The sequence below is a fragment of the Saccostrea echinata genome, unplaced genomic scaffold (assembly GCF_033153115.1).
Source record: "Saccostrea echinata isolate AGI-Se365-2 ecotype Australia unplaced genomic scaffold, CSIRO_AGI_Sech_v1 ptg000060l, whole genome shotgun sequence".
In the NCBI taxonomy this organism is placed as follows: domain Eukaryota; kingdom Metazoa; phylum Mollusca; class Bivalvia; order Ostreida; family Ostreidae; genus Saccostrea; species Saccostrea echinata.
This window is the reverse complement of record NW_026889809.1, coordinates 3,912,400-3,974,309: the sequence shown is the minus strand read 5'-3', so window position 1 is coordinate 3,974,309 and position 61,910 is coordinate 3,912,400. Positions and strand designations below refer to the sequence as shown.

Genomic DNA, 61,910 nt, shown 5'->3' with positions numbered 1-61,910 from the left:
GGTATCTCGAACATTGATATCTCTAATACCATTGATATGTCCAGGTAAGATGGAAGTCCCCAGTTCTTTTTTTATGCATTTTAACCCTAATATCTCGAATCCTCCGATGTCTCGAGGTTTTTTCTTGATCCCATGGAGGTCGAGATAGCAAAGTTTGACTGTAATGTTGTTTTTCCAGGTCAGTACGATGATTTATACATACAACAAGTTATTATATCCCCGCTCCGAATGAGAAGAAGGGGTATACTGTTTTACCCTTGTGTGTCTGTATGTCTGTCTTTTTGTCTGTCTGTCGGTAACAAATTTTCGTCGCAGTTTTCTCAGCAACTACTCATCGCATATACTTAAAATTTTAGCACACACTTTCTTTAGGCATGTCATATGTTGGGATTCATTTTTGTACGAATTCTTGTTTATTCGTGCGTCTGTCTGTATCAAATTTCCGTCGCAGTTTTCTCAACAATTATTCTTTGCAGTTCACATGAGAGCGTATATTCACATCAGATTACTAGTAAGTATTGCCTCACAGACTTCTTGTTTAATATGTGTGCAAAGTTAGAAAATTAAATACCCCTTCACAGTGTACAGTAACAAAATTTAAGATCCTCCAGCTAGGGTTTTGCACGCAGGCACGTTATATATTTACATTTATATGAAAAATGTAAGTCAAGTGGGTCAATCGTTCTCACTGAAGAATGCAATGTAATTTTCTAGAACTATACTGACTGCCTAACTTATCGTAATATTCAGGATAAAGATCGACTAATTTTTTTTTATAAAATCAAAAGCCAAACAATCATGGACAAAAGAGTGATATCACTGGCATCGAAAGCGGGGGTAAATGAAAAGATACACATAGGGAATGGGCCTCTTGTTTCTTGAACTTGTTTGTTAATAGCTTGCCTCGTTTTAGATATTGTTCATACGTAGAGCTAGCATACTCTTGCGTATCGAATCAAATGAGAAACTTAAATTCCATATGCAGGTGATAAGGGTATCATTGCTACATAAGTAAAAGAAGTTGACGATTGAATGTTGAAGTCATTACATTTATCATAAAGCGTTGTTGTTAGGTAACTCTAGAGACGCGCCAGGTCTGACCTGCAAATTAGTAAAAATTGTTTAAATGGCAAGTAGTACAGGTACTTTCAGTGGCACAAGGAGAATGAAAAAGAACTGAGGCTCTGAAAATTGAAGATGAAAATGTTGCGGTCATTTGCAAGAGATATTAATAAATTTTTTTTTGCACTACATTATATCAAATTGTACAACTTATTATCTCGTGAAAAGCACCCCCCCCCCTTCACTTTTTTCTGAGTATAGTATTTTGCTATAGTAAAATTTCCACTGGCAATTTCCAGGATTTGGACAGTAAATTACCTTTTTTTGTTTTGCTTGTCTGATTTTTTGGGAAGTTGCCCCCCCCCCAACACTTTTGAAACCGTTGTTACTGGCCTGTATATAGTGAACACCTCTTATTATATCCTTAACGCGACTTGCAAGGTATTTTTTTTATTTGGTGTACTTTTTTTGCTCTGAAAGTGTACTAAACCAACCAGAGGACGTGTATATGGTATTGAGAGTTGACTAGTATACATGTTTAAATACTGCATGTAGTTAAATATATCACGCTGAAAATTTTTACCCCAAGAAAACGATTGTCAACCTAGGCGCAGCCGAGGTTGAAAATGGTTTTCGAGGGGGTGACAATTTGTAATATAGATAATAAAATGGAATTAAACAGGCGGATAAAGGGTGAAGATTCGAGCTAACAACCTCCGTCAATTGAACCCCCTTGTTTATGTGTGCAAATATTTGTTACCCCTCCCCATAAAAGTATAGGATTGTGTATCCCCTTATGTTTGGGCTTTCTAAGGGTCTGCGTACTGAAGAATTTTTTAAGCTGATGCTAAAAGATATTAGCTGTTTCAGGGAGTATGGGGTAAACTACGAAAATTCGAGATATAGTGTATGCGTCCCAAACACTGAAATGTATAGGAATTTGAACGTTGCTGGTTGTTGAATGATCTAAAAACAAAGTATGAAAAATTCTCTTCATAATTACTAATAATTTAGATAGTATACAATTTGCAGATCTAGAGCATTTCCACCATGCATTCCATATTATACAGATACACATTGCTGATGGGCCATTAAATAAATTGATTGCACAGATTCAAGTTAAAAATAATCTTAAGAAAATCATGCTGTATGAACAAGATATTATTGTGACATATTTCTGCCACTACTTGTCAGATGTTTATGTCGACTTGTCAGCTATTTATGTCAACTTGTCGAATAATTATTGTCGACTTGTCAGATAATAATCATCAGGACCAGGAACTCGGTATCTTGTTATTAAAGTATGTTAAAGCCACTAACTGATATTTACTTGTCATCAAAATATCTCTCAAGTCAACATAATATTCTGATAAGTCGACATAATTATCTGACAAGTTGACTTGTTAGATGTTACATGTATGTCGACTTGTCAGATACTGATGTCGACTTGTAATATATTATGTCGACTTGTCAAAAAATTATGTCAACTTGTCACAAAATTATGTTGACTTGTCAGATAATACGAGAATCATTAAAAAATTCGTAGAATTTTGGCATAACTTTTTTATTCAACATCATATCATATCATATCGAAATTCGGTACACATATTTTAGCAATAGCTTCATATAATTTGAATTAAAAAATTGGAATATATCTTGATATTTATCAAAATTATCAAAAAAATGGGGTCACGGAGCAGGGTCGAAATTGAGTTATCAACTAATCATATACTTTATGATGTGTACAGACATACCTCTAATAAATGGTGCTTAAACGAACTAAAATTTAATTGATTAAATTTAGCATTGGTGCATTTCTTCATATGCTAAAATTTTATGTAATATATTACTTCGTTTAAAAGATATCAATATCTAAAGACAGACTTCATTAGAAAAATCAAAAAAACGATGACATCGAAGGACGTAACGGAGCAGTGAGTAGAGAAAAAAATTGCTTTTCATTCAGGAAACCTTTTTAAAAAAACTCTGAAAATGCTAGACCGAAGAACCAGGAAGTATATATAAATGACCCGTGCAATTGTATATACATGGAAAAGACAGTTTTTGGGTGATAGAGATCTTGAATCTGACGTAAACGGTTTGCGAAGAAACAGATTATAGTTAAAAATTTTGAAACGTGATGTGCACTTGTTACAACGCACTTGAAAAATCATGCACTTTGAAAAAAAATTCAAAGTGCGTTAAATTTTGAACCAAATAAAGGCACTTTGAAAAAAATTCTTTTCAAAGTGCTTTAATATTAACACATTTTGAAAAAAATGTGCATGGCTTGCAGGCTCGTATCAACGGTTTCAAAAGTGGGCGGGGGAGGGGGCAACTCCCCCCCCCCCAAAAAAAAACATCAGACCAGCAAAAAAAAAAAAAAAAAAATAGACTTACCAAAAGTGTGTGTGGAGGGGAGGGGGGACTTCCCAAAATTATCTGACAAGTAAAAAAAAGCTAATTTACTGTCCAAATCCTGGAAATTGCCAGTGCTCGACCTTACAACATCAAAAGGGGGCAGCATCTTAATGAAATTTTACTACAGCAAAATACTATTCTCAGAAAAAAAGTTGGGGGGGGGGGTGAACATTCTCAGTACACTCTATGTAATTAGCTCTTTTATTTCGTTTGCAGTTAATTGAATTGTAAAAGAAAGAAAATGTGTCGCATGATTTTACATCATAATTCAACTTAGTGAAACGATTCAGTCTGTTTTTTTTTTCTCTCATTACTTTTATAATACTCTAATAAACAAAGATATTACATATAACATTTTTGCATTTCAAAATAATCAAGTCTATTTAAAATTAGATGCTAGATCCGCTCGCATACTCGCTACACTAACTACATTGTACGTAAATTTTAATCAGATTGAAATTAATACTTTTTTATCTGAAATATTATGTATAGAAAAACAAAGTTAACAAATCATCTAATTTCGGCCTGAAACGTCAGGACAACGTGATTCAAATGTATATATATATCATATGACTGTCCGCCAACAATAAATCATAAAATCGTAGAATTTCGCATATATTCGAAGTCGACTTTTTTCTAATTAATAATGTATAAACGATGCATGAACTTTTCACAAATATAAAAGTTTAGAATTTTAGACTTTTTAGACTATGATTTTTACAGTAAAATTTAGAAGTACATAATGCAAGCAATGTTAATAATGAACACAGAGAGAAATCTAAATTTTAACTGTTTACATATTTTTAAAATCAAAGTCAGTCGGATGGGATGATAACTGGTGTCCCAGGTCAAGGATTACAATCTCCTGGCACGCAAAGGGTCGTTTCTCTGGATTTCTAAAAGAAAAAGGAGAAGAGTAGGCTCACTTCGGGCTGCCAGAGAAACCAAATATTTTTAAAAACCGGTCATATAAACCTAAATTTCGGCCGAAATATGGCTAAAATATGCCTACTTGGCATTAAGCAATTCACTATCAATCAGTCGATCAATCAACCATCCTTATACTGTTATTACGATATTTAATTAATTTATTCAGCCTACAATATGGAACCAAGAACTTTGATGAAAAGGCGAATTTTATTTATTTTTTTTTGGGGGGGGGGGGGAGCAAAGTATAATATAAGGTACAGAGTGGGTATTTTTTGCCTAGCTATCTGTCCAATTACGAGTAAGAGAGGGTGTACATGAAATCGCTATTTGAAGGTGAATGTGAATGTAGAAACTGTTTTAGAAAAAAAAATCCTGATAAAAAGAACATGTAAATGAGCTTCTGAGACTACATGCTTATCGAAAGTGAAAGCGACACATATTTTATTAAAATTGGAAAATAACAACCCCAAGACTTTATGGATTGACCGCTAAGAAATGAAAGCAGGTCATCTATTTTGTGAATGAATTCAGCAAAAAATACTCCAACCAGATTGCTACTCGATGAAATGCATATTTGTAAATGAGAGTAAAGTCGCGGTTCATGTAAAATAAAAAAAGGCTCTTCTGGTCCAGTAGTCTGTACGTTAAGCTTACCTAGGAATAAATGTGTTTCCTGACTTATGCAAGACCTAGCTGCTCTATATCAAAGATATAAATTAAAACTAACACAGCGTCTGACAAGCCAAGCAAGAACGTGAATTTAAAAAGAATCTGAAGACCAGAATGAGAGATGATTTCCAAAATGCAATCATATCCCATGGAAATATCTGCAGTTTTGATGTGAACTCTAGCGAGATTGTTTGGTATTCATTACAGTTTTCGCAGTATACACATGTATATGAAATCATCCCAATTCTTTACAGCAAGTCGGACCGCGGTTTTTCTTTCAACCCGAAAGATCCATATATTTGGAATAGCTTATATGATTAAAACTTCTCTGGGACATACTTATAAAAAAGCAGTTTTCTTGTATCACGGTGAAATTTATGATATAAAATTAAGAAGCATTAAATTTAAATTTAAAATTGCCTCTGATATCCATGTTTTTAAAACGCTTGTCTTAAGAATAAATGATCCAGATTTATTTAAACTTTTTATATTGATAAAACTGTATGGATATGATTTTTATTTTTTTGCAAAATTTTCCTTTTAAAAATTCCTAGTTACTTTATATGGAAACCGCAAAGACGGGACTGTATGAAACACCACACATGTACATGTATGTCATGTGATGTGGTACAAAATGTCACATCGTAGCAAACCCCACAATCGTACAACCAGAAAGTACAATCCTTTCTCATTTCTGGAGAAAGAGAGACCTAGATGCAGACTCGCGTCCGTGGCAATGAACTCAACCAAACGAGCAATTTGTAAGAAATAGATAAAAGACCCAGAGAGCATAATTTTTTTTTTATAAACAAAAACAAAACAAAAAACAAGCTCTCCAAAAAGGGATTTGTGCTGCTTCATTTTCGTTGTTGTATAGTGAAAATTCTCTATTGTGAGGCTATATATAGTGAGTGCTTTATCATAGTTTATGCATTCTGGGTTTTTGTTTGTTTGCTGTTTTGTTTTTTTATTATTTTAATTTACGGTTTAGATACTTTGAGTTCGTACGAAAAATTAAAGGTGATGTGCAGTCATGATTATACATGTACATTTATTGACTGGGTCAGAGTGCAGCATGCAATTTGTTGGACCTTTGACAAGGCCTAAACTGTTAACTAGAATCGTTTACTTTATATTATGACAGAGGTATTTTGCTCTCCCTTCCACGTTTGCAACAATGATGATATCGGGTCAATGCCGAAACTGTCAGACGTCTACTACTTGGTTAACCCATATGATGTGACGTTAAAAACGTCAAAGCGGTCCAATATATCTAATCGACCGGTCCAACATCTCATCAAGCGGTGCTTAATAAAAATTTTTGGGTCACGCGATGAAACTTACGAAATGTTAAGACTTTTAAGATATAGCTATATTTATAAAGGGATCAATTTTAAGGATTTAATATTGACAACAATAATGTCTATGTTATCTATGCAAGGTCATCATGTGCGATGTATGTGTGATTACCTACAGAAAATGATTTAGTAAAATATCCTCACTGTGAAGGATACCGATAGTCAAACAAATATTGATAATTTCTCGTTTGTTTTAATTAAACAAATATATACATATGTATTTGTATTACATGCATTGAATAATTAAATTTACCCATTATTCTTTCAAAATTAATTTCTTTCTACCCTCAAAAATATCCCCTCCCAATTAAATCACGAAGCCTCTCGTAACTTGGTAAGATGCGTGTTATATGCAGGAAAGCGGGTTGTCCATAAGAAGAGCACCCCCCCCCCCTTCCGAACGAATTACTGATTTTTTTTTTTTGGTTTGCGCATTAACTTATGTATAAAGAAGCTGGAGTTGAGCTGGATTCTTTGAAAGTGAGTATACCCCCCCCCCACCTCGCGAAAAAATTCTCCTATTGATTCGATTGCATGATAGTAATGGTATAAGCAATACCACCATTGATATTGTATATCAGAGAAAGTGTGATATGTCAAATTTATGTAAATCACCAAAATGTCTCATTTACCAACACCTTGTTGATAATTTTAACCCCCCCCCCCACATCTTATCCATGTAAACCAATATACATTTAAAATATAGAGTACTAATTACAAGATTAAGACTATCTGCACAAATCTTAATGATTGAACAAGGAAGGTATAACAGAATTGTGAGAAATGATAGAATATATCATCTTTGTGAATAAGGGGACAAAGAATTTGTTTAAAATGTCCACATTATAGTACATTAAGACAAAAATATATTTAAAAAAAGGCTTCGACTCCCGAAGACCAGTCGTCCTCAACTTAGTACAATTACTTATAGTACACAGAATAGTAAAGAATTATGTAATTTAGGTATTTTTATCCAATTAGCTTATGCAACAAGATCGTTGTCTTTAACCAATCTATGATCACTGAAAATATCTTAACGTGATATATTGTACATGTTGGATGATGACTCATCTCTTTAATTCATCGATCAGTTGAAGATATTATCATTATTTAACAACAATTTTTTTAAGAGGAATTAGCTAATAAACGCACCATTTCTTTAAAGACAGAAACAATTCAATAAAAGGAAATATATCATTTAAATTATGGAAATACTGGATCGGAAAAAAAGAAGAATGGGAGGGGAGGAGGGGGGGGGGTAGATCTAGTTCCTGTGGTGAATTGTTACCTTTATATTAATTTAAATGAAATGAAACTACACTTCCTATTCCGCTGATGGATTTCATTATACTATCACCGAGCAAAATTAACATTTTTGAAATAAATAACTTTTTAATATATTATACTAAATTTGGACGTTTATCTACAAAATTGTTTATCTGTTTTTACTATGTGCTAATATAATAATAATTAACTGTGTCTAATTTATCTCATTCCCTTTGAAGCAGGATTAAGACATTCCAATTGACTTTAAGTGACTGTCAAAAAAATTGATACTCGTTAGGTGTAAATGCCTCAGGACCTGTTAATCTTATATCAATAACTTTGTTTATATAATTATTTAGCCATGTCTTTTATGTCCATTCTATCAAAGAAACACACCTGTCCATCAATTAATTCAGCCAGTGTCATAATGCAATTATTGTTTACTCTCTCTATCTAACAAAAAGCTATGTCCATTATACCTTCATCAGTTTGGAGGCCCGATCGATGCTCTACCGGCCACATCCAACTCGGTTACTTTAAGACTCGTAGAGTATTGTTGATATTAGCCATCGTCGAAAATAAATTTGGAAACCTGATTTTACCAGTTCTTGGACTTAATATTGGAAGACCATAAGGAAATCGGCACCTTTCTCGTTTACGTTGTATTACGGCCCACAGCGCCGTCACTGTATTAACCGCCAACATTACTTCTTCCCCGTTTACTCAAAACAACAGATATAGTCCGGGAATTAGTTTTATACCTTATAACCAAAATCTAACTGGTTATAAAACAGGAGCGTCGGCAAGTATTTCACATCGGGGAGGCGAACTAGATCAAAAAAAAAAGGGGGGGGCTAACTAACTCTTTGTAACATGAAGTAAATAATTAAAATTTCTGCCATAATCTAGATATTAAATTTACCTTTTAAGTCAATAGCTTAGAAGTATATCCTGATTAAAAAAGAACAATGAAATATACAGCAACAACAAAAATACTTTTTAAGTTACATATACTATATATTAAACAAAATTGGGTCATTTTTAAATAGCTAGGAGATAGTTCGTTTAAATTTGTTTTTTTTTTCTGAAACGGCATAGAAAGAACTTTGAATGGTTTATGACGAGGTATACGTAAATATTAAAATATATATTATTTTCTATTATTGTATAATATTTATTGTTACTTGCCGAAAGAATGCATAATTAGGAAATTAAAATTGAAATACATGTATCCTCATTGAAAAAAATTGAAATACATGTAATACCTACATTTTTGAAATGCAGAAATATCGATTCATCAAAGATTTCCTAACACTGATCGACCGATTGGTTAGACAATGAACAAGCCTGTTATACACAGGGAAAGGTGTCAGGAAAGGGGTGGAGGCACCTCCGATCCCCCCCCCCCCCACTTTCTCCAATTGTTTTCTGAGAATAGTCTTTTTGCTTAAGTTTTGATATGTAAAAATTCATTCATTTAGACACTAATAAACAAATTGAATTGTTGCTGTTAGGTCGAACTCGGCCAAACTCCAGCATTTGAAAAGAAAAAAAATAGAGAACCCCCACCCCGCCCCCAAAACAGAGAATTTCCCAAAACGTTGCTAGCTGTGAGAAAAAAAAATCATCAATATTTTTATGCATAACTGCGATGGAAAAAAATGATTAAAGCAAAATTACATTGTACAAAATTGAAATAATACAGAAATCTTTTTTTCTGGAATTTTTCAGTCTTATTACTGTAGTCATAAAGGGAATTACGTTCTTAAAAAAATTAAAGCAGCCCCGCGTAACTAAAATAATATCTAAGTGCAAGATAAGCAAACATGTTTTTAATGAATAACCATGATAACGTTTAAAAATATAAATATCAATGAAGAAAATCGATTTTCAATGAGTTGAATCGGGCTTGATGTTCGACGTAACAATATGCATATGCTGTGACGTCATGTCGAAGGTCGAGAAAATGAGGTTTACATGCAGTGTACATTCAATTTATACATGTAGGCTATTAAATGGAGATAAATCGATAAATTAAAATGTTTTATGTCTATATTAAATTGTAACCATGAATTAGCGGTGTAACCGTGATTTCTGTCGCTAGTGCTCAGGGTCGCTCTTAATAGAATATATAGGGAAAAGAGCGACTCAAATCACTGGCCTCTGCGCATGCCTGGGGATTTTAGTCGCTTCAAATCAAAGCGGTGCTCTACTGGTTTTAAATCCACGGTAATAGTATCCGCAGTCGAAGCTTTTAGTGTTTTATTTATTTATTTTAATCCTAAAAGTATGCAAAACAATTATATATGTTATTTAAAACTTAATATTGAATTTTCTTCGTATAGGATTATTAAATGATGTTTTAGATTTCTAAAATCTATTTATTTTCTAAAAGGAAATAAACGACTTTAAATTTAATTAAAAATTTTGTAAATTGAATATGTATTTAAAAAGAAAAGAAGGGGAAAAAACATGCTACGGTTAACAATCTCTCAGTCATTTGTTTCAACAGGTGTGAATCATGCCCAGGGTGTTATCTTAGACAGATGTCAACAATTACCTGTATGTTAATAACTCACAAACACAGCTCCCCGTGGTCAATTTTTACCAAAGGTGTGAAGTGTGTTTTTATAACCACTTCATTATGTACACTTGTATCTTGTCTTCAATGAACCATGAATACCTGTATATCACCAGAATATAAAGTGATAATTCTTATCTCATTTCGACCTATTTTTTATTTAACAGATAAATTAAATAACGGGAAAATAATTCTGAACAAATAAATAATGACGACATAATAATTTTAAATACGTTTAGGGTGGTTGGGCACTTGTACGGCGAAATGATAAGAAAAAGTGAAAAAAAAAATGGATGTGGTTTTAATTTTATGTAGCTGATATAAATTTTGAATTTAATAAATCTGAATATGAAGAATTGAAGAAACATTATCTTGAACAAATCAAGAGCGTCGGTGATTCCAGTCGCTCTTCAAAATTACGGTTTCATTTTCAATTGTTTTAGACGAACCGACTAGTATGCCTTCTGTTACAACATTAAATAGTAAAACGGGATGCGGTTCTGATTTAAAGTAGATTATCTGAGTTTAGTTCAATATTTCTAGGGAAAAAATCGGAAAACGCTATTTTAAATTTATTTAGTTATTCGGTCGCTCTTCAAAAGGGGGTTTCATAACCTACCAGAATTATATTTCCATCTCTAACAACTTAAAAAAATTGATGCAGTTATGACAAAGAGTAGATGATAAAAGGTTAGTTTAATAATTCTAGAGAAAAAATCCGAATAATAATTATTATGAATAAATTATGAGCATCGGTGATTTCTGTCGCTCGTCAGAAATACATCAGAAGCTACTAGTTCACGGTCTGTACCAACTTAAGAAAATTAAAATGGATGTAGGTTTAGCTTCAAAAAGAAAATCGAAGTGTAGTTTAATAATTCTAGATAGAGATATTCGGGAAAATAATTATTTTGAATTAGTTATGAGCATCAGTGATTTGAGTCGCTCTTCAAAATGGCGATTTCAGAATTTATCAAGACTGACTAATTTAACGTCTGTAAAACCAGTAAAAAGTGGAATTTGATGCCGGTTTCAATTGAAATAGATAATCTAAGTGTAGTTTACTAATTCTACATAAAAATATTATGGAAAATAATTATTTTGAATTAGTTATGAGCATCAGTGATTTGAGTCGCTCTTCAAAATGGCGATTTCAGAATTTATCAAGACTGACTTATTTAACGTCTGTAAAACCAGTAAAAAGTGGAATTTGATGCCGGTTTCAATTGAAATAGATAATCTAAGTGTAGTTTACTAATTCTACATGAAAATATTCGGGAAAATAATTATTTTGAATTAGTTATGAGCATCAGTGATTTGAGTCGCTCTTCAAAATGGCGATTTCAGAATTTATCAAGACTGACTTATTTAACGTCTGTAAAACCAGTATAAAGTACAATTTGATGCCGGTTTCAATTGAAATAGATAATCTAAGTGTAGTTTACTAATTCTACATGAAAATATTCGGGAAAATAATTATTTTGAATTAGTTATGAGCATCAGTGATTTGAGTCGCTCTTCAAAATGGCGATTTCAGAATTTATCAAGACTGACTTATTTAACGTCTGTAAAACCAGTATAAAGTACAATTTGATGCCGGTTTCAATTGAAATAGATAATCTAAGTGTAGTTTACTAATTCTACATGAAAATATTCGGGAAAATAATTATTTTGAATTAGTTATGAGCATCAGTGATTTGAGTCGCTCTTCAAAATGGCGATTTCAGAATTTATCAAGACTGACTTATTTAACGTATGTAAAACCAGTAAAAAGTGGAATTTGATGCCGGATTGATTTGAAATAGGTAATCTAAGAGTAGTTTAATTATTCTACATGAAAATATTATGGAAAATAATTATTTTGAATTAGTTATGAGCATCAGTGATTTGAGTCGCTCTTCAAAATGGCGATTTCAGAATTAATCAAGACTGACTAATTTAACGTCTGTAAAACCAGTAAAAAGTGGAATTTGATGCCGGTTTCACTTGAAATAGATAATCTAAGTGTAGTTTAATAATTCTACATAAAAATATTATGGAAAATAATTATTTTGAATTAGTTATGAGCATCAGTGATTTGAGTCGCTCTTCAAAATGGCGATTTCAGAATTTATCAAGACTGACTTATTTATCGCCTGTAAAACCAGTATAAAGTACAATCTGATGCCGGTTTCACTTGAAATAGATAATCTAAATATAGTTTACTAATTCTACATAAAAATATTATGGAAAATAATTATTTTGAATTAGTTATGAGCATCAGTGATTTGAGTCGCTCTTCAAAATGGCGATTTCAGAATTTATCAAGACTGACTTATTTAACGTCTGTAAAACCAGTATAAAGTACAATTTGATGCCGGTTTCAATTGAAATAGATAATCTAAGTGTAGTTTACTAATTCTACATGAAAATATTATGGAAAATAATTATTTTGAATTAGTTATGAGCATCAGTGATTTGAGTCGCTCTTCAAAATGGCGATTTCAGAATTAATCAAGACTGACTTATTTAACGTCTGTAAAACCAGTAAAAAGTGGAATTTGATGCCGGTTTCAATTGAAATAGATAATCTAAGTGTAGTTTACTAATTCTACATGAAAATATTATGGAAAATAATTATTTTGAATTAGTTATGAGCATCAGTGATTTGAGTCGCTCTTCAAAATGGCGATTTCAGAATTTATCAAGACTGACTTATTTAACGTCTGTAAAACCAGTAAAAAGTGGAATTTGATGCCGGTTTCACTTGAAATAGATAATCTAAGAGTAGTTTAATTATTTTACATGAAAATATTCGGGAAAATAATTATTTTGAATTAGTTATGAGCATCGGTGATTTGAGTCGCTAGTGCTCTTCAAAGTGGCTCTTTCCATATTGTATCAGAAACTATTATTTTACGGTCTGTAATAACTTTAAAAAATTCAAATGGATGCAAGTTTGATTTCAGATAGATAATACAACTGTAGTTTAATTATTATAGATAAAAAAATAATCCGAAAAATAATTAATTTAAATAAGTTATCGGCATCGGTGATTTCGGTCGCTCTTCAAAAATTATCAGAACGGTTTAGTTTCACGTTAGCAGGTTGGTAATAATTTCAATAATTGGAAATCAATGCAGTTTAGTTTAAAGTGAAAAAATATTATAAAACCACACCTAGTGTAAAATAGAAAATATTATGCCATTGTTATATTCATTTATTAAAACGCTACTCAATAACTCTCATAAAGGTATAGGCACTTTAACGGTTTGAAACAAATATAATTTTTTGAACCAATCAATTACCGATTAACTGAATTTTTGAGGATACGACTTTTCACCCATTTTCCCTTATAACCAGATATATGCATGCCAGAAATCTACACAATATATAATCCAATTAATTGCATGAATAATTAATCTACCGGTAAATGAAACGACGAAATATACTTTTTCACTTTAATACATGTACTAAATGTATAATTATAACAATCCATATTCATTCGAATTTTTAGCCTACGCTAGGGCTGTAACAAAAAGGTGCTTTACAGTAAAGTGCATTTATGATTCTTTGTTCGTTTCTTTATTTTCTTGTGCCTTGTATATTTTGATCTAGCATTAATTTGTTACCTGTTAGATTGCTTAGTAATCTGGCACCAGTTACAAGCAGATGCCTTCATTACAAGTTTCTTATGATCTTGTACCTGTTATAAGTATGGTGCTCTATAATTAGGTACCTCTTAATGGTTGGATCAACTTAGATGACTTACAATCTGATACCTGTAACAGGTAAGTTGCTTTATTATCTGTACCTGTAACAGATGGGGTGCCCTATAATCTTGTACCAGTTACATGTAAATGTAATATGCTTTTATATAATCTGGTATCTGACATTAGAGAACTTAATGATTTCATTCATGTTACCAATAGGGGTGCTCACAAATCTACACCTGTAACCAATACGGTTGTTAAATATCTATTACTTGACAACAATAAGTTGCTTCATAATCTGGCACCTGTTACAGATAGGGTGCTCTATTATCTAATACCTGAAACCAACATGGTGTTTTACAATTTGGCACCTATTACAAGTAGGGTGCCTTATAATCTAATACCTGTTACATACAGAATGTTTTGTACTCTCATACTTGTTATAGGTATATTTTTTTAATCATCTGGTAGCAATTACCGGTAGTCTGCCTAATAATCTGATACCTGTTACTAATATGATGATTTATAATCTGGCACCGTTACCTATTACACGTAGGATACTTGATTTAAATAATATTTATTCAGAATACGGAATAGATTGGGCAACAGGCAATGCCTATAAATACCCTCTCTATACAAGAATCAAAGTTACAAAATACAATGGACTGAGTGAATATATGTATTACAATTATACGGGTAAACATACACACACACACAAACGCACACACTAAGATCCAGATGAATTAAGCATAACACAGAATTGTATTAAAAACATATAGTGAAAAGAATATATTAAAATGAAATGTATTTAAAAACGTTTTGTTAACCATATATATTCCATCCTCGCAAGCCAGGGGTCCTGAGTCAACAGGTTGCCGTCCAATGGCAACATATTGACTAAGGACCACTGGCTTACGAGGGTGGATATATTCTTATACATAATTTGTATGTTGATGTTCGTTTGATACAAAAACTCCGAACACCCATGTAAAAAAATCTTTAGCTCATACGGTACACCTAGCTAAGGTTGTAGGTCTTTTCTTAGTTTATTTCTTTGATGCTATATGCTGGACAATTCATAAAATAGTGCTCATTATCCTCATTATGGTAATCACACCTAGGACAAGATGCATCAGCTATTATATAATGATTGTTTAAGTGTGCATTAAGGTTATTAGCTTTATTGCGTAATTGACAGTGAAGTATATTCTCTTTTCTGTTACCATTGTTAAAATATTTACAACTGCTAAATGGTCGTTTAATTTTTATTTTTGACTTAAAATTAATAAAGAAGGTGACATTTTTACATCAGAGCTAAGATTTTTCCACAGTTTTATAGTTGAAGGAATAAAACTCATAGTAAGATACAGTTCTACATTATGGTTAGAGAAAGATTACTTCTGTCTGATCTCAATCTGTAAGAATGATGCGCTGGTTGGAAAGGCTGTAATAAATCGCTAAGATAAATATGGGGCAATACCGTGGACAATTCTATAAAATAATATAAGTTTATGATTTATTCTTTTCTGATGTAATGGATCCCAACCTAGTTCAGCGTATAGAATTGATCTTGAAGAATATACCCTTAGACCAGTAATAATTCTTGCAGCTTCTACTTGGACCTTTTCTAACAATTCTGTATTTTCCTGAAAGCAGTTATCCCATGCCACATATATTCTAGGACCGGTCTAATGAAAGCAAGATATATCGTTATTAAGGAATTTCTATCAAGTGTGTGCTTTAATAATCTCAAAATATTTAATCTGTTACAAGCTTTTTCGTAAATAGCAGAGAAATGGTTACTAGGACCCCGCTGTGCGGGCGCCCTATAGTGATCAGTCTGTCCGTCCGCCCGTCTGTCCGTCCGAGATCTCTTGTCCGGAGCATATCTCCTCTCTCCTTGGCCCAGTCTGGCTCATACTTCACCCACAGAGTGTCTATGGGTAAAGGGTGTGCAGTGACCTTGAACCATGTTCCTAGGTCAAAGGTTAAGGTCATAGCAGAATTATATGAAAAATCCTTGTCCGGACCATATCTTCTCTCCTCTTGGTCCAGTGTGGCTCATACTTCACTCACAGTGCCACTGGTCAATGGATGTGCAGTGACCTTGAACTAAGTTTCTAGGCCAAGGATCAAGGTCAAAAATAGCCTCTCTGTTCAAAATTTTTGTTTAGTGCATAATTTCTTTCTCTTAAGTCCAGTCAGCCTCAAACTTTACCAATTAACTTAGGGTACGAAACATTTGTGATTTTCCTTCCATATTTTGATAGAGGATGTGCAACATTCGTAATTTTTGTGCCGTTTTTTGAAAGAGGGTATGGAGCACTCGTGACTTTCGTGCCATTTTTTAGCTCACCTGAGCCGAAGGCTCAAGTGAGCTTTTCTGATCACATTTTGTCCGTCGTCCGTCCGTCCGTCTGTCTGTCCGTCCGTCTGTAAACTTTTCACATTTTTGACTTCTTCTCAAGAACCACTGGGCCAATTTTGACCAAACTTGGTACAAAGCATCCCTGGGTGAAGGGGAATTTAAATCGTTAAAATGAAGGGCCAAGTCCCCTCACAAGGGGAGATAATCAAGAGAAGACAAAAATAGGGTGGGGTCATTAAAAAATCTTCTTCTCAAGAACCACAGGGCCAGTAAAGCTGAAACTTATATGGAAGCATCCTGGGGTAGTGTAGATTCTAAATTGTTCAAATCATGACCCCCGGGGGTAGGGCGGGGCCACAATGTGGAATCAATGTTTTACATAGAAATATATAGGAAAAATCTTTAAAAATCTTCTTCTCAAGAACCACTGGGCCAGAAAAGCTGAAACTTATGTGGAAGCATCCTGGGGTAGTGTAGATTCTAAATTGTTCAAATCATGACCCCCGGGGGTAGGGCGGGGCCACAATAGGAAATACAAGTTTTACATTGAAATATATAGGAAAAATCTTTAAAAATCTTCTCAAGAACCACTGGACCAGAAAAACTGAAACTTATGTGGAAGCATCCTGGGGTAGTGTAGATTCTAAATTGTTCAAATCATGGCCCCTGGGGGAGGGTGGGGCCACAATCGGTATAACAAGGGGGGAGTCTGGTAATGAACAGCATGGCCAAAGTTACTCAGGTGAGCGATGTGGCCCATGGGCCTCTTGTTATTATAAAAAGGATGACATAGAAGCCCTTTAGACTCAAACAACACATCCCTTAATAGTACACAAATGTTCCTCTTCAAAATAAACCCTTTTCAGCTACCTTACATTTTTATGTTCATTGCTGAAAGCAGGGCCCTTTGAGATGGCCACCATCTCAATGATATCTAGTTCCAACTACCATCGGACTGAAGGTGAAGCCCTCGATGTATATGGCTACTGGATTGTTCAATAATGTCCCCATTTCCTCCAAAATGTCTGGAAAAAGTCGCCGCTTTCTTGTAAAATTAACATTAATTGTTTTATTAGCTTTAAAATCTACAGCTCAAGAGTTGGACCATTTCTTTATTTTTTCAAGATCGGCTGTAAGAGATAATGTAGGAATAAAAATATCGGCGCCTACTATAGCAAACAATGATGTTTCCGCAAATAAACGAATACCATTATGTATGCTTTCGGTTACTGTACGTGTACATAAATTGGCGTATTCAAAATTTAGCGCAATCACTGGGTATGGAATTGTTGGCAAAATCTTGAATTAGCGCTATACATGTCCGTGCCTTATATGGTATTTATAAATGATTTCTTAGCGGTATTCATGAATTAACGCATCGTTGTCTGCGCCAAAGCCGCTAAAATATGAAGCCCGCTTTTTTAAATACACATACAGTATATCATCAATCTATATTAAGAATAAAAATGTGCCTAGCACAGATCCCTGAGGTACTCCTGCATCAACAGTTTTAAATGTTGATGAAAAACCTTCAATATTTACTTTTTGTTGCCTGTCAGTAAGGTTATCTTTAATCCAGCCCAAAATATTATTTTGGAAGCCTATTTTTCTCAAGTTTAAAGATAAGTCATTTGTGCCAAACCCTGTCAAAGGCTGTTGAAATATCACAGAATATAAATCTTAAGTCCTGGCATTTATCAAGATTTGAAATAATTTTATCATATATTTCAACTAGTTGATTTACAGTAGAGTCACCAGGTTGAATCCCATATTAGTTTTTTGATAACAATTCGTAGTCTTTTATATAATTAAACATATACTTGAAAAGTATTTTTCCATGACTTTGCTATGAGGCGCCGTTTTGGTATTTACTGCCAAAAAGTGTTTTTGCCTATTGGAATAGGTGATATCACCTATTCAATTGGTGATATCACCTATTCGAATAAGTGGTATCACCTATTCAGCTTCTGAATTTATAATGAATTATTAAGAAATGGTTTAGTGTTTCAAATATCTATGATAAAAAAGAAGTATGATATAAAACCGGTATGATAAAAAACGAATTGTACTGTATTACCTATTCGAATAGGTGATATCACTTATTTGAATAGGTGATATCACCCATTCAAATAGGTGATATCACTTATTCCTTTTGAATAGGTGATATCACTTATTCGAATAGGTGATATCACCTATTCGTATAGGTGATATCACCCATTTGAATAGGTGATATCCCTAAATGGCAATACATACCAAAACGGCGCCTCATACTTTGCAGACATAGCTAGCAAGAAAAATAGGCCTATAATTGTTAGTATTTGGGGGCTTCCTTTGTTTTTAAAGATTGGAGAAATATGTGCTTGTTTCCATATATAAGGTAGACATTTATTACTGAGTGACATATTGAAGAGTCTTGTTAGTGGTTTATAAATTGAGAATCGTATTTCTTATAGGATTCTTGGAGATAATCCGTCTGGCCCTGGTGGTTTTGAGGTATCCAAGATTTCTAGTTGATCAAGAACACCCTGTTCAGTTATTTCAAAACCATCAAAGCAATTAATTGGTGGACCGGGTCCGTGTTCAGGAACATTATATGTGAGATGTTTACAAAATAAGTATTAAATTCTTCAGCTTTATCAATAGGATGAATAAGTACCGTAAATCTGGAAATTTTTACGTCGATTTATTTTTGCGACTGGGGGGGGGGGTAATAAAGCTGTTGATTAATTTTTACGTTTTAAAATTTGCGAATTGTCATTGGCGCTTAAAATAAAAAGCGCTCAAAGTTTTCATAACAGTTTATAAGTTACACATGTACAAACAAAATTAATGTATGTACATACAATAAATTATGCGTCTATACATACTTTGTCAAAAGATGCCAACGATCAACAATCAGATTAAATTATTATAAGAGAGAAAACATCTAAACTGTTTTTAAGTTTTCATAACATGTACGCCTGTACATTCTCCAGTCTCCACGCACGGATTATCACGGGTAATTAGCTTGTAGCAATAACAGCTTTCTTGAAATGACCATGCACTCTTTACGAACATCTTCCTGTTCACCGGGTTAAAAATAGACTGTCAGCAAAATTTTTGTTTACATTTTTTGTTGTTGATTTATTTTTAAGAGAAATATTTTTGCGAATGCAATGCACGTGTATTATAATTATTACAACAATCTGGCTCGAATCTGGTTCTGAGTAAAATTGCCTCAACTTTCATCTGCAAGCAAATTCAACCCAAGTTCAAGCCATTTTCAACGTCTATTCCACGTTGATATTTGACGTTGAAACAACGGTTGAGGTCTAAACATTGCTTCAACTTTAATATGCAACCAAAATTCAACGTTGAAGAGCAACGTACGTTGGTTCAACGTTGAAATACCTGCTGGGACACCAATTTCATTTTTTTTATTAAGACTAATACGTTAACCACCACGCTACAACTTGTGACAAATTGTGGCAATTAATTTTAAGGACATACGCAACATAGTTTGAACTTCATTGTCTTTTTCCCTGGAGTTGAAGAGTTCCAACACTTTAAGGAACGGTGTGCTACATTTTAATGTCTATATATATGCTGTTGTACACTTCTTCTAAAACAAGTTTGGATAAACAGAACATATTTTCATCAATTGATATCTTTTCAAGACCCTTGGTAACACATGCTAATTTTTTGTCTACGAACATCTGATGGCACTATAATCTTATATTAAGAACATCTTGAAAAATTATCAGTAGGTAAGGTACGTTGCGTATATCCTTAAATCATGCATGACATCTGACTTAATGGACTCCGAATAATTCTCGGAAATACAGTATAATACAAGTATACAAGTATAATACAACATTGTAAAGTTTGTAAATGTGACCTTGAACTTGCCAAAAAAACTTGATTATAAAAAAGAAACAAATCTTCTGATCATAAGTAATCTTCTATTGAAATATGGACATTAAATGTTTCTCTGTTAATTATTATCAATTAATCAAATTATAGATCTGTCATGAATTTTATACTTTTTTATACCAGTGACCTAGAATTTGCCACAATGAGCTTGGGTCACGGTTATGGCACACACTCAGGTCATAACTAATCTGTGTACAATGTATGAGCTTCTAATGATTTGCCAGTCCAAAGTTATAGTCTAAACAAGAATTTTATGCTTTTTCTGCCAGTGACCTTAAACTTGCAGGAATGACACTTGGTCAAGGTCATGACACACCCTCAGGTCATAAACAATCTTTGTACCAGTTCTGAGCTTCCATTGATTCTCTAAGGGGCAGAGAAAACATTTAGAAAATTTATGCATTTTCAATATCTATAGAGCCCTGCCCTAACATTAGAACTCATGACCTAGGGGCCAAGAAATTGAAAATTTTAGTAGGGGCTCAATGCTTATTACAATTACACCAACAGTTTGACTGCTTGCTGTCCGGGAGTGAAAAAGGATAATTTTCAAAGATAGCACTAATTTTGCCCCCCCCCCTCCCCCCAGAGCAGGGACACTGAAATTCACTATTTTTGTACCCCTTCACCCATTGAAATCTGGATGAAATAGGTTTTGGGGTTCAAAAGGAGCTGAAAATGTGAATCTACACTACCTGAGAATGCTTCTGTACTAATATGACTAACAATGGCTTTGCAGATCGTGAGAGATGATTTTTTAAAGATATTTCCTATATATTCCTATGTAAAACTTTGACACCCTGTTGTGGCCCTGCCCTACCCCATGGGGCATGATATGAACAGACTTGAATCTACACTACCTGAGGATGCTTCTATATTAATATGACTGATCATGGCTTTGCTGTTCTTGAGAAGACTTCTTTAGATATTTTCTATATATTCTATGTAAAACTTTGACCCCCTGTTTTGGCCCCGCCCTACCCTTGAGGGTCATGATATGAATAAACTTGAGTCTACAGTATATTAATATGACTAATCATGGCTTTGCTGTTCTTAAGAAGATTTCTTAGATATTTCCTACATATTCCTATGTAAAACTTTGACCCCTAGCCTGTTGTGGTCCCGTCCTACCCTTGAGGGGCATATGATATGAACAAACTTGAATCTAGTACACTTTGTAATGAAGCTCTCACATAAGTTTCAACTTTTCTGGCCAAGTGGTTCTTGAGAAGATTTTTTAAAAAATGCCACAAATTTTCATGAATTCTTAACTATCTCTCCTTGAAAGAAAGCATGGCACTTCTTCTGAAAAAACTTGAATACCCTTTACCAAAGGATGCTTTGTGGCAAGTTTGGTTGAAATTGGTCCAGTGGTTCTGGAGAATAAGTCGAAAATGTGAAAAGTTTACAGACACCAGACGACAAACACTGGGTCGCCCGCATGGCCTAGTGGTTAGAGTGCTTGCTCCAGAGTCACAGTATAAGGGTCACGGGTTCAAATCCACTGCGGGATGTGGAGCCAAGTCCTTCGGACGAGACCATATAAACTGAGGTCCCGTGTCACAGTAGGTGTTGGCACGAAAAAGATCCCTCCATGCTCAATGGCCCTGAGTGCCTAGTATAGGTATAAATTTGCAGCCCTCCATCAGCAAAAGGTGGGTTCTCAATATGAGTGAGAAATTCTCAAGAGGGACGTTAAACAACAAACAGACACCAAACACTCTTAGATCAGAAAAGCTCACTTGATCCTTCAGCTCAGGTGAGCTACAAAGGAGTGAAGACCCATTCATATGAAAAAATTGTGTTAGAGTATGAAGAAATGACCAGCATTTTTGCCCTCTATGGTATGTGTATGCTACCTCTAGACAAATAATTACAATCTTTGTGAGATTTTCTGTAAATTTTGGAGATTTTACATATAGTATATGTTAATGTTTGATGAAATATCAAGGAGAATTTTGTTATAACTGAGATTTAATTTTTCACCTTCGTATTTGTCACACCATCGGCATTTTGCTCGCTCATCTTCTTAAATTGCATTTTATGTTTTATGAATGCTGAACTCTGCTACACCTAGCTGCAATAATGTAGCCCTCTCCGATTTTTTTTTATCTGATTTTTTCTGGAGAGGGCTACAATTCCACAGCATCTCTGTAATGGTGCAAATATATTTTTTAAATACGGGCGACTGCAGGCAAAATAAATTGTTTTTACATTCAACTTACTTCTAAAAAGGCGAAATTTTTATTCACTGTCAACAACATAGCCCGTTAAACGCGAAAACCAGATAAAATAAAGGTATCACACCGGTAATTGACCAATCAAAATGAACTTAGTCAATTGTAGTTCCATACATATAAAATTAATTTTTCTTTCTTTTGATAATTTTTTTTATTTTCTTCCAGGCTATTTTTACAACTTTGGTACCTGTGCTTAGTAAATTTAATGTACTTTGTAAATAAATAAAGTTTTTTGACAGGAACTATTTTTTTCAGGGCATAGGAGGCTACTTCCTGGGGTGCACTGGAGCTGTTTATAAACACATTGAAAACACGTGGATTTGAGGGTAGCCCTGTTTGCAGATGGAAAAAATCAGAAAATGCCGTGTAGGTACCCTGTTTTTTGGACTCGGCTAATAAGAGAGGTAATGTTTTATACTTTCTGCTAAATATTTTTTCATGAATTAATTTACCTGATTTTTTAAGAATTTTTTTCCTATATAGAAACATATAGTGAAAACAATTACCGGTGTGATACCTTGAATCTGCTTGTTTACCAGTCACTCTCATCAGAAGCCATGACAGTTCTCGCGTGATGCACTGAGACTTGCGCTTGAAAATTATAAATTACTTTGTAAAGTAGATTTTCGGGGTTACTAAATGATTATGCTGTATGGCATCATTAAATATTTATAAATAAAACTATTCCATGTGACATTTTTTCGTAAACAGCGATATTTATGCCTAAAATAAGGTAATTCATACAGAGATCCGCTCCCTAGAGATCCCTTGTCTCATTGGCTGTCCCAAAATAAAATCGATCAAGGTCAGTAAACATGGCGGATAAATTCAAGTTGTGATGTTGACATACACGAAAAATAACCGATATATGGATTGTTCTGTGTATGTTTGGATTGATTTATGTTTTGCATAACTACATTTTTGGAGTTCAGGTAAGAAATGTCAATTAAATAGCCATTTACTGATAATTTAAGCCGAAATTCGTGCGGGAGTGAATCACTCCCGCACTTGCACCATTACAGAGATCTTTAGGAGTTGTAGCCCTCTCCCAAAAAAAAAAAAAAAAAAAAAAAAAAGGGAGAGGGCTACATTATTGCAGCTATGCTACACCTAGCCTATTAAAACATCTAAATATTTATCAGCATGTTTTTTAGAGTGAAAACTTAATTGCAACCATCTTTTATCTTAGTGAGACAGACACTCTGCACTGTGGTTGTTGAAATACGAAAAAAAAATTTAATTAAAATATTTCATACAATAGCAAATTGATTTTAATAATTTTATACCAAATTCATTTTGAAAACAAGATCTGGGGAATGGTCATCTACAAGTATGGATTTTAAATGGCAGATACTATAAATTGTAATTGAGAAACACTATCTTTAATTCCTCTTTCCAATTCCTGAGAGATATGGATAACACCTGCTTGATCAGAGATGGTTAAGACAGTCTTCTTACATTGAATTCAGTAACAAATGTAACTGGACAGAAATAATTTGACACTTATCAAAATGCTCTTTGCATGTCCATGCAACTGAACTTATTGAAACTTCATGGCTTAGATCAATACTCACATGGAACAAATAGATTTACACTTTCTGCTGTGTTGATGCAAGTCTGCATTTTTGTATACAATTTCATATTTATGTAATTATTGTTATACATGAGTAATCAAAGATTACAGAGCTTAACTCAACGAATTTTGTCTTCAAGTAATGCAAAGTCCCACACTTGAAACTAATAATCTAGTAGACAAGTGTGCATCCCTAGATGCAAAATTTATGCAATTTTGGTCTGACAGGGCTTTCAGTTACTTAGGAATGGACTAATCTATAAACTTTAAACTAGTCTAGTCACTCATCCAGAAAATGTAAGTCAAATCCGGCATCTGAAGCAAGTTTGAGGGTGTTCATCCCTTGATGCATCATCCATGCAAGTTAGGTTCAGATAGGCCATATAGTTTCTTGGTAATGGACCTGCTAAATAAACTTTAACCTAATTACTCATCTGGAAAATGTAGGTCAAATTCAGCATCTGAAGCAACTCTGGTAGTGTGCATCAATAAATGTATCTTCAGTGCAAAGTTGGTTAGCATAGGGCTTATAGTCACTTTAGAAAGAAACTGCTCCAAAAACTTTAACCTAGTCGCTCATCTGGTAGTGTGCATCAATAAATGTATCATCCATGCAAGTTTTGTCAATATAGGTCTTAAAATTAGTGTTACTTGGAAATGAGACCTGCTTTAAAAACTTTAGCCTGCTCCAAAAACATTAACCTTGTCATTCTTCAGCTGAAATTGCAGCATCTGAAACTTGACTGGTACAATGAAACATACTACAAGCATCTTCCCTGCATCTCTGATCAATATAGGGCATAGAGGTACTTGAAAAGATATCTGCTCCCAAAACTTTAACCTGGGATGCCTACGCCATAATAATACATAAGCCTCAGAACTGAGAGAACTTGGAAACTGTTACTGGCTGACTTGATATTAGGCTTACATATTACTTGGGAGAATGGCTTTTGTAGAATACCTGGTTTACTGATCTCGAGACCTTTGAACTCTGACCTACTTTCCAAAATACACCAGTGCTGATATAAACTTTGATCCTTGATTGCGCTCCCAGTCTATCCCTGGGGGTCATGATTTGAGCAAACTTTAATCTGCATTATATAAGGATACTTGCAAACAAGATTTAAGGTTATCTTCCTAACAAACACTTGCTAGGAAGGTTAAGGTTATCTTCCTAGCAAACACTTGTCCATATAAAAGAGATCTAAAATTATCCTTTACCTCATTACTTTATACCCTATCTTCACATTAGATGAATGATCCCTTATTATGGCCCTACAATCCCCATGGGCCATAATTTGAAAAAAATTGAATCTGCATTATCTGAGAATGCTCTCATATTGTTACCACTTATCATGGCCCTGCTTTTCAGTTTGAGAGAAGATTTTTCTGACATATTCCTAAATAAAGCTTTTATTCTTCAAGAATATTGCCACTCCAACTCTACCCTGGAGATATATTCAAACTGCACTACTTGAGGATGCTTGCATATTATTTAATATCACTTACAGTCCTGATGTTAATGATGTCTTGGTTTAAAAGATGTGTGAAAGTCGGTCAATATATGGGGTCTCACTTGCTCAGTGGTTAGAGCCACAGTACATGTATGCCAAAGACCCTGGGTTCAGTCCCTCTTAAAACTTGATTTTTCACCACCTGTTACATTTGGCACCCAATATGATAAGAATATTTAAAAAAAAAAATCCTGAATTTTCCTGTATATTCCTCTATGAGATCTTTCATATGCACCTACCATCCCGGGCATGATCTGAACAGAGTTGAATCCATACTACTGGTAGTGGTACCTGATGATGTTTGCAAATCAGTATGACTAATTGTGGCTCTGCTATTTCTTGATAATTATATTTTTTTCTTAAATATGTAACAGGAAAGGAGAAAAATCTGACAGACCAGACAGGGATTCAAACCCGGGCCCCCTGAATCTCCAGTCAGAAGCTTTACCAACTGAGCTATTGAACCCACCTGACCTCCACAAATATTTCTACTAGTAAATTAAAATAAAAATATTCTTTTGGATGTTTTCAACAGTTTAAATTTTTTCAAGGTAAGGGGCTGACATAGGGCTGGTGATTCATAACCAGTTTCTTTTGTGCTAAGCAGATGAAGATCATAGAGTTAGAGACTCCCTATGGAAGGGACATAGATCATCAGAGGTCTATTACTTCAACTCTCGATCAGTACACCGGTACTCATTTTCAGCTGGGTGAACTGAGACAAATAAGACATAGGAAGCTTTAATTAATTAAGGTGTTCAATTCCTAATTGGACAAAATTCTCTATCTTTAAATATCAATCTGATATAAAATACTCTTGCATTCATCTAAAGTAGGGATTGATATGAGGAGAGAATTTTCAAAAATGTTACTACCTCATAAAGATAATCTCATTTTAATCAATATACCCCTGTAATCTTAAATACATGTACTAAGAATACAAACAAATGTTGTAGTGAAAAAAAAAGTAATTTAATTATTATTAGGAATAACACTACAGTTAAACTACTGGATAATGACTCCCATCATCAGTTTGATTAAGTGCATCAGATTTAACAATTTATGGGAGAAGAGACTACATCGAACCATTTAATTATTAACATTTTACATTTTCAGGGAGGATTTATTTATTGTATCTGTATTCATTTTGTGCCCTTTCTTTTACTTTTTTTTTACCCTGCTTTTGATTTCTATTTTTAAGACATTGGTTGTAATAAATTATCATCTTAAGCACCATGTTTCTAACAGAAATTTTACAATCAAAATGTCGCTTTGTTAAATTAAGCTGTTTTAAATAAACAATATTGGTCTGGATATCAAATGTTCATCAAATCCATTATTCATAGTATGTAGTCTTGACATATAACTTCAGAATGAAGAGGAGGTCATCCAAGAATCACAATAAAATGATGTAATCTATTTTGCTTTAAGTGTAGCATAAAATAGCTACAAAGCGATCGAGTTGTTGTAGAGAAGGTGGAAAATTGTCCATACAGTGGCCAAGTTCTTTGAATCAAAGGTGATTGTCAATGTGAATTGTTCTACAGGAGAGCTGTCTTAGGGGTGACTTGTCCAGCATTGTAGTGCAGGTGCAAGCTGATTTTACAACATATTATCTGGTTATATATTTCCTTAGTTTATATATTCATTGTGGACCCTGAGGTTCACGCAGAAACTCCAGACTGAAGTTTAATAATTGACTGTAAAGAAGATTAAACTCCCCATCCCCACCCTAACAATAATTCACTGACATTGTATCTACTTATTTAGTTTAATGAATGTCTCCCATGCCTATATCATAACTGAACAAAGCCAGATATCTATAGACATGATGACTATACTTAGAAATGTAAAATTAATTCAGTCGAAACACATATTATCAACTTACATACATAACTTTGATGGATAGTTATTATTATACTTGTACAAAGTGGTAATCTAATGATTCATCATCAGTTATCATACATGTAGATACTGAGTTAGGATATATTAATGAAAGTTAGTCGAAGGGAATCCTTCTATAACCACAAAATATGATGAAAAACTGCTTTAAATTCATAAGTAATTGCAGAGAATTTTAATTTAATAAACAATTAAGCACCTATTTAGAAAAGTCACCAGTAGTCCTAAATTATATGAAAAAAAAGTCAGTGCTTTTTAGTGTTATAAAAACAATAGAGGAAATTCGCGTCACAACTTTGTTTCGAATTATCATTAGACTTGTGTGATCAAGATTTAAATTTATTCGTGCTTACAATTAACTTATCGCTAATAAAAAAAGATAATTATTCTTATTTTATCTTTTAAAACACTGTCTTACTTACAATAAATCGACTTTACAAATCATAATACTTGCCGATTCATACAGTCATATGCGGTTGTCTATCGCCTGATAAAAGTTGGATGCCGATTTCGACGATTCAAAATATAATTCCTCGTAAGATTCTGTTGTTGCCTTTTTTCAATAAGAGGTTATAAACTGTCTAAATATTTAATTTAATTAGTCAAATTGTCCAACTTCTCACGTAAGAGATGAAGATAAACGAAGCCCACATGGCGATCGCGATGTCAATTAAGAAATGACCATACACTTATTTTCAGGATTTTTAAAGTGAATATTGAATAATACAGAATTGTTCAAGAGTGTTATAACTTTTTTTGCTTCAAAATGTTTCATTTCAAACACCAATGACATCTATATTACGTGGTTATTACTATCATTGGGTATAATTATACGAGTGACGAATTGCAAGGCTACCGCTTAGGATTTCTATTTTTAGAGCGACTCTGAGCACTAGCGACAGTTTTCACTGGTACAGCTGAAGGTGTAGAGCAAAAATCCACGTAAACATTAAGAGTAATATTAATTTAAGAGTAAATCCAGAGGAGTTCTGTTGACGTTCCCCATAAAAATAAGTGATAAAAAACATTCCCCATAATTTTCGATTTCATAATGAAACGACAGTTAGGTTATTTTTAAAATAAGAAAGGAGAGACAACAACAAAACAGGTATTTTCTACAAGAATTGACCATTATTTAAATAAAAAAATAATAGGAAAGCACTTTCCCCACAACATATTCCATTCGTCCAATTCCTCACAAGTCGGCTATGATGGGTAAGAGAGAGAGAGAGAGAGAGAAAACCGAAAACTGACATTTTATCAACTTATTTAATAAAACTATTAGGAAAAAAAGAAAGCATACAAATACACCTTTTAATTATTATAACAATGACTCTCTTTTTTATTAAAAGCTGGTAGATCTTTATTTATTCATTTTATTGCATGATTATGTACATACATGTATATGATGTAGGTCGATCTACTTTCACTTCATGCATTTGGCAGTCACTACCTACATGATCTATAAAAAGCAAAATTTTACATTTATGTGAAGTGTCAGCACCTTGACTATATATAACAAATATTTTGGACACTCCAGATTTTTTCTGAACTATTTAGTTCTACTAAATAATACTATTTAATACTGTTTGTTATCTTCATAGTTCATTTTACAGGACTGAGTTCTAAGGGTCTTCTGTTTTTTAACATACAGAGCTATCAGATATTGCTAGGTGTATAAATATTGCCCAAGAAAATATAATGGAAGAAAATCAACATAATTATCCACTAAAATACTTGCACTGATAAAACTGCATGAAAATTAAAAGATGTAATATTTCACCCAGCACAAGTGCATATGGTAAATACCATATAATTTATTATATAGATTATTTGTATTATATTGCATTTAAGACATGCTAAAATATAAACTTGAAACATTAATTACATATATCGGAGATTCACATTATATGTTTTACACCTACTGTTCTACATTTTTTATTTTTTTATTTTTTTTTTGGGGGGGGAGGGGGTGCTTAAGGTTTTACATTAAATGAACTGAATGCAGTAGGCCATATTTCTCATTTTAAAAATGTTGAGTAAAAGTAAATGAACAATGCATTTATTTATCTTTTTTGGCATAATCCACAGATTTTTTTCCCACTATTTGATAAACTTTTGATAAACTATTTGATAAACTTTGTTATTATCATTTAGGCCAAATAAAAAAATATGTGTGGTTCCGGTTACCCGACCTTCCCTATTTTATACCCCCGACCCTAAACTTTTTTTGGCAATTTTCATATTTTTTTCCCGGAATTTCCCCAATTTCCATCAATGGCTCCTGTTTCAGTTTTAGTTTCAGCAATGCTGGCCTCCTTGCACAACATAGTGCAAGTATTTAATAGTGTTAAATCCAAAGAAAGCTAGCATGTAGTTGTCCCCCTACCAATATTGACTAGTATATTATCACATCACATCTAAATGTCATTTGCAAAGCAGTGATAGGTATTATTTAGAAAAATTAAGAAAATCATTTTGTTAAAAAAAAAAAAAAAAAAAAAAAAAAATCCCTACCTACCTACCCTAATTTTTTGGGAGGTGTAACCGGAACCACACATATTTTTTTGTTTGGCCTTATGTCCAATATCCTCAAAATATCCTGTAACTTTTAAATAAAGGACAATCAATCAGTGAATGAATCTTTAACACAATTCATGTTTCACATTATACAAATTCTCTCATGTGTGATTTTTGTTGTTGTCTTTCTGTGTTTACAATTTTATATATAATTCACTTTCAATTCTGTGTTTATATTCAATTTACTGTATAATAATTTTTCTAGAACTTTTTTAAAACTTTTCAAAAAATGACTTTTTTTATTTCAAGCATTTTTTTATTGTCAAAATATGCTGTAAGTTTACCCGACATACAACCCTTGAGACTTCTGTTTACTTAAACAAGAAAAAAATCATCTCTCATAATTTCTTTTACATGTAGATGTTTCTTTAAAGTTATTAGTTTTATTATTTACATGTACATCCCTCATAGGAGACCCATTTTGTTCAAACTCCTAAATTTATGTGCAAAAAGAAAATAAAGCAAAAATTCATACAAGTGCAAAATTAATACATCAGGCCATCTTTAACAAATTGTTTGGTTACCCTCTCCCAACCGACTGGCTAAAAATGGCCCGACTCGAAACTTTTTTTTAACCTCCAGGAAGCAATTATTTTTTTTATGAATTCCGGAAAATAGATTTTGAAAATTCAGCATTGATTTTGAAATTTTCTTTGAAAAAAAATTTCTCACCTACCTACAGACTCAATTTTCTCAACCTGAGTCGGGAGAGGGCAAGCAAACATTATTTTAAAGTTGGCCTCATGTAAGTAACTATGAACAGTATTTTAGCACAATAAATACAAGAGGCCCAGGGGCCACATCGCTCACCTGAGCACTCTGGCTAGGAAAAAGCAGAAATCAGTTCAGTCTTGAAAAGTTTAAATATAAAACTGGTTTGGGGGGGGGGGGGGGATCATGATTTGTACAAATTTGAATCTACATTACCTGATGATGCTTCCATTTAAATATGACTAATCATGGCTTTGCTGTTCTTGAGAAGAAGATTTTTAAAGATGTTCCCTGTATATTCCTATGTAAAACTTTGATCACCCATTGTGCTCCACCCGACCCCTGGGGGTCATGATTTGAACAAACTTGAATCTACACTACCTGAGGATGCTTCCATATAAATATGACCAATCATGGCTTAGCTGTTCTTGAGAAGAAGATTTTTAAAGATTTTTCCTATGTATTCCTATGTAAAACTTTGATCCCCCATTGTGGCCCCACCCTACCCCCGGGGGTCACTACCGGAGGATGCTTCCATATAAGTTTCATATTTTCAAGCACAGTGGTTTTTGAGAAGAAGATTTTTAAATTATGCCATTAATTTTTCATGAATTCATAATTATCTCCCCTTGGAAGAAGGCGTGGCCCTTCATTTGAACAAACTTGAATTCCCTTTACCCAAGGATACTTTGTGGCAAGTTTGGTTGAAATTGGCCCAGTGGTTCTTGAGAAGAAGATGAAAATGTGAAAAGTTTACGATGACAATGACTACAACGACAGACAACGGACAAATTTCAATCAGAAAAGCTCACTTGAGCCTTTGGCTCAGGTGAGCTAAAAAGGTCAAGGTCAAAACACTAACATAATAAAGGTCAAAAAGAAGAGATCATTTAAATTGTAAATGGGCACATCACTGATCTGGTTCGTGTCCCTTTTTCAGTTTATTCATGTTATTCAACACCTGCTTTTGAAGGACTAATTATTGATTAAAGTATTGTAATAAAGAAGCAGCATTTACCTTTTTATGTTTTTATTAATTACAAAAAAAAATAATTTGAAGGTATTAATTTATTGGAATTCATTGTTATGATGAGCAGACATCAAGAATTGAAGGCACACATGCATGTAATGGACAATCCACTCAAATTTTTTAGAATAAAGTGTTTGGAGTTCATCTAGATGAAACATACTCGAACAAGTTTCAGGACATTCTTCTGGATGGTCTGGGCAGTAAGTATATACATTTAAACATTTATATGAATATTTAAAAAAATGTCTTTTTTCTTTCTGAAGTGTATACTTGGCCTGGTATCTGAAATTAAAAAAATCATCATGTATTTTTCATATGTACAGAAAGCATTCATGATACATGTACAAATGAAATCATTAATTTGAATTTTCATTATTCCTTAATTTCACTTTACAGAGACTTAAAAGTTTAGTTTTTTTTTCTTTTCTTTTTTTCATGCACCAGTTAATATGTGTATTATTGTATATCTTTTTCAGGTCCAAAGAATAGTCTAAACCAAAGATTACCAGGGAGTTTGCCCAGTGATCACTTGATGAGCTAGACACAAATTGAAGTGTTAGTGATATAATGGAGAGAAAAATACTCACTTTCTAATCCATTCATAGATGTTTCTCTCCTCAGCTTCATGTTTATTATGTCCAATATGAGTCATGACTTTTCTTTTGTACCAATTGACATTCAAACCATGGACACCAGCAGCACTGAGCATTTTACTTTCATTTCTTCTTCAGTCTGAATATCTAAAAGATAATCTGAATAAATATAGGGTAGACAATTCATTTACCTCTTGGAATATTTTTCAATTTTACTTCAAATGCTGAAAACAGTTCAAACAAAATTACAAATAACATAGTATGTTGAGTGGTTTTACCCTGTAATTTCACTAATTTAAGATTTAAGTAATTTGAGATTTGATATTTTTACAACTTGTAATTCAAGTTTTATAACAATTTTCACAGTATGAATTTAATTTGCAAAGCAGAAGTTGTAAATTTTGATATCCATTGATATGTCAAAGTGATTTGGAAGTCCCAACCATTTTAAAATTCTTGAAGTATTTTACCCTTGATATCTTGAATACTCAGATATCTCAGAAGTTTTTATCAGTCCCATTGTCCCATTGTAGGATAACGAGGTTTGACAACATAGTTTGAATTGAAAATGTTTGGTTCCCACCGCACACACACTTAAATTGCTTCCCATGGGCCTGACCCCATGAATTAAAAATGATTTCACAGATGACTGTAGACAAATTAAAAAAAAAAGAAAGAAAGAAAATGAAAACTACATGCACGTTTCTGCACCTACTTAAGGTTGAATTAATTTAATTAATGTGCATGTTTGCTTGCTCTTCTCTGTATGATATATCTTCATGTTCTCTTTCCTAATAATCAAATTCTTGTTTCAAAATAAAAATGCTTAATTTAGTTTTATCTAGTTAAGTTTTATCTATTGTTTTTATTTTACTTTTCATTGCTATTATAATTTAAAAAAAAGAAATAATGAAAGGGCTTTGACTTGCATTTCTTGCAAATGTAGAATTTTTTCACATTGAAATTTAAAATGCAACTCCTGGTCTCAAAAGTTTTATTAATTTGTAAATCATTGAAATTTCTGTCACAAAAGTTTTTATATTAAAAGGAAAATAAAGTATACAAATAAACATAATAATTTAAAAAAAAATGTATTCCATTCATGTTTAGGGGTTTGTGTGATTACTACATGTACCTCTGTATTTTATTTTTGGCATCAGAACTGCTACACATATGGTAAAACTATTAAAAATACATAATATTGTTTGAAATCCCAGGGCCTGCATTTACCTAATGCCGATACAGGAAGTTTTCAAAGGGCAAGGTCAAAATCCATTGATGACGTAGTTTGATGCAGACAACATGTATATCTTGTTTTTATGTTTTGCACAGTGATTCAAAATGTCTAAACGTGGATTTGTATGTGCTTAAGAGTTATAAATGTAACAAAGCCAGGAAGCGTTGTGAATTCATGATAGAAGTGATGTTTCACAAACTGTTTAACCGTGTTTACAACAAACTATAGTATACTGCCTAGTGTGTTGGATTTATTTGCGAGGCAAAGGTAAAGTTGTAATTAATTACAAATCTAAATTATTAGAACATACTAATACTCGCTTACAGATAGATCTATCATGCTATGTTTTGGTAAAGCAATGATGTCACTTGGCTGAATTTTGTTGTACTATAGCCTCGATCGTTCTTTCCATTACATTGTCAGTGCAGTTATGACTTCTGAAGTAGATATGAGTTAAATCTTACCTCTTTTCTTAGTAGTGTTAAGCACTTGTTCCCGGGTACGTCGAAGACGCTGTTTTGCTATTTCTTCGCTGATAAATCTGTGTGTATTGGGCACTTGGAAAGTCTCGGGCTGTATTGCGTTCCGTACATCGGTAAGCACAGAGAATTCCCGAACGTCATTACGTCACTGACGGCGATGTACGGAAAATCACGAATAATGATGGATCCCCTTCCGAAGTTGCGGCCATTTTGGCAATGTTAAATCCCCGTAGACTTTGAATTTGCCGCCGTGTCAATACACCGGTTGAACTCGAGGGTTCGGATAAATGCAGGAAGTTTGGGAAAAAAAATGATCTATCGATCGAACCTAGTTTGAAGGCCAAGGTATTTATACATTTTGAGATATGAGGCGAAAAGTGAGGTCCTTGGTACCGTGGGACAGACTATAGTAGGCCCAACGTATCTGAATTCGAACAGCGTGTCAAGAATTAATACAGACCAGATCTTCAGAACATTGATATAATGATTTCATCCTTTATATTAAAAGATTTTTAGCGATACGTGGCGAGGTATATTTTTAGATCTAGCAAAACACCGTCGAATGCACGTGTATTGCATGCTGTTAATGAACACATTTTTTAAAAATAAACATGGTCCGCACAATATCACCATCGTAATTCTTTGCATATAAAATGCTTTCAAATCGATGTTTCATTTGAGAAAATTTCAAAATGGTGGTATAATGCGGACCTATCGAAAAATGCTTTTAAGTCCCTGATTTTTAACGATTTTTCCGGAAATACGAATTCCGTGCATGATTTGACCTCGAATAAACAGTATACAGGGGACACGTTCTCAAAGTTTGGGTTTATTTTTTTAACAAGCACATATACAACCCTTATTTTCAATGTAAAGTTTTAATTCAGCGTAAACTTTAATTTTTAAAAATTCTTAGGGCCAAATATTATATCAAATGAACCTTGTCCATTGGTGTCTTCTGCAACTTTTTAAGAAAATACGGGAAAATGTACAAGTTTATGACGTCACAATTAGAATTTAGAAGGTCATGTGAGAAAAATGATTTGAATGATCTTTCTGCACGGAATTTCAATGATTCAGGAAGCATGAGTTTTAATTTTTTACACCATTTTCATTTTTAAGAAAAACACAAGGCAAGATTTGTATTGAAACCGTACCTTGTTCTTTCATTCGATATCTGTGGGCTTGCTTCTCTCATTGAAAAAACCAATCAGATAATATAAACAGAAAGAAATCAGTTGACACCTAAAATGCACGTGTTACGCATTTGTTTATCACCGAAAGGCTTAATGTGATTGGTTGAGAGATAAGAAAAACAACCAAAATTTGTAATTTTCCCGAAAGACGTCGCTGCAGTCAGCCTGCAAGATATCGAATGAAATTTATCAGGGGTCCAACGGCAACGTGTTGACTCAGGACCCCTGGCATTGTGTGGATGATTACTAGTATTATGGAGTTTAAGAAAGCTTCTATAAAAAAGGGGTGGTAGATTTTCGGTCCCCAATTGGCCTCCACTGTGAAAAAGAAAATTTCAAAACCTAATTGTTCATCTACAGGACACAATCAGTCATCTGATGAAAGATATTTTGGCTACTGCATAAAATGTCAAGTGAGTTCTCCTAACCTAGTCTTTTGTAGAAAAACGTTGTTTTTCGACCCCAGTTGGTCCCCATGCAGGATGAAAATGAAAATTCCGAAAACTTATTGCATATCTACCACAGGCCCGTATAGCAACGGTTTCAAAAGTGGGGGGGGGGGTATTCTCTATTGAGAAGTTGATGGCTCGTTTTAATACTCCCCCTCAAGGGGGAGTATTAAAACGAGCCATCAACTTCTTAATAGAGAATAGGAGGGGGGGGGGTAACCTCCCAAAAAATCGCACAAGCAAAAAAAAAAAATATATATAACGGAAGTAATTCAGTGTCCAAATCCTGGAATTTGCCGCTGCTCGACCTTACAGCAATAAAAAGTGGGGATGGGGTGGGGTGGGGTGGGCAACCAGCATCTAAATGAAAATTTACTATAGCAGAATATACTATACTTAGAAAAAGTGTAGAGCCGGACCCCCCCCCCCCCCCCGCGTTCTACGGGCCTGTACCAAACATATTCCAAAACGAATTGCCTACTGCATAAAATGTAAGAGGGGTTTGAGCTCTGAATTATTTTATGAGAATTTTTTTGTATTTTTTCAAGAAATCTGTAATAATTGTTTTACTTGCAAAAAAATGCTTTAGAGTTTAAAATTTGCTGTTTTATCTAATAAAACATGTTAAGAAGAGTCAGACAGACTTTTGAAATCGAATTAGGTATTTTTCCTCTATATGTCAAAATACTGATCAATTTGCTTTTATATACTATTCAAGTTTTAAATAAAAAATGGGTATTATTCAACTATGGTGTCAATAAACTATTGATGTCTTCCATTTCATAATATTTCATATTCTTATCTTACAAAATTATGAAAAAAGTGCCTATCAGTTCTATGTATGCAGAAACTATATTTTGTAATCCTGTTATTCCTGGCGAAAATTATGGAATCTAGATAGGGCCATGTAGTTCACTATTGCATCATCGCACCATCGATGAAGCGACGGTGCGATGATGATGAAGCGATGTTGCGATAGCACGATGATGATGCAATGGCGCGACAATGCGATGACGATGGTGCGATGGCACGATGAAGCGATAGTGCGATGACGCGATGGTGCGATAGCGATGGCAGGATGGTGCGATGACGATGAAGCGATGTTCACTAACACTCCATTTGCTATCACATCATCGGCATCGCATTGTCGCGCCATCGCATCATTGTCATCGCGCTATCGCTTCATCGTCTTCGCACCATCAATTCATCGTCATCGCAACATCGCTTCATCGTTATCGCGCCACCGACCCATTTTATTCCATTCCCTTTGCATTTAATGTGATATTTTGTTTTGATTATATATTTGTATTATTTTCATTTCCAATGATTATGGAACAGAGATTCAAGATTTCAAAAGCATTATTATTAGTTTTCACATTACACGTATTTTTAAATATCTGTGATGTATATTTTAACAGAACTGGCACTAAAATATTTTAATAAGTTAAATATTTATTTTATTTATCAAATCATTAAGTGTATGAAACTGAATGAAATAGATTTTTTTATTTAAAAGGAAGACAAATAAGTATTTATACTTATCATTTACCATTTATCAAATAAAAAAAATAATTAAATCAATACTAATCTTAATATTTAAAAAATATATATATAGAATTTTAAAAATGACACTAATCAATTTAAAATATTTACATGTATTTCATTTTACCCTTCATCGCATAATCAGATGTTAAAATTTTGTTTAAAACCTTTTCTGTGCAGAGTCACCTGTAATCAATTTCTTTTGTTCTCTCCCACCCGTTACCTGTACACCATTCCAACCTAGCCAAAACCGGTCACCTTTAACAATTTCAGAATTTTGGCTAAGTGGGAAGACACCAACAGAACCCCATTTTACAACTGAACAGAACTTATTATGACCAATTAATAAAATCTGGCAAAACTACTATGAGTTTGTTAACTATTCCTTTCAAGATTCTAAAAAAATATATCGTTTTTGAATGATTGCTAAGAATAGAGACATAAAAAAATTATTTATGTCTCTACATTCCTGGTTTGGACACGGCAGATCTGACATCGGGTTCGAGATTCAAGCTTGCAACACAGGCGCGCGGAAAAGAAACATTCATTACCACTGGCACTGATAGTCTGATTCAGAAGAAAAAGTTATATTTGCTTGTGACTCTTTCACATTTGTACCATACTCAACATGCACAAGACTTGATTGTCTCATAACTTAACAGTTGTGACTTCCAGGCTATTTTGAGGTGACATTTTTTTTTCCACATGAAATCGTTGTTTTCTCATGGAACCTTTTGAAATTTACTCGCTGATGGCGATGAACACCATTCTTTTGGACATCTGTGCCGTCTACAGAAAGATTGGTAAATGTTTGAGTATTTCACTAGCATAAACAATGTGTTTAGGATTGTATTAACCCTAAAGTAAGCCTATGCTCAAAAATGACATCTTTTGGAGATAAATCATGCATAGTGGGCCATAAGTTTTGTTGATAACAATATCCCCATTTGATCACTAAACACGGCTTATTTGAGACAAACAGAAAAGATATGGCTGACACAAGTCCACAGACTCGGTTGCAGAAAAGTTTGGTCAGCCGTCGTCAGTTTCTTCTATCTGGGCTTGAGGAATCTGAAAAGAGGGAGTTAGCTGAGAAGATTTTTCGTCTTGGTGGAGTGTTTCTGGAGTCAGAGGTTTCTCATTATTTTTTAAAAGTTCAATAAAAGTTCCAACAGTATTCCCAAATTAGGCCCCTATTCTTCATCATAAAAGATTTACTCTTTAAAATCTGGACCTCGTTCAAATTTTTCTGTTTTAAATGTCAGATAAAAATTGCTAAGACAAATGCAAGAACTTGAAGCATTTTGGAGTAGTAAAAATTTACACTGAACAGGGGCTGACAAATCCCATTGCCCGATGCCTGGGGCTAGTGAATTTAAGGGTGGGCAAGTGGAATTTTATCAACCACTTGCCCAAAGTAACCACTTGCCCTTGGGCAAGTGACTTGAAAAAAATAAAACCCATACGCAAGTCATAGATCTAAAGCTTTGTGCAGGGGTTTGCATGATCTACTCAGTATTTGTATTCCATTTTCTTTTAAATATATATAAATATAATAGTTTATGGTGGGACAAGCAAATATTCAGGTAGGGCAAGTGAATTTTGACCATGCACTTGCCCTTGGACAAGTGCCTAAAAAATCTTTTTGTTAGCCCCTGCTGAAGTTCAATTCATTAAATATGAATGGTTTTAACTTTTACCAGCATAAATATAACACAAAACCAGTTGCATATCTCTTAAGATCCTGATCATTGTATTGTTTTAGAATTATGAACATACATACAATTATCATATGATCTTTCTGTTGTAGAATTTTAAGCCGGCATGTACACATTTAGTATGTGGTCGACTTTCTCGCAGTGAGAAGTTTTTGTGTGCCTGTGCTATGGGGATCTGGGTACTCCACCCTAGGTACATCACAGACTCCGCAGAGAAAGGCGAGTGGCTAAGGGAGGAAGACTTTGAGTGGGTCAATTTCTCCAGTGGTGTTTCATTGGAAATGGCTAATGCAGCTCGTCGTTGGAGATTTAATGTGGAGGCTTTCAGGTCCTTTCCATTTTCGGGATGGAAAGCAGCAGTGATTGTCCGAGGCTCCAGGAAAAGCTCTATCTATGCCAGGTTAGAAAGTGCATATTCTACAAGATAATAAAATAGTTTTTGTTACTTAAATGCTTTTAATTTGTTAAAACTGAGAAAGCAATTTTGATGTAACTTTTGCTGTTGACTCTTTCAGACTGCTATCGTGTGGTGGTGCCGAGGTCTACAAGTTGTCCCTGCCTGTGGGGAATAGAAGCCGGGTAGCTAACATTCTAACTTATGTTTTTGTTGGAGAGCGCAACTTCCAAGATGCTCTTCATTTGATTGAATATGGCATCCTTTGTCTGCGTCCAGAGTTTATTGGCGATTACATATTACAGGTAGGTCATTGATGATTACATATTACAGGTAGGTCAGGTGTGATTACATATTATATACAGGGCCCTTAGTGGCATTTCAAAGATATGAATTACATTGCTTATATATTGTATTTGTAATCTCATAATTTTGTCTCATATTGTACAAATGATGTATGATACGTACTGCAGGATCCCCCTCCCGACCCTCTAGATTACCTCGTCAAAGCAGTCAGCAGTCCATGCAAAAGAGAACTTTGTAATGTAGACATGGACAACAGTTTGATGGACATTCAACTCAGCCAGTCCACCTCTCTGCAGTCTACACCATCCTCTCAGTTACTGGGGTCCCTTGATACCGTGTCACGGGGGTCGGAAAGTAACACACCGCAAGGGTCGCTCAGTAACACTCCCCAGAAGCTGTCTAATAAGGATCCACAGAACAATAGAGTCCTTAACTCTCCCTTTCTACCGGCAGATTTCTCCATGAGAGTGGATGCTCCCTGTACCTCTTCGGCACCAGATCAATCACAGAGGAAAAGTAAAGGTCAGTCCAAGTATGATGGTTGATAAACAAAGGAACACAGGGTCATAAAGTTATATTGTCAAATTTTACCATGGCTTGTACTTGAAGGAACTTCCAGGTGATATACTATTATCAGCCTGAGAACAGACACCAGGTGTCTTGTCTGTCTTTAAACAAAGAATTTTATGTTAAAATGCTACTCCTCCTGCAATTTTAGTCAATTTCGTTAAAAACTTGTTACAATTAGACTACACAAAGATACGTAATTCTGTTTATAGAATTTTGATTTCAGTGAATGTATGGTTACTAGGAATAAAAATGACTGTAACAATACTATTTCTCCTACAGTTTTAACCCTATTTCAATAAACCTTGTCATACCGCTGTACTACACGAAGATAAATATTTTGTTACTCTGAAAATTTTTGATGTAGATGAACTTTGTTGAAATGATTACTGAGAATTGAATAATATTCATCTGCTCCTTGTCTCAACCTTAATTATAAGTACAAATCAGTAGAGCTACAGTCTTGTCATTTCTTTTACCGTTAGATCTGGACAGGAAGAGGAAGATGACGGATGACTTGGATCATGCTGTACAACAACTCAAGAGGGTCAAGGTAGAGACATTTACCTTAATTCTGCATATATAGCATGCATTTGTTTGTATTGGAGTTTATCTTTAAAATTTTCTTATTCTGATTATCTTAAGATGAACTTCATGCAGTTTGATTGTTAACGGAGTCCTCTACCATGTCACTTGGATCCAGAGTGCCAGTCCTAAATGGGTTGAGTTGGTCAGAGCCTGAGACATACAAGCCAACTTTCCCCATTTTACTCTTCAATGAAGTTTGACCTCACTTTCCTGATCGGAAAAGCAAAATTGCCCTAATATCCTGATTTGAAAAATTTCATCCTAAAATTTCCAATTTTCCCAACTGCCATATTTGTCAATAGGGATGAGAATATTAGGCTTGTCTATTGAATACATACAGATTAGTCCTTGTTTATTTAATTAGGCACAGGAAATCACTTTTCATTTGAATGCACACAGCTGACCAGGTACAAGTAGTTTTAGCCTGGAGCAGTTAGGGGATTAAATGATTCAATTTGAAGAGGTATGCACGACAAAGCAAATAGATTTAGGGGTTAAGTAAATATTATAATACTAAAAACAAAAATGAAAGTATAATCAAGCAGTAAAATCAGAGCGATACAGATATTTTTTTTAAGGCAAATGCAAAAAAATTTTAACTTACATATTTTAATAGGGTATAAAGCACAGTTATATTGAAGGTGGTATTAATAAGTGGTATTGATCTTATAAATAAAACAAAAATAGGATAAACTTTTATTTTCATGACAATTTACCACAAATTTAAAGCTTTGAAAATTGTCGCTACGCACAAAATTCCCCATGGGGATTTTCAAAAATTGGCACATATGCTGAGAAACATGTGATACTCGGGTGACTGTTAAGGTTTATTGACACCTTATTTGTAACAATCGTTACTTTCATTCTACAGGTAGCACATCAAGGGGATTTGTGGCATTCTTCTGTGTTTACAGGATTGTCAATGGAAGACAAACAGGTAAGAGGAATGGTCAGCACTGAGAAACTTGACCCAAACATTAGAGAGTTCAGGAAGAGGGAGATAACTTATGATTAGCCTATAATTTTGTGTTTACAGAAGGTAGAAGTAGCCTCCCCCTTTTCTGAGAGCCTGGCTGGGATGATTATGGCTTGTTTTGAGGAGGAAAGTAATGATCTGGATTTCTTCCTGTCTGGATTGGACTTGGTGAGGTCTAGTATATCAGAACGACAGTTCCCTACAGTCAATATCATCAAAACTCTTGTAAGAGGACTACTAAAAGACAGAGGACCAAATGTAAGCAGATTAAGCTTCTTACTAGACTAGAAAAGGGGGAGTTTTATGTAGGAAGTTGTGATTGGTGCTATTAGCATGGTCATGTACTGTATGGGGGGAAATAAGTGGTGTAATATTCTCAATATTCCCCATGTTTCTAAATCTGTGAATTCAACATATTGTGAATAAGTTTTCAATAAATTTTTGTTTGGTTTGGTTATTTGGAAATGTGAGTCTAGACTACTGGTAGATATACATGTATATACTGACATGCAAAAGAAACTCCACAAGCAGTAAACTACAAATATCTGAATTTTTTATCCAAGGATTTTCAAAAATGTAAACAATATGGTAAAACATAGATTTAAAAACATCAGAGATTTGATTTAAACGTTGAATGTTATCTTTAAACCTAAGAAAGTAAAACATGATTAAAAACACCCCCACCCAATCCCCTGACCATACAATTACAGCTTGCAAGTTCGCCATGTACAACAATTGCAGCTGGATTTCTACCATGCATTAGTTTCATCAATCTCTTGACCTGGGTGAAAGAAATATTAAGTGTCTGTTTTTCAAATGCTAAGGTCGAATTTTCTCAAACCTGGCTCAATGTAGTAACCTTTGGACTTCCGGTCCAAGAACTGTCATTCATGCTTATGATAGGCATAAGCTTGATGAGTTGTGATGCAGTGCATATTTGCATCTGCAACTCTCCTTTACCTTTATTTTGAGAATTTCCAGCAAGAGCAGTGGAAATGCGTGCCTTCAGTCATTTTGAGGAATAATAAATAACGACTTTCACGTTTTTAAGAGTTATCTCTCTTTTTTGGAGTAACAATCATTTTTCTCAATAATGAATATATCCTTTGTAGCTTACCTGTAAACTATATTAAACCTTCAAACACTTTCGGCAATTTTGTACCATTCCTGTATTGCCATAGTATGGGGCATCAAAGAAAACATAATGAACATACACATACAGATTTATTTGTAAGACATTGCCCCATAAAGTTCATAATGTTATAGAGGGAAAACAGTGGATTACGCAGAGCTGATTACTATTACATTGATCTCAGCCCTGGTGTCATCATCAGTGGTTGGTATAGGCCCAAGTCTGGAGGGCGTTGGGTAATACCACCTGAGGGCTGATACCAGGGACAAGATCAAAAACAGAAGTAGAAAATTTAGACAATGTATTGGCAACATTAAATTAGTGATGTAAAGCACAAATTATGGCCAGAAGCCATATTTAAAAAACTGCAGAATGGTAAACAGCTCTGGTTATGCCGGTTGACCCCATATTGACTTCGTAAAGGAAAATAACTCTTGTAAATGTGAAAGTCATCTATTGACCCAAGGTCATTCCACAAGTTCAAGGTCACTGGCAGCAAAAAGTATAAAATTCTTGTCCAGCCTACAGCTTTATGGAGAATCATTGAAAGTTCATACTTCATGCAAAGATTGCTTATGACCTACAGGTGTGTCTTGTCCTTTAATCAAAGTCATTTGGTCAAGTTCAAGGTCACCCGTAAAAAATTGTTAAATTTCTTCCTAGACCATATCTTTTAAAAGAGAACATGAAATGCTTTTATTTACCACAAATATTGAATATGATCTGAGGGTGTGTATTGATCATGCCCCAAGTTCATTCTTGCAAGATCAAGGTCACTTTAAAAGAGTGTTTTATTCATGTTATGTCTATATAACTCTCAAATGGAGGCTAATTGGAAGTTGATACTTAACATTAAGATTGCTTATTGCTTAAGGGTGTGTCATAATCTAACCCAAGGTCATTTTGGCAGTTCAAGGTCATTGGCAGCAAAAGTGTTAAGTTCCTGCCCTGTCTATAACTTTCTAATGGACAAGCATTGGAGGTTGATACTTCACACAAATGTTACTTATGTCTTGAAGGTCATTTTGGCAAATTCAAGGTCACTGTCAGATAAAGCATTGAAAAACTTTGTTGGAAGTTGAAACATTAAAAAATTATTTGTGAGTTAAAAGTATGTTGTTACCTTGACCCAAGGTCGATGTGGAAAGTTCATGTTCACTGGCAGAAAAAAGTTTTAAAATTCATCTCAAGTCTATAAACATAATAGAAAACATTGTATGTTTTACAATCTAATTAAAATTAGATGTTCCGAATCCGCTACCGCTTCTCAAACATCTAACAACATCCCATTCAGGGTCATGTCAGAGCGACCTTTCAATTATGAATAAACATGAAAATTTTGGCCAATCAGATTCTAAAATTATATGATTCTAAAATTAGTTCCACAGCTACATCTTAACATTATTGATGCTCAGTAGTCTGTCTTATGTTGAATTAAAGTAATTTTGGTATAAATTGAATGTATAGTCCTCCAATCTTGCATTCTTACCTGAATAACACAAACGAAAATGCACAAACTATACTGTATACAGGATACCCCGTATGTCACATTCGCCTATTCCATGTATATTTTGTTACTACAAAACTCCTCTGGCGTTTAGGTTTGGCAGTGAAAAAAGAAACGCATCTGAACTATAAGCCAAGATTTCGGAGGTTTTATCTCTAAATAAATCTGATGTGACCCCGAATGGGATGTTGTTAGAAGTTTGAGAAGAGGTAGTGGATTCTGAACATCTACTTTTAATTAGATTGTATGTTTTACTTCAATCAAAGACCACTTAAGATCAGGGGATATGTCATTTTTTTAACCAAGGCCACTTTAAAGTTACTAAAGTTGATAATGTCTCTTTTTATTAGAGCTCCCAGACTGAGTTGATCCAGTATCGCTGTTACAATGTGCTGATGAAAATCCTTTCTCTACACCCACCCACCAATCATATGACCATTGAGCTTTACCGGGCAGCTTACACAGATACTCAGGATACAACACAGACCCAGGGCACAGTATTCAGGTAATGTCACCTGACATCAGTCTTTTTGGTTAATTGTCCCCATTCTGTTATTGTTCAGTATTTTCTTTTACATTTGTATTTAACATTTTACTGCAAAGTTACAGCTGAACTTATCTCAAACGTGTATCTCGAATATCATGGATATATGGAAGTGATTTAGAAGTCCCAAGCACTTTTTCTTGAAGTATTTTACTCTCAATATCTCGAACCCTTAGTTTTTTTCTCGGTCTCAGCGAGTTTGAAATAACGAGGTTTGACTGTATATTGCAAGTGACATGTGTCAGCTTTAAGGAATGAATCAGTTAGTTTTAAAAAAGATCCTCTGTTCACAGATCTTTTCTCCGGAGGTGGAGTGAGACAGACAATGCGACTTTTCCCAAAGGCCATGTTCTGCTGCTGAGATTCATTGTAGCTGCCATGGAAGTCAATCTCCAGCATTATTTGGACAGGTGTGTATATTTTCTGCTGAGGTTTATTGTTGGTGCCATGGAAGTCAATCTCCAGCAGATTTTATGCACTCAAAGAACAAAATCTTTAGCATAAAAGTCAAATCTTACAAATAGTTAGGAAATTACTCTTACTCTTCCAAAATATTCCAATAATTATGAGTTAACTTGACACAGCTACATGTACATGTATTCTCTTAAATTTTATCTATTTGATTAAAAATCTCTACATAAATCTGAATTACATGCAATGATTATGTGTGTATTTTTTTTTCAGAATTGAGAAGGGGGAGTTAAATATCCGAAAACTAAGGGGGTGTATGTATGCACAGATTTTGTGGCCAGGCAACACACTGATATCTTTCAACACCATGTGTAAGGACTTTGTTGTACTGTTTGGACTCTGTATCACTGAAGAAATGGATGACTTAACAAAGGTTAGGGTACCATCTTGATTAGACTATTTATTAGTAAGGCTTGACACTCGTGCTTTCATATTTGTCAACCATACAGCCAAAAAATTTACTGTTTTGTGATAAATAAGCAAGTAAACATATCAAATAATTTTCAAACAATTTAAAAGTGGGGCAGTCATTATTTTTGAAATTACACATTGCTGATCAAGCAATTTTTGACAGAGTTATGCCCCTTGGACTTAGAAAAATTCCAATTATTTGGGGTGGAGGGGGGTATAAGTGTTTCACAAACATCTCTTGTTTTATTGTGTATCCCTGAAAAATATTTTTAAAAATAACCCCTGGGTTGGCTATTGAATACTTGATATGCTTCTCTGGAGATAGATTTGTGAATTTGATTTGGGTTATAGATGTATATTTATAATTACAGAGAGACCTGATTAAACTGACCACCAGCCTGATTTGTATGGCAGTGCTTATAGCACAGTACGTAGAGACAGGACAGAGAGTGAACCTTCAGGAACCAATTGTACCCAGCCATACAGCAGCCTCCTTACTGCACGAAGCTGTACGACAGGTTCCAGGTAGGTCATTGTTATAAAATAGCTGTATGCCAGGTTCCAGGTAGGTCATTGTTATAAAATAGCTGTACGCCAGGTTACAGGTAGGTCATTGTTATAAAATAGCTGTACGCCAGGTTCCAAGTAAGGTCATTGTTATAAAATAGCTGAAGGCCAGGTTCCAGGTATGTCATTGTTATAAAATAGCTGAAGGCCAGGTTCCAAGTAGGTCATTGATATAAAAATAGCTGTACACCAGGTTCCAAGTAAGGTCACTGTTACAAAACTATTAATAGATGGAGTTCCAAGTAAGGTGATTTTTCTGAAATTATTAGTGGATGAAGTTCCAGGTAAAGTCTTTGTTATAAAATTATTAATAACTGAAGTTCAATACCTTGGCTTAATGCCAGGCTATACATGTATTAGGGTTTGTGTGTATTTAGTCTACAGTTAAACCTTGTCAATCAGCACAACAATAATCTGGAAACTTCACCATCCAAACAAAAATATTTTGAGAAACAGAGTTTACATTTATATCTACAAATTATAAGGCAAGTTTCTGTGGCCAGGTTGCTTCATCCATTTGAACGATTTGCCTGATTTGCATCCAGATTAATAACTTGACTATATATGCTTTTATTGGTAATTTTAAAAAGTATAATTCTAATCTAACATATAGGTACTCTCAGGATAGACCTATTAAGAACAATTCTGAGAAACTTGAGTCCTTCTTGGATTGCAGTCCATTTCTGCTGTTTGCTTCTCAGAAATCTAGATGATTATCTTCTGCTTCAAGATCTTCCAGCAGAGGGCATAAGCCTGAAAGAAATTGTAAGCTGTAGTCGTGATATTGTTTATGTAATATTCGTAAATAAAGTGAAAGTTTATAATTCATGTTATATAAATGTTTTGTTTTCTAAATTTTAGGTTACAAAGTACTTCTTTTTGTTACCTAAACTTAACAGTAATCAAAGTAATCTAATGCAGAGTTCACATCAAAAGAGGAGTGCATCCAGGTTTGTTTAATATTTAAATGTACCTGCAATAATGAATATTTGCAATTTTTAACTCACCTCGATGAAGTCGAGATGAGCTTATGCAATACCCCCGGCGTTAGCGTCGGCGTCCCGGTTAAAGTTTTAGGAGCAATTCCCATTCCAAAGTAACTATAAGCCCTACCTGGACCAAACTTGCATGGATGATGCTTCTAGGGATGGACACTACCACACTTGCTTCAGATGCTGAATCTGACCTAGATTTTCCAGATGAGTGACCAGGTTAAAGTTTTTGGAGCAGGTCCATTCCCAAGTAACTTTAAGCCCTACCTGGACCAAACTTGCATGGATGATGCATCTAGGGATGGACACTACCACACTTGCTTCGGATGCTGAATCTGACCTAGATTTTCCAGATGAGTGACCAGGTTAAAGTTTTTGGAGCAGGTCCATTCCCAAATAACTTTAAGCCCTACCTGGACCAAACTTGCATGGATGATGCATCTAGGGATGGACACTACCACACTTGCTTCAGATGCTGAATCTGACCTAGATTTTCCAGATGAGTAAATTTTAGCCATATTTTAATCAAATTAGCATGAATGATGTATCTTAGAATGGACACTTTCAGACTTGTTTTGGATTCTAAATCTGACCTAGATTTTCCAGATGAGTGAGCAGGGTAATGTTTAGGAGTAGCTATATAATATTATGGCATGTTATGATTAAACTTGCATGGATGGTGCATCTAAGGATGAAAGCTTCCAGACCAAAATTTTCTTGATTAGTAAACAGGTTAAAGTTTTTGAGCAGGTCTATTTCCAAGTAACTATAAGTCCTTCTTAAACCAAACTTGTATAGATATTGATCTTGGGATGAACACTAACTAGAAAAAATATGATGTGAGATTTGCCTTACTTATAGATAACCTTTGTCGAGGTGAGCTTCATAATCTTTGATTACCTATGTTTTTTATGTGTGTGCATGTGAAAGAACTTTAGACCTTAGAAGTATGAATTGAACAAGACAAAAAAAGTTGAACCACCACCTGTAGTATGTCATAATCTTGTGTTTAATTTATTTTCCTGGTCAAGTATATGTTTTTGAACAAACAATAGTAGTCAGGCACACATGTGAACTGTTTGTACACTGTAAAAACAATTTTTTTTCCACTTTTACTGGTTAATATTTAACCAGGCCTTCATGTTAAGATTTGCTTTGATATACTGAAAAAGAAACTACATTGAAAAAAGGGAATTGTTTAATAGATTACAGCAGGAGGCTAATACTAGAACAAGGAGGTCATTACTGAAGGGAAGAGACAAGGAGAACGAGAGATTGGATGACAAAGTCAGTAGCATGTCAGCTGGAAAAAATGTCAACAAGAAGAATGTCAAAGGTCAAGGACACAGAAAATAAGACAAAGTCATCTTATAGTCATTCAGTCTATGGAATTACATGTAGTTGTAAACATAATTTAGATTAATTCATATTCTAAGTTTAAATTAAGAAATGTGCAAGAAATCTTTACAAGATGTGCTGTTAGAAGTATTTCAGGCCCCAAGACCATAAACTGAGAATAAACTTCAATCAAAAATTTGATTTTTAATATCTTGAGTTTTATTGTGAATACCCGGTACCTGTTTTTAAAATATCCATATTTGGGAAAATATTCAAAAATAAACATATGGTGTGAATTCTTTTTGATTATTAAAATTATTTCAAAAGTTCTATTCATTTGAAATTCTGACTTAAGTGTGTTCTCAGTTTATGGTCTTGAGGCCTGGCTGGTATAGCTGTTCATTTGATGTCATATCTTACTTACAGGAGAAACCCCTCTACAGGTGGCATGTATTAAAAATGATCTTAAAAAGGTCAGGCAGCTTCTGAAGGTACCAGGTATGTAAGTTTGTTGTCCTCTGTATGAAGTTGTATAAACTAGATAACTTGAAATGAGAAATTAATATTCTAAGTACAGCCTACTCCGCACATTGAAATTGCTCATTTTGAAATATCCTTTTCAAGCGATGGGATGGGAGTGTCTGTCCTGCCTTCTGTACGTCCATCCGTCTGACCGTTATGCTTTGGGGTACCCATATACCACTGAATGAAATTTAATGAGACTTTCACAGAATTTTTGTTACATAGTGCCATTGTGCACCTCCAATTTTACTTCTTGATCAGACACATATTTCCAGTTTCTCATAGCAAAAAATGGACACTGCCATTCTTTCTTTAAAAATATTGAGGGGTGCCCATCTCTTATCCACAACTCCTTCTATACCACAGAATAGGAGGTGCACAATGGCACTATGTAAAAAAGATTCTGTGAAAATCTCATTAAATTTCGTACCCCAAAGGGTAACGGACAGATAGATGGACGGACACCTCCATCACTTTATATGGATGTATAATAAATATAAATATATCGTGTATAATGAAAGAAGGATTTGGGGATCTCACCCAGCACACTAGCAGTGATACACGTGTCACTGTTATTGAAACTTTTGAGTCTGGCAACTTTTTCCCTCAAAAAAAAAAAAAAAACAAGATCAGGAAATTGCATGTACCATTATATTGAGTTGAAAAATGTCTGCCTTTTTTCGAATAATTCTTGATGATTAAACTTTCATTTCACTATTCAAGTGTTATAAATTTCAAACTATTTATTTAGGTGTGGATATTAATACCAGCGATAATGCAGGATGGAGCCCATTACATGAAGCTTGTAATTTTGGACATGTAGAAATTGTAAAAGAGTTGCTTAATTTTGTTCCTGCCAAAACTATGGACCATTTCTTCAGTCCAGGTAAATTGTCATTAATTTTTTTTTTAATTGTTTGTTTTTAATTTGCTAGCTTTCATGTGTCGGTAAACTTTGTTTCAGTTTCCTTGGTCTCAATTTGTTCAGTTTTGTTCCGTTTTTGATTTTGTTTCAAACTTTACATACACCCAAATTTTCAAACGTAATATTCAGTACATTTGAAATTTGGAAAGAGGATAAAAACCATTCTATAATTATGGATGTTAATTATTCAGAAGAAATACATGTAGTAGTATTAGAATAAATATATTATGGTCAGTTTATATTGCAAGTCCTTTAATGAAAGAATCATTCCATTAACTCCAACTGAATTTCTTACATTGGTGAAGGGGTATTTGTATATCAAGTGACCACTTATACAATATATAAGCAATTAAATGTCAAATAGGAGATGCTACAGTGCTTAATTGGTAGCCTGTTTTCTACAGGAGGTGATAAAAAGTGCAAGAAGGTCAATCTGTTGGCAGTGACAGATGATCTTATCACTCCACTACACGACGCAGTGATGAACAACAGACTGGACGTGTGTAAACTACTCCTACAACATGGAGGTAATCATCATCTCCTATCACATAGAAGTAATCATTGATGTAAACTCCTACAACATGGAGGTATCATTATCTCCTATCACATAGAAGTAATCATTGGTATATATACATTATTATAACAGTAACTTGATCCGAAGAGTCGTATCACGTCGAGTTGACAGGCGCGGATCATCAGATCAAACGAGACGCGAAGCGTCGAGTTTGATCTGATGATCCGCGCCTGTCAACGAGATGTGATACGGCTCTTCGGATCAAGTTACTGTTATAATGATAAATTTATTATATACCCCCTTTACAACTAGCAAAATATAGTTTAAAAAAACTTTTTAGATTAATTATATAAGATTTTTCCATTAAACAAAGCATTTTGTCAAGGAACTTTTTGATGCACATGAAAAATAACGTCATGTTTCTGTGTACTACGTCATCAATTTCAGAGAGGGGTGATATGGATTCAAAAAACCACAGTGTGGTGATCCAGAAAGTCAGATCACACCGTCACATAATTGTACGAAATCTACAGCAGAATTGAGTGATACACACTTGGGTATATAATAAAAACTCCTACAACATGGAGGTAATCATTATCTCCTATCACACAGGAGTAATCATTGATGTAAACTCCTACAACATGGAGGTAATCATTATCTCCTATCACATAGGAGTGATCATTGGTGTAAACTCCTACAACATGGAGGTAATCATTATCTCCTATCACACAGAAGTAATCATTGATATAAACTCCTACAACATGGAGGTAATCATCATCTCCTATCACACAGAAGTAATCATTGATGTAAAACTCCTACAACATGGAGGTAATCATTATCTCCTATCACACAGAAGTAATCATTGACGTAAAACTCCTACAACAAGGTGGTAATCATTATCTCCTATCACACAGAAGTAATCATTGGTATAAACTCCTACAACATGGTGGTAATCATTATCTCCTATCACACAGAAGTAATCATTGATGTAAACTCCTACAACATGGAGGTAATCATTATCTCCTATCACATAGAAGTAATCATTGGTATAAACTCCTACAACATGGAGGTAATCATTATCTCCTATCACACAGAAGTAAGCATTGGTATAAACTCCTACAACATGGAGGTAATCATTATCTCCTATCACACAGAAGTAATCATTGATGTAAAACTCCTACAACATGGAGGTAATCATCTCCTATCACATTGAAGTAATCATTGATGTAAACTCCTACAACATGGAGGTAATCATCATCTCCTATCACATAGAAGTAATCATTGGTATAAACTCCTACAACATGGAGGTAATCATTATCTCCTATCACACAGAAGTAATCAGTGGTGTAAACTTCTACAACATGGAGGTAATCATTATCTCCTATCACACAGAAGTAATCATTGATGTAAAACTCCTACAACATGGAGGTAATCATTATCTCCTATCACACAGAAGTAATCATTGATGTAAACTCCTACAACATAGAGGTAATCATCATCTCCTATCACATAGAAGTAATCATTGGTATAAACTCCTACAACATGGAGGTAATCATTATCTCCTATCACACAGAAGTAATCATTGATGTAAACTCCTACAACATGGAAGTAATCATCATCTCCTATCACATAGAAGTAATCATTGATGTAAACTCCTACAACAAGGAGGTAATCATTATCTCCTATCACATAGAAGTAATCATTGATGTAAACTCCTACAACAAGGAGGTAATCATTATCTCCTATCACATAGAAGTAATCATTGATGTAATCTCACACAACATGGAGGTAATCATCATCTCCTATCACATAGAAGTAATCATTGGTATAAACTCCTACAACATGGAGGTAATCATCATCTCCTATCACATTGAAGTAATCATTGATGTAAAACTCCTACAACATGGTGGTAATCATTATCTCCTATCACATAGGAGTAATCATTGGTGTAAACTACTACAACATGGAGGTAATCATTATCTCCTATCACACAGATGTAATGATTGGTGTAAACTACTACAACATGGAGGTAATCATTATCTCCTATCACACAGAAGTAATCATTGATGTAAAACTCCTTCAACATGGTGGTAATCATTATCTCCTATCACATAGAAGTAATCATTGATGTAAACTCCTACAACATGGAGGTAATCATTATCTCCTATCACACAGAAGTAATCATTGACGTAAAACTCCTACAACATGGTGGTAATCATTATCTCCTATCACATAGAAGTAATCATTGACGTAAAACTCCTACAACATGGTGGTAATCATTATCTCCTATCACATAGAAATAATCATTGATGTAAACTCCTACAACATGGAGGTAATCATCATCTCCTATCAAATAGAAGTAATCATTGGTATAAACTCCTACAACATGGTGGTAATCATTATCTCCTATCACATAGAAGTAATCATTGATGTAAAACTCCTACAACATGGTGGTAATCATTATCTCCTATCACATAGAAGTAATCATTGATGTAAAACTCCTACAACATGGAGGTAATCATCATCTCCTATCACACAGAAGTAATCATTGATATAAACTCCTACAACATGGAGGTATCATTATCTCCTATCACATAGAAATAATCATTGATGTAAAACTCCTACAACATGGAGGTAATCATCATCTCCTATCACACAGAAGTAATCATTGGTATAAACTACTACAACATGGAGGTAATCATTATCTCCTATCACACAGAAGTAATCATTGATGTAAACTCCTATACCATTGAGATATTTATGATCTTGCACTCCAACAGTATTGGGATATCATTATCTAACATACTCATAAGTTGGGGGTACTCAGAGTCATATGGCAATGAGATAATCATTATCTCACACACCTACAACATGGAGTTATTAATTATCTCACACACCTACAACATGGAGTTATTAATTATCTCACACACCTACAACATGGAGTTATTAATTATCTCACACACTTACAGCATTTAGTGATTCATTATCTCATACACCTACAACATGGAGTTATTAGTTATCTCATACACCTACAACTTAGAGGTATTCATTATCTCACACACCTAGAAAATGGAGATATTAATTATCTCACACACCTACAACCTGGAGATATTAATTATCTCACACACCTACAACATGGAGTGATTCATTATCTCGCACATCTACAACATGGAGAGATTCATTATCTCACACACCTACAACATGGAGATATTCATTATCTCACCTACAACATGTAGATATTAATTATCTCAAACACCTACAACATGGAGATAAAAATTATCTCACACACCTACAGCATGGAGTTATTTATTATCTCACACACCTGCAACATGGAGTTATTAATTATCTCACCTACAACATGGAGTGATTATTATCTTACACACCTACTATATGGAGTGATTATTATCTCACACACCCACAACGTCAGTCTTCGAAAAATCCTGGGAGTCCGAAGCCCAGGACCTGGTAAAATTGGAAGCATACATGTGGAAATTGCATACTTACAAGCCCGAAGGGCATGTAAATTCTGAGGCCTAAGCCTCCGTATTATCAACTTAAATAATACCAATAATATTAAATGTACTGAAAAGTCTGATTTTTCATCTAAAGTGGAGCACCAAATAAAATATTAACGATAGTTTATTCTACCGTGATTTCCAAAGAACTCTTTTGCAAAGGAGACACAAAAAGTGTACAGGTTGAAAACAATATTAATGGCGAGACAATAGATCTATAGAAATGGATTTTGGATCATTTCCTTGGCATGAAAAGGCAAATAAGAATAAAATTACTTGATAAGATTCTGGGCATGTAAATATTTGTTCAGGCTAGCATAATAAGTGGTTAAACCTGCCCGAAGGGCATGTACTAAAAAAAAGATTTGGCGAAGACTGCAACTTGGAGATATTCATTATCTCACACACCTACAACTTGGAATGATTAATTATCTCACCTACAACATGGAGATATTAATTATCTTACACACCTACAACATGGAGTGATTATTATCTCACACACCTACAGCTTGGAGTTATTAATTATCTTACACACCTACAACATGGAGTGATTATTATCTCACACACCTACAACTTGGAGGTATTCATTATCTCATACACCTACAACTTGGAGGTATTCATTATCTCACACACCTACAACATGGAGATATTAATTATCTCACACACCTACAACATGGAGATATTAATTATTTTACACACCTACAACATTGAGATATTATTTATCTTACACATTTACAACATGGAGTGATTCATTATCTCACACACCTACAGCTTGGAGTGATTCATTATCTCACCTACAACATGGAGATATTAATTATCTTACACACCTACAACATCAAGTGATTTTTATCTCACACACCTACAACATCCAGTGATTCATTATCTCATACATCTACAACATTGAGATATTCATTATCTTACACACCTACAACATGGAGAGATTCATTATCTTACACACCTATAACATGGAGAGATTCATTATCCATACACTTGCAACATGGAGATATTAATTATTTCACACACCTACAACTTGGAGTGATTCATTATCTCACACACCTACAACATGGAGATATTAATTATCTTACACACCTACAACATGGAGATATTAATTATCTTACACACCTACAACATGGAGTGATTCATTATCTCACACACCTACGACATGGAGAGATTCATTATCTTACACACCTACAACATGGAGATATTAATTATCTTACACACCTACAACATGGAGTGATTCATTATCTCACACACCTACAACATGGAGAGATTCATTATCTTACACACCTACAACATGGAGATATTAATTATCTTACACACCTTATCTTACACACAACATGGTGTTAATAATTATCTCACATACCTACAACATCAAGTGATTCATTATCTCACACACCTACAACATGGAGAGATTCATTATCTCACACACCTACAACATGGAGATATTCATTATCTCACCTACAACATGGAGATATTAATTATCTTACACACCTACAATATGGAGTTATTCCAACTACATCTACATATATATTTTTCTTTTGTGTTTAATTTTACTGATAAATTTGTTTGGTTTGTAACTTTAGGACCAGCCATGTTAGAATGTAAGACTGCTTTAAATCAGACACCATTAGATCTGGCAACTACAAGTCAAATGAAAGAACTTCTGTTGTCCTTCACAGAGGATCGCTCAGCAAGGTCATCTTCTCAGGGTAAGTCAGATATTATCTAGAATGCTAGAAATTAGTTACTGTGGAATCATCATTGTTCGTGGGGGATCAATGTTCGTGGATTTCGTGGGTAACCCTTACCCACGAATTTACATCCCCACGAACAACTATTTTGTCAACGTACTGATTAATTAGATCTACCAAATAAACGAGCTGCCCACGAAATTACATCCCCACGAACCAATAAAATTTTGCTTGCCCACGAACATTGACCCCCACGAATTTAAATGATTTCACAGTATCCTGTTGTCTGCAATATATCAGTCTATCATTTGTATTAACTAAAGACCGTTTAAATCATGAGGTAATGCATGTATGGAAATACATCGTTGGCCAAGTTCTTAAAAATGCATAAAGTTGACAAATATGAATTGCTAATTAAGTTGTTCCTTTGCTAATGTAAACAAGAAGGAATTGAGATTTAACTTATTCACACATTCATAGTTTCAAATATGAAAATATGAATTTAATTGTATTAAGTAAACAGTTTCATTAGAATGAATTATTTTACAGGCAGCGTCAGCAGTGATTGCCCTGCAGATTCTCCACCCAGTGATTATCTGTATGAACAGGTGCTTGGAGGGGAGGATCGTGGTTTTGCAGACCGTGAGGAGTGTGCTAAATACATTGCTATGATTACTACATTGATTCATTCCTATCTTAAAGTGATGGACTATGATCGAATTCTGGCCCTAATGAACAGAAAACTGAACCTTTCTTGTAAAAGTGACATATGCAATGGGATCAGTGAGAAAGCCATAAAACAGTATAATGGAACGGAAGCTTGTTCAAAGAAAATAAATAGTCATTTACAGAATGAAAACAGATCCACTCCAAGAAAATCAATGAAAGATGTAGGTGTATTACAATTCCATCAAGACTTTAGAACTGCCTTCAAATTGTCAGTGTACATTGAGAGGTTTGCTGGCCACATCCTGAAAATCACAGAGGACAAGGACTTTGAAAGTCTCAGATTTGACCTGGGTTTGCTGAAACAGATTGCCTTTTCTTGTAAGGTGTTGGCTCATTAACAATACTTCAAGAACTTACAAGAGGATACATGAATGAAAGTAGCACAGTGTCTCAAACTTAATTTGTGCTTATTTAACAGACTTAAGAGGCATCTGCAATGTCAGAGGTCATAAGCTGGTCCAGTATGGTTGGTATTCACAAGAAGTGCATGTCATCATATTGTTAAATTTGTAGAATTAAAATTATAGTTTTTTAATTAATTACAATTTCAATTCAAATGATAAAAAGGTAACTCCTTGTGTTGGATACTCAGTTAATATGTGTTGTAATAAGTCATTTTTTGAATAAAATAGATAAAGTGCCAGATTCTTTCAATGTGTTCACAAGCTGTGCGTGCATAAGTGCCAACAAAACAATAACAAAATAACTAACTAAAAACTGTATACGAGGGCTGTTCGGAAATTATTGAGACATTCTGTTTATTCATTCTGATGAACACCTTTTGGTGAAAATTGGCATATACGAGGGGTTATCAAAAAGTTTGTGGACTAATGTGATAAAATTAATACCATGAAGTCTATGCTTACAAAATTTATAAGGAATATAAAACAACAAAAGTTTAAGAAATGTTGACAATTTTAGCTTGATACATTGATAATTTGCCAAAGAAGATGGGCGAACAAGGCGAGCGAAGTGCCTATAGTGCGACAAACATGAAAGTGAAAAATTGAATCTCAATTATAACAGAATTTTCTTTAATATTTCATATTACATTAAAGTATACTTTATGTAAAATCTCCACAATTTGCAAAAATCTCACAAAGATTGAAATTATTTGCCTATGAAATAGCATACACACACTAAAGAGGGCAAAAAGGATCATTTTCTCATACTATAACACAATTTTTCGATATGAGTGGGTCTTCACTCCATTTTTTGAAAGTTTATTTCAAAGTTTGCGTAAAAAGATACATTTTTTGGTTAACAAAAACATGGAGCCAAGACCCACTATACCTTAAAGAATACACTTTTTGACACAACATTCGCATTTTCCGAGAAATACTTGAAGTCCATTTAGTCAAGGGTCATATCACAAACTTGATTTAAATGCCACTATTCACTAGGAGCTGTGTAGCCTAGTGGTTACACTCAGTCTCAAAGGAAAATGATACTCAGGATTTTTAGCTCACCTCGACGAAGTCGAGATGAGCTTATGCTATACCCCCGGCGTCGGCGTCCCAGGTTATAGTTTTAGGAGCAAGTCCCATTCCCAAGTAACTATAAGCCCTACCTGGACCAAACTTGCATGGATGATGCATCTAGGGATGGACACTACCACACTTGCTTCGGATGCTGGATCTGACCTAGATTTTCCAGATGAGTGACCAGGTTAAAGTTTTAGGAGCAGGTCCATTCCCAAGTAACTATAAGCCCTACCTTGACCAAACTTGCATGGATGATGCATCTAGGGATGGACACTACCACACTTGCTTCGGATGCTGGATCTGACCTAGATTTTCCAGATGAGTGACCAGGTTAAAGTTTTAGGAGCAGGTCCATTCCCAAGTAACTATAAGCCCTACCTGGACCAAACTTGCATGGATGATGCATCTATGGATGGACACTACCACACTTGCTTCGGATGCTGGATCTGACCTAGATTTTCCGGATGAGTGACCAGGTTAAAGTTTTAGGAGCAGGTCCATTCCCAAGTAACTATAAGCCCTACCTGGACCAAACTTGCATGGATGATGCATCTAGGGATGGACACTACCACACTTGCTTCGGATGCTGGATCTGACCTAGATTTTCCGGATGAGTGACCAGGTTAAAGTTTAAGGAGCAGGTCCATTCCCAAGTAACTATAAGCCCTACCTGGACCAAACTTTCATGGATGATGCATCTAGGGATGGACACTACCAAACTTGCTTCGGATGCTGGATCTGACCTAGATTTTCCGGATGAGTGACCAGGTTAAAGTTTAAGGAGCAGGTCCATTCCCAAGTAACTATAAGCCCTACCTGGACCAAACTTGCATGGATGATGCATCTAGGGATGGACACTACCAAACTTGCTTCGGATGCTGGATCTGACCTAGATTTTCCGGATGAGTGACCAGGTTAAAGTTTAAGGAGCAGGTCCATTCCCAAGTATCTATAAGCCCTACCTGGACCAAACTTGCATGAATGATGCATCTAGGGATGGACACTACCACACTTGCTTCGGATGCTGGATCTGACCTAGATTTTCCAGATGAGTGACCAGGTTAAAGTTTTAGGAGCAGGTCCATTCCCAAGTAACTATAAGCCCTACCTGGACCAAACTTGCATGGATGATGCATCTAGGGATGGACATGGCCACACTTACTTCGGATGCTGGATCTGAACTAGATTTTCCGGATGAGTGACCAGGTTAAAGTTTAAGGAGCAGGTCCATTCCCAAGTAACTATAAGCCCTACCTTGACCAAACTTGCATGGATGATGCATCTAGGGATGGACACTACCACACTTGCTTCGGATGCTGGATCTGACCTAGATTTTCCAGATGAGTGACCAGGTTAAAGTTTTAGGAGCAGGTCCATTCCCAAGTAACTATAAGCCCTACCTGGACCAAACTTGCATGGATGATGCATCTAGGGATGGACATGGCCACACTTACTTCGGGTGCTGGATCTGAACTAGATTTTCCGGATGAGTGACCAGGTTAAAGTTTAAGGAGCAGGTCCATTCCCAAGTAACTATAAGCCCTACCTTGACCAAACTTTCATGGATGATGCATCTAGGGATGGACACTACCACACTTGCTTCGGATGCTGGATCTGACCTAGATTTTCCAGATGAGTGACCAGGTTAAAGTTTTAGGAGCAGGTCCATTCCCAAGTAACTATAAGCCCTACCTGGACCAAACTTGCATGGATGATGCATCCAGGGATGGACACTACCACACTTGCTTCGGATGCTGGATCTGACCTAGATTTTCCACATGTGAGACCAGGTTTAGATTTAGGAGTAGTCTCGTTTCCAAGTAACTATAAGCTCTACCTTGACCAAACTTTCATGGATGATGCATCTAGGGATGTACACTAACCAACCTGCTTCGAATGCTGGATCTGACCTAGATTTTCCACATGAGTGAATTTTAGCCATATTTTAACCAAATTAGCATGGATGATGTATCTAGGGATGGACACTTCCAGACTTGCCTTGGATTCTGAATCTGATGTACATTTTCAAGATGAGTGACCAGGGTAATTTTTTGGAGTAGCTATGTAATATTATGGCCTGTTATGATTAAACTTGCATAGATGGTGCATCTAAGGATGAAAACTTCCAGACTTGCTTTGGATGTTGGAAGTGACCAAAATTTTCTTGATTACTAAACAGGTCAAAAGTTTTTTGAGCAGGTCTATAATTAAATCAAACTTGCATGGCCATTGATCTTGGGATGTACCCTAACTAGAAAAAAAATATGATGTGAAATTTGCCTTACATGTAGATAACATTCGTCGAGGTGAGCTTCGTAATCTTTGATTACCTATGTTTATTGCTAGGGTTCGAATCACACTAATACAACATTATTTTTTAATAGCATAGTAATTTTTTGTCAGGAAAATTTTCCTCAGAAAAGTTTTGTTTATCATAATTTCATAAAGTGCAATAAAGAGAACTTTACTCTAAATACTACATTCACAAATTGAATATGAATTTTACATATCTGAAGCTATAGGCATTCTGCACGCCTTGTTCACCCATCTCCTAATTATGAAATAAAAAAGATATTATATGGTCACCCGGTGCTGTCGCCGTTTAGTTTCATCACGTCCGATAACGTCATTATTTCTAAATGTCCGCTCCATTTACCTCATACATTTATCTTGATGAGATTACCCGTTTTGTTTATATGGCTTTACAATGTCATGAACAGCTGCTTTAAATGCAAATAATATTTTAAATGGATCTATACATATGGAGGATCCTCACTTGATTATGCCAGCATATATTGCTTGTCGGAGAACAGTATCTACCATACATGATCAGCGTCACTTTTCGACGTGACTGACTTTTGACACCCCGACTACAAATCGACATGAACTGTGCATCTCTCTTCTCTCTGAATCTTTTTCGGCGTTTAAAAACAAGTACTCTGGATTGATTTTATTTCTCTGTAGTCCGTTTAAACATTTCCTAAGCTATACCAGTTTTTCCAGCGGTGAAACCTTATAGAATGTTGAAAAAAGAAACCCCTATCCCTCTTTGACGTTATTTTCAAGCCCTTAATTGTTTGGACACTCCATGTGAAATTTACGATAAAATTTAATAGAACTTACAGAATGAGGTAAGAATTGCAATTTTACGGAACAATCATGTCATACCACATGTCTGAATTCAGAGGATTTTATGGATTACAAATATTTATATTTAAAGAATTTTTCGCAGTTACACTCCGATAGAAAAAAAAAACCCGTTATGTTCGAGGTTGCGCCGCCTGGACATACCATTGCTTACAAAAACATCAACAATTTATTAAAAAACAAAACTTTTGATTTAAGGTTTATGCTATAGACAGAAAAGATTATGCTAACTAAATGTATAAAAATTCATTGATGTACCTTAAGCGGTTTTAATTTTATGGTGCTAGTCCACGAACTATTTGATAACCCCTCGTACATGTACGTTTGACAAACACTTAAAGGACTTATCGCATGTTTCTTAATTATTTGAAATTAAAAGCGTAAAACGTTCCTTATGACCACAGTTTATAAATTTTGTGTTTTTGCTGCAGATAAACCGCGGTAATTAACCAATTATCTGATTATTGACTCAAATGAAAACCCCTGAATTAAAAATCTAAGTTAACTAGTATTAATTGTAACGGGGACCGTTACAGATGTTCCCCAAACGCTCCCCAACTCCCT

General features: G+C 34.5%; 1 protein-coding gene and 2 long non-coding RNA genes across 3 annotated transcripts; 2 read left to right on the top strand and 1 right to left on the bottom strand.

The window, feature by feature from the left end:
• Window positions 1–31,846: 31,846 nt before the first annotated feature.
• LOC133175035 (uncharacterized) lies at window positions 31,847–33,237 on the top strand. Its single transcript, XR_009719212.1, has 2 exons — window positions 31,847–32,009; window positions 32,286–33,237. It is a non-coding gene; the product is annotated as an uncharacterized LOC133175035 (long non-coding RNA).
• LOC133175036 (uncharacterized) lies at window positions 31,848–34,188 on the bottom strand. The gene is made up of 3 exons (XR_009719213.1): window positions 34,104–34,188; window positions 32,397–32,549; window positions 31,848–32,091 (listed from the first exon to the last, which is right to left on the bottom strand). It is a non-coding gene; the product is annotated as an uncharacterized LOC133175036 (long non-coding RNA).
• A 3,712-nt stretch (window positions 34,189–37,900) lies between these two features.
• On the top strand, window positions 37,901–57,351 carry LOC133174990 (SMC5-SMC6 complex localization factor protein 1-like). Its single transcript, XM_061310081.1, has 19 exons — window positions 37,901–38,441; window positions 39,119–39,426; window positions 39,542–39,725; window positions 39,894–40,248; window positions 40,779–40,846; window positions 41,753–41,818; window positions 41,918–42,115; window positions 44,847–45,001; window positions 45,334–45,450; window positions 45,725–45,884; window positions 46,294–46,447; window positions 47,103–47,254; window positions 47,351–47,439; window positions 48,687–48,817; window positions 49,246–49,317; window positions 50,093–50,227; window positions 50,671–50,793; window positions 55,879–56,004; window positions 56,536–57,351. The coding sequence occupies exons 1-19, from the start codon at window positions 38,298–38,300 to the stop codon at window positions 57,051–57,053; spliced, it is 3,255 nt and encodes a 1,084-aa protein (XP_061166065.1). The 5' UTR covers window positions 37,901–38,297; the 3' UTR covers window positions 57,054–57,351.
• Window positions 57,352–61,910: the final 4,559 nt, after the last annotated feature.

What these genes read in the sequence shown, in the direction of transcription:
- LOC133174990 (XM_061310081.1), top strand. Translation starts at nt 38,298, where the DNA reads ATGGCTGACACAAGTCCACAGACTCGGTTGCAGAAAAGTTTGGTCAGC. An exon ending in GAGTGTTTCTGGAGTCAGAG is followed by an intron (nt 38,442 to 39,118) that starts GTTTCTCATTAT and finishes TTTCTGTTGTAG; the next exon opens with AATTTTAAGCCGGCATGTAC. An exon ending in GGACCATTTCTTCAGTCCAG is followed by an intron (nt 50,228 to 50,670) that starts GTAAATTGTCAT and finishes TGTTTTCTACAG; the next exon opens with GAGGTGATAAAAAGTGCAAG.